This window comes from Bufo bufo, chromosome 2 (assembly GCF_905171765.1).
Source record: "Bufo bufo chromosome 2, aBufBuf1.1, whole genome shotgun sequence".
Lineage (NCBI taxonomy): Eukaryota > Metazoa > Chordata > Amphibia > Anura > Bufonidae > Bufo > Bufo bufo.
Window position 1 is genome coordinate 282,128,791 of NC_053390.1, and position 72,089 is coordinate 282,200,879.

Genomic DNA, 72,089 nt, shown 5'->3' on the forward strand with positions numbered 1-72,089 from the left:
CATCACTTTTTGGAGGGGGCAGCTCATCCCGTCATGGTGATTACAGATCAGAAAAACCTGTTATACCTTGAGTCTGCAAACGTATTACCCCTAGACAAGCTAGGTGGTCTTTGTTTTTTACCAGGTTTAATTTTATCACCTATCGTCCGGGGGCAAAAAATACCAAAGCTGATGCGTTATTCCAAAGTTTTCCTGGAGGGGGTGATGTGTTTGATCGGGGCCGATTTTACAAAAGGGGGTGGTGGTCTCTGCATTACACTCAGACCTGGGAGGGGGGGGGTGGTTGGAGGCTCGGGGATGCCCCGGTCTCCTGCCCCCCAGGAAGTTGTTTTGTGCCTTTGAACTTGTGCCTTGAAATATTAAGAGAACATCATAACTCTGCCTCACGGGGCAACCGGGTAGTTGGGCAACCTCAGAGCTATTGTCTCGTAATTTTTGGTGGGCCAAGGTTGCATCATAATGTAGTTGATTTTGTGTCCACCAGTACTACCTGTGCACGCGCTACAGTCTCTCATACTCGTCTGGTGGGGTCCCCTGTTGCCACTGGTCATTCCCAACAGGCCAGGACACACCTGTCGATGGACTTTATCACTGACCTACCTGTATCTGACGGGTAAAACTGTTATCCTGGTAGTTGTAGACAGGTTCAGTAAAATGGTGTGGTTTCTTTGCTTTACCCGCGTTGCTAAATGCTTACACCCTGGCTCAGGTTTTTTGTATAGTGAAATTGTGAAGCTTCACGGGGAGGTCCCTTTCCGATGTTTCGGATCGAGGAACCCAGTTTTATTTCTAAATTCTGGAAAGCTTTTTGTTCTCCGCCTGGGGTACATTTGTTTTTTTTCCTCAGCCTTCCATCCGCAGTCGAACGGCCCAGACTGAACGCACCAACCAAAACCTAGAGACTTACCTTAGGCGTTTTGTGTCTGAAAATCAGGAGGAATGGTCATCTTACTTACTTTTAGCAGAGTTTGCTATAAACAATCGCTGTCAAGTGTGGTGGTTGTCGACTAGAAATATTAAAAGGGTATTCCCATCATAATGATCACTGTTAAATCTGTTAATGATTTGACAGTGATCATTTTTGTAAATATATTTGATTAACCAATTCCCACCGTTTAGGAGAAAATTCATTCTCCCTACTTACCTCATTGTTGTAATTTGTCTCCCCTGGTTACGGTCACCGCTCTTCTCTGGAATCCAGGTGGCCGCACTTGTGCAGAGACTCTTTCTTCTCTCTCGGCCGGGCTGCTCGCTGTGCTGAATGCGCACGCCGCTGCGCATGCGCTATGGTGACTTCTTCCTGGCCAGAATAGTACAGAGCCGCGAACGCGCACGCTGGCTCTGTACTATACCGGCCAGGAATAAGTCACTATGGCGCATGTGCGGCGTGCGCATTCAGTCCAGCGTGCGGCCTGGCCGGGAGAAGACTTCAATCAAGATGAAGCTCACCCCCAGCCAGAATCCTTTCAGGTTATCTATTCTGACCTCAGGTGGTGTTGCTGTGGAGCTGCTGGAACCACTGCAGTTGATCTCCGGTTTTCTCCAGTTTGTTTCCTACTGTTTGTCGTCTCCCTTCGGGGATTATATGTGGTGTTTGTGTTGTTTGTCCACTCCCTGTTGTTGCCTAGGTGTTAGTGGTGAGGACACCCTATGCCCTACACACTACCTAGGGCTTCTTCCAGGGTAAGCCAGGGACGAGGCATCATGACGTGATTGGCATACGGGTGAGCAACCGTCTAGGGACATCAGGGTAGCCAGGTGCCAGTGCTAGGTGAGTTAGGGGTCACCACTCCTCCTCTCCCTTGTGTTTAGGGCACCTGGTCTCCCTTTACCTCTGCGCTGCATGTCTGTTATTTGCCTTACCAGATGTGATAATATCAGTTTGATTTTGTCCTTTTTTTTGTTTTTCAGTTTTACAACTAAGGGCCACTGTGTAAAAACAGTGGTTGCCCCCCTCTTCCCATCATATAGCCACAAATACAAACACATTGCCTCATATTAAAAATAAACTATATATACAGTACAGACCAAAAGTTTGGACACACCTTCTCATTCAAATAGTTTTCTTAATTTTCATGACTATGATAATTGTAGATTCACACTAAAGGCATAAAAACTATGAATTAACACATGTGGAATTATATACATAACAAACAAGTGTGAAACAACTGAAAATATGTCATATTCTAGGTTCTTCAAAGTAGCCACCTTTTGCTTTGATTACTGCTTTGCACACTCTTGGCATTCTCTTGATGAGCTTCAAGAGGTAGTCCCTCTGAAATGGTTTTCACTTCACAGGTGTGCCCTGTCAGGTTTAATAAGTGGGATTTCTTGCCTTATAAATGGGGTTGGGACCATCAGTGCATTGAGGAGAAGTCAGGTGGATACACAGCTGATAGTCCTACTGAATAGACTGTTAGAATTGGTATTATGGCAAGAAAAAAGCAGCTAAGTAAAGAAAACAAGTGGCCATCACTACTTAAGAAATGAAGGTCAGTCAGTCAGCCAAAAATTGGGAATTTTTTTAAAGTAAGGGCTATTTGACAATGAAGGAGAGTGATGGGGTGCTTGCGCCAGATGACCTGGCCTCCACAGTCACGGACCTGAACCCAATCGAGATGGTTTGGGGTGAGCTGGACCGCAGAGTGAAGGCAAAAGGCCCAACAAGTGCTAGCATCTCTGGGAACTCCTTCAAGACTGTTGGAAGACCATTTCAGGGGACTACCTCTTGAAGCTCATCAAGAGAATGCCAAGAGTGTGCAAAGCAGTAATCAAAGCAAAAGGTGGCTACTTTGAAGAATCTAGAATATGACATATTTTCAGTTGTTTCACACTTGTTTGTTATGTATATAATTCCACATGTGTTAATTCATAGTTTTAATGCCTTCATAGTCATGAAAATAAAGAAAACTCTTTGAATGAGAAGGGTGTGTCCAAACTTTTGGTCTGTACTGTATGTATATATATATATACACAGTGTATATAATATATAAAGAAAAAAACTGCGGCACTTCTGGACTGGTGAAAAAATGTGTAGTCCTTTATTCACCCATGCGACATTTCAGTTCACTTACTGGGACCGTTCTCAAGCTTGAGAACAGTCCCAGTAAGTGGATTAAAATGTTGCATGGGTGAATAAAGGACTACATATTTTTTCACCAGTCGGAAGTGTTGCGGCCTTTTTCTTATATTTATGCTTGATGGTGGATTACATCTAAACTGCTGGCACTCCTTAGTTTGACTACGGATTTTGCTTCCCTGGACTTTGTTGCTGTATAAATAAATATATATATATATATTATATATATATATATATATATTATTATTAAAGAAAAATGTAACAAAAATAATAATAATCTTGGTGATTAAAGAACACTACCTTTGAAATCACATCTGTGGGAGTGCTGTGGAATTATTTATTTTTATTGGATGTTGGATCTCTTCCACAGCCGCTGGAACACCATAACTCTTCTGATCGCTGTGCCCGCTTTCATTACTATTATATGTGTGTGTGTGTATATATATATATATATATTTATTTATATACATTCAATCGTCAAAAATGTTACTGCCGTTTTGGACATTTAAATGTTCTATTGACATTAAGCTGATGATACAGGATCCCATTACCAGATAAAGTGGCCAGCTAATCTTTATTAACTCTGCAACAATCAATTCAATAAGCCACTTTATCACATTTATATTCCCTAATTAACCTGAAAGTTTTCACGTGGTGTTCACATCCGTCTGCTGTTGTCACGGAAGTACCGGACATACAGGACGTTTCCGTGATAGGTGGCAAGAAATCTGTGAGACTGGCAACACGTTGTTTGATCTGACATGTTTTCCTTTTGATCAAATGACGTCTGTGTTGTTTCTGGTGCTTGTCACACCTTCTTTCCCCAGTGTGTTGCTATTGTGGTCATTTAACCTTCTCTATTTATTGTTGTTTCTCCCACTATGCTGTGCGGTTTATAGCTACTGTTGGACTTGTGGTTAGCTTGTGTTTGGTTCTCGGCTGAGTTCCTGGTGCTACCAAAGCTTCATTGAAGATAAGTGTTTCCCTTCCCTTTTGTATTTTGTTTATATATACAGTGTGTGTGTTGCCTTTCCCTGCTGTTTGTCATTAGGCCTGAGGGAGACTCCCGTTCGTCTTTCCCTTTGGAGGAACAGGTAGACTTGTCCTGACATTAGTTCCAGGGTCCTATAGGCTGAGATAGGATTCTAGGTATCCAGTGTATGAACTGGCCTACCATTGGGGCCTGTTCATACTGGTAGTCTGTCAGGACTGGAGTTAGGGTCTATCTTCCTTCCCTAGTTTCCAGGCCTTATTCCTGTATCCCCTTTCCCTCCTATGCTCAGTGTGGTGTTTTCCTCCCACACACGAGCGTGACAGCTGTCAAGCGGATAGCACATGGAGTGAACACTAACCAATTAGGCTAGGGCTACACGGTGACATTTGTGGCACGACTTCTTAAAGTCACACAACATTTTTTATTATGATAGTCAATGGTGTCGCCCCATGACAGTTGGATTTTTGTGCAACCGTCTCGTTGCAGTATGTCACATGTTGCAGTGTGACACAATTGACTATTATTTACTATTCAAGTGAAAAAAAATCAGTTTTTTGGGAGAGGAACACATATGAGCCTTACAACTACAGTTACTTTAGCAGAGGGTAAAAATACTTTTACTGCACAGTATTTCAAATTATTTCAGTTTCTCTGTAGAAAGAAGCTTCAAGGAATTGCTGTATTGAAACATGTAAAGCATGTAGATTTTACGTATACACTTTAAAGCAACAACAGGGACACTAAAGGTGGCCATACGCCTTAGATAGATGTTAGCCGACAGCTACTCGGATGAGCATGCATGTGTCCTCAATATGGAGAGGAGAATAAGCCGCCGAGAGACACCTCTGGCATTGACTTATGTCTCATGAGAACAAATGATCAGGCATGTTGAAATCCAGTATGCTCGATCCTGCTTTCCCCAACACCCCCATACACATCAGATGGTCAACGGGTTTGGCCAACATTTATATAATGTGTACTGTATAACCTTTATACAGAACTAATTGCAACTAGCCAAAAGACAGAAATGAGTTGCCCCACCCCCAACTAATTCGTATTCAGGTTGAATGAAATCCTGGCGATATCCTATTGGGGTTAATATTTGATATACCTAGGGGTCTAGAGTGTTAGAAGGTAATGACAACTGATATGGTGGTCCAGGGTTTAATAGATAAATTTTGTAAGCTGGGATTCATTAAAGACGTAACCTTTACTAGGTCATTTAAAATAATATTTCGCACTGGGTGAGAGACGACAGTAACAACAAATTACCTCCACTATATCACATCATATATTCTTGGATGAATGAAAAAGGGTGGATCTCACCTCGTCTGAGCAGGATCCACATCCGTGGAGGAAGGTCCTGGCAGTTAGTAGTGCCTGTAACCGGTGTGACCAGGGTGCTTGTGTCGTGATTGCCACTGTATCCACTCCTAATACACCCTATTATGGCTTTCCTGCTTTCTAGGGGTCAGGGGCTGTTCTTGTAGCCTGCCTACCACACATGGAGCACCCGCCCCGACAGGAGCGACCCCACACCGAACCTTTCCCTCAGTATGGGTCTAGTGTTCTATAAAGCCCTAATTACAATGCCCTACATGCCATGTTTCTGTCTTTCTTTCCAGACATCATCAGGGGACTTCACACATGTATTCAAGGGCAATGGAGATCAAGGTGGTTTTAGCCTCGTATCATCAATCAGGATAGTGGGTAATTCTTATCCTCTCTGTAGCATGGGAAGTGTCCCATGTCAGTCAGTGTCTCACCACAAATAACAATGATTTGGGTGAGATTGTTATTTGGTCCAGGGTTTAATGTTTTATAAGTGTTAATACCCATGATTCCTGGTGTCCTAGTGTGCTAAAGGGGTTTATGCTAATATTCTGGGTGGTTTTAATTAATGAAGGGCCTTAATGTTTAAAATCTAGAGCCTTCAGTGGAGAAGAGGGTAATGCTACTATTACAGGTGGTCTCAGGTTGTGAAGGAGCTCATGGTAACATCTCTGGTGGTCTAGGCTAGGGGAAAGGATAATGATCTAGGGTAGTGAAGAGGTTATGTCTCTGGTTAGAAGACAGTTAAAGGGTTAACCACCACAATATTTGTACTGAAGGATGCAGACTATCTCCCTCTTTGGCTTGAGCCTTGGTTCCTCCATCCCAGTACATGTCTATGCAGAGACCAACATCATTAGCTGCGTGGAATCACAGAACAGCTCAGCCAATACAGTAATAGAGACTCTGTGATAAGTGTCTGTGTAATCTATCACAGGCTTCTGAAGGATGTGAAAGGGGTCGAGGGAATACAGAAAACTTCATTCACTCATATGCCCTTATGTAAAGTATAAGATGTGTAAAAACTGATTACCCGGCAGGCAGACAGGAATTTTAGGACAAACTGTGCAAGTCTCTTTGGAGTTTGCTCACTTCATTTCAAAAACATGCACAGAAGGAAAAAGAGACGGATCGGATCTTGTTCTGGCGCTGCCTCAAGGAATGTCCCGGGATGAATATAGCTGGATGATTAGTTGCTTTACTTGTGTTAAGACATAAAATGAATTATATGACTTAAAGGGGTTTTCTCATTTCAGCAAATAGCATTTATTATGTAGAGAAGGGTTAATACAAGGCACTTACTAATGTATTGTGATTGTCCATATTGCTTCCTTTGCTGGCTGGATTCAAAGTTATGGTCCGTGGTAGTGGAATCCATAACGGAATCCTTAGATAACCCGAACCTTGTACGCCGAAACTTGAAAACAGAATTTCGCTCATCCCTACTTGTTAGTTAAGAGTTGTCATTGAAGTGTCCAAGTCAACAGAATGGGTTTTGCCCAAGGATCGTAATATAAAGAGGAAAGAAATCAGATCTTCCAGTATAATCAAATACAGGATGTTACAGTGAACACGATGACATGCTGGATGCAAATATTCTTTAGCTGGATATTTCTAATTATGTGAGATCACTAGTGGGTCTTTCAAATGTTTTTCATTTTCATCTATGAATGAGGGGAGACACATGCCATCAAATACTTTCCCCCAGTCAGAAGTAGATGTTTCTGTATCTGGAGTGCTACCTGAATGACAAAGTGACAATTTTCGGCCAGCAATTAATACAGCTCATTGGTGTTATCACAGATCGCATGAGGCATTGCGGAACTGGTCACACTGATCATGATCACAGAGAGGATTTAGGTGTTCTTTTTTGCTTTTCTTTAACGATTTGCCCAAAAAGTTTGGCTGCTTCCATAGCACACCCCCAATGGATAGTGAGGCCGAAGCCACCGTGGCCATAGTTGTGTATGATCTAAAGAGAAGAATATACAGATAGTAAATGGACTGTTCTAGTGAACAAGCAAAAAAAAAAAAAAAAGAGATAAGCTAATATACTAAAAAACCTTACTCTATAGCACCACACAAAAGAGGTCCTTATGGGAGTTCCCCAGGACAGCTCAGAAGCTGCTGTAGATTTCTGTCTAGGTGCACAGGACTGCTGGAGGATGCACCTAATTTATGACAAGGCCTGCTCCTCGTGTTAAATTAGGCACATCCTCTAGCATCTCAAGGCCAGCGCAGAAATCGTCGGTCTTGATAAATCTTCCCCTTGGTGTTTGTATCCTTTCCACCCTAGACCATGAACCACGCCCTTGCTTGTCTTCCTGGATAGCAGACACTACCACATATACAGTATACTAGCCTCAGGCATCATGCACACAACCGTTTTTTCGGGTACGCATCCGAGCCGCAGTTTTTGCGGGCTCGGGTGCGGACCCATTCACTTCAATGGGGCCGCAAAAGATGCGGACTGCACTCTGTGTGTTGTCCGCATCCGTTGCTCCGTTCCGTAGCCCCGCAAAAAAAAAATATAACAAGTCCTATTCTTGTCCGTTTCACGGACAAGAATAGCATTTCTACAATGGGCCGCCTGTTCCGTTCCGCAAATTGCAGAAGGGCACACGGGCGGCTTCCGTGTTTTTGCGGGACCGCAAAAAACGGAACGGTAGTGTGCATGAGGCCTTAGAGGCATTCTTTGTGGCATAGGATGATATTGTGGCAAAGCCATCGGTGTGACATGCACAATGATCTAGCAAGTAATACTGTCACTCAACCTGTCTCTCCCAGTTACACTAGCCAAAACCAAGTCCACTTGAATAGGGCAAGGGGCCATGTTTTTTAGCAGAAGCTCTGGGTGAGGGGCATAAAGTGTTGGTGCTTCTGCCGGGTGCACTTACATCACTCTTCAGAGATCCACACACCAAAGGCTCTCTCTCCAACCTTACTTTGCTCCGTGCTGGTCTCAGTCCTGCCCAGTCATGCACAATCTTCGCATTCTACAACAGCAAGTAGACCAATTATTAGTTATCAAATCACATACTTCAGTATGATCAACCCTATTAGATCAGACATACTGCCTGGTAGGATTGATCCTGCTTATTAAAATGATACCACCTGTCTTGTGAAAAATCAGATTGCGACATTCATGAGAACAAAAATATATATTTTATTGTTTATGCAAATTAGGGCTTCAGTCCACTGAGGGGCAGCGCCAGCGCCTAACCCTTTATTGCACCCCAGCTCCTCAGCTTTCCAGTGTGGTCCAAAGTTAAACAGCATCTGTCAGCAGGATCAATCCGATCAAACCAGGCATACTGCATGGTAGGGCTGATCCTGCTCATTGAAAGGATAGCTGTCTTGTGAAAATCGGTTGTGGAAATTCTGAGAAGAAAAAGACTTGTATTGTTTATGCAAATGAGCGATTCAGTGCACTGAAGCAGTAATTTGCATAAAGAATAAAAGTCTTATTTTCCTGGGAATGTTCACAACTGATTTTCACAAGAAAGGAATATTTTTAATGGTTGATACTGCTGGAATGTGCTTTTTAGGCAATGCTACGAATATCTGGCAGCTGCTTATCTCACTAAAATAGCAGTACAAATGCATACTCATACAGAAATACATGCATATGGCCATTGGCTCCACAAGTGTTTGGCCGACAGCTCTTTTCTGTACAGTCAGAATTAGCCTTCCTATAAACATTTTAGTTTATACATTTCAAGTACAGACCTGAAATGTGTTCATCATCCCTATTAACATTGATAATTAACTCTGCGTATGTTATGTCTGTGGGGGGAGAAGAGGTGAGGGCCTACTGGTACTACTCGGCACCTCTGGCTGCACTCATCCCCAAAATGAACAAAAGAGAATAGGTCTACTCAAAAACATACTAGGACTGGTCCTCTTTTGTGCTGACCGCGGCAGGCTAGAGCGGTCTCCTCATGCCACATACATTTTATGGTCGTTGCCTCCTGCGACTATCTTGCTACATGTATTATTGATACATTTACTCTGACGAACTAGATAAAATGGAATAAAGGCCAAAGAAATACAGTAGTAATGAGTGGTTATGCTTATTTTTCTTACCTTTAGGCTAGGTACCAGTTTTACAGCATTCTTCCCAAATCCAGTTATGATCACTGGACACTTCTTCATTCACTCCAGTTTCCCAACTGATAAATGCCTCCTAATGTCACCATCTGAGACCTGCACGCACAGATAACATGAAATGTGGAAGGGTTTTATCCACTGGGATTATACATTGATGCCTACACATAAGATTATGGGTTTCCATTTCTGTATTCTATATGGAATATTATACATCACATATTTCCTATAGGACTCACCCTGGAATTATATAAGGTGTGGTATATACTCCAGTCCTCAAATCATGGGTCAGTATAAAATGTTTCATCCAGGGAGCAACCACCTATGACACACAGTAAAGTGAAAAAGCAACTAAAATGTGTAAATTTTGGAATAGTTTAGAAATGTCTATTTTTTAACCCCATTCTTTATTTTATCATATTACCAGAAACTGGGCCGGCTTTTATAGTTAGTACATTAACAATGTTATATGATTTCATAGAACATTTAAAAAAATCCACCATTGGAAGCAATCTCAGCTTTACAGACACTTTGTTTTCTGTCAGTTTAACCATCTCCACATGACTTTTGCAGCTTTTTCAACTGCCTTCTATGATATTCTGTCTACTGATCCGCAAAACACGAACACTCGGCTGTGTGCGTTCCACATGGCCAACCCTGTGACCGAAATGCCTATTCTTGTCTGCAACAAGAATAGGACATGCTCTATCTTTTTCGCAGGGCTGCGGAACGGAACTACGGATATGGCCAGAACGTGGTGTGCTGTCCGCATCTTTTGAGGCCCCATTGAAATGAATGGGTCCACACCCGTTCTGCAAATTTGCGGAACAGATGCGGACTGAGAAATACGGTCGTGTAAATGGACCCTTGGTTGTCTGGGTTCAGTGCTGAACCTGGACATATCCCATTTTCACCCCTCCGGCCCCTCTGACATGAGCATTAAAGCATTTCATGCTCCGATGCTCTCCCTTTCCCTGCGCTGGATTGCCGAGGGCAAGGACTTTTTTGTTTATATTTTTCCACTGCTAGGCGGAGGCTTCGCCTAGCAGTGTTGCCGGTGACGTCACCGGAACTGATGGGGGGGCTTTACTGGGAGGCATACGCCTCTGCCTAGCTTTGCCAATGGAGAGCCCGGTACGTCACCGGATCTCCAAAAAAAGCCCTTGCACTGCGAGATTCAGAGCAGGGCAAAGGAGAGCTTCGGAGCATGAAATGCTCACATCAGGGGGGCTGCCTGGGTGAAAATAGGAATTTGTCAGGGTGTATTAGACTGCCAGGTTTTCTGGCAGATGATCGCTAACAAGCGTTCTTATGAATCCTCGTTAGGGATCACCTGGCAGTCTAATACTGCCTCCAAATTCCCAATGAACAAGCATGCTTAAAAAAAATAATCACAATGGTGCCGGCGGCAGGTCGCTATTACACAGCACACTGCTACCCTGCATGGGGACGAGTGATGGCATAGCGATCGCTCCTCCCCATGCCACTGAGGACATCGCTGCATGTAATAGCAGCAGTGTCCTCCGCTAGCTATCTGACGATTGCTGGGAGGAAATGCTTCCCCCCTGACAAGCGTCTGCGGCATTGCGGTGTCTAATATACCCTTTACAGAAGATAGAGATGCCGAAGAAAATATAAAAATACTGAAACAAGCACCATGTATAAAGAAAACAATGATTGTAGTGTGACAGCGATTCGGTTCCTGATGCCAGAACTATGCTATAGATGCTATACAGTCCAAGAAGGTGCCGCACTTCAATAGGTACTCAGAAAGTAGTTACATTTCAGCTTCCATACCAGATCTTCAGAAAAGCTCCAGTATACGAGATGAAACGTCACATTTAGTTTACACTTTTCTACTGTAACTGGTACATCCAAAAGGAGTGGGGATATTGTAAATAGGCAGAGCTGATCTGGGTCTGCTAATAGTGATGGACGAACATCGGCCGGGACGATTCAAATCAAATGTTCATGAACCGCGTGTTCGTGGCGGGCCCCATTGACTTTAATGGCAGGCGAACCTGAAAAACCTTCAGGTCATATTTGCAGCCACCAAATACTTACTAGAAGTGCACAAATAGATCCACAACATGGACAGTGACATACCAGAGGGGGATCATTGGCAAAAATTCCCACAAAAAATATGTATTTTAATCAGGGGCCATTTTTATGCTTCTTAAAGGGAAACTCTCAAAAATGTGCCCTGCTGGAGCCTAGAAAATTTTTATTTTAGGCCACGGGAGTACAGGCCCCAAAAATTAGGCATTCACCTGACAGACAAGAAAGTCGGACACCTGTCGGCCTCGGCATTACCTGAGGCTTGATCCGGAGGGCGGCTGTCGATGGATTGGCTGCAAGAAGATCTCATATCTGAATTGACCAACACATCTTCAAACCGCCCTCTTCTTGCAGGCGCGGTAGGATTGGTACCCACACCTGTTTCGCTGTGGGTGGAAATACCTCTGCCAGCGCCCGCAACAGCAGAATGCAGCATCTCTCACAGCAAGGCCTGGAAATGCTGCATTCTGCCAGCCCTCTGTGATGCTGGTAACATGTCTGCCATTTTGTGTTTGTACCAGGGGTCTAAGTACGTTTTCACCCAGTACTGGTCCTTGCCCTTTATGCTTTTTATATAGGGGTCCCTCTTCAAACACTGGAGCATGAAGGCCCCCATTTGCACTAAATTGGAAGTTGTGGAGCACCCTGGCTCCTGCTCATTGCCCAGCAGAATGTTGTCCTCGGTCTCTTCCCCCCAGCCACGGACAACACCAGGGATCCCCGAAAAATTTAAAGTCCCCCTCAAACCCTGCTCTTCTTGCTCCTCCTCCCCCCAGCCACCATCCTCCTCTGACTTCTCTTCAGACTCCTGCTGACATGTCTCAGATGGAGTAGCCCCCCTAGGAATTCATTCAGCATTGCAACTTCCTCATCTTCCTGCTCCTGCTACTCGACGACTTGATCAATGACACAATGCAATGCACGCTCCAGAAAGAAGGCATAAGGTACGATATCACTGATGGCGCCCTGGCTGCGACTGACCAGTTTGGTGATCTCATCAAATGGTCGCAGAAGTCTGCATGTGTCGCGCATGAGCAGCCACTGGCGGGGTGAAAAGAAACCAAGCTCCCCAGAACCTGTCCTGCTGCAGAGTTTTTACAGGTATTCGTTAATGGCACGTTGCTGCTGGAGCAGCCTATCAACCATATACAAGGTAGAGTTCCAGCGCATCGTGCTGTCACAAATCAGACGTCTGACGGGTGTCGCCGCTGAGGCTAAGGCGAGCCATGGCCGTGTAAGATCTTCTGCCGCAAGACCGTCCTGGACCCCGGGGTATTGGCAATGAATCGCTGCACGACTAAGTTCAGGACTGTGCCATGCATGGCACGTGTGTCATTTTGCCCTGTTTCAGCGCACTCAGCAGACTGGCACCGTTGTCGCACACCACTTTACCAACTGTCAAATTGAGCGGGGTTAGCCACTGATCCGCCTGTGACTGCAGAGCTGAAAGCAGTGCAGGACCAGTGTGGCTCTTGGCTTCCAGGCACAACAGCCGCAGCACAGCATGGCAACGTCTCACCTGGGACGTCGAATAGGTTCTAGGGAGCTTGGGAGGCGCAGAGAAAAGAGGCGGTAGCAGTGGAAAAGGAGGAGTCAGCCGAGGAGAAGAAGAGGCAGGCCTGCATGCAATCCTTGGCGGTAACACCAAATCCACACGGGAGCCACGGGTTACATGCTTGACGGCCGTCAGAAGGTTCACCCAGTGGGCAGTAAAAGTTATGTACCTTCCCTGCCACGTCCTTGGCTAGTGATGAGCGGCAGGGGTAAATATTCGAATTCGCGATATTTCGCAAATATTAGGTAGTATATTTGTCATATATTCGCGAATTAGAGATTATTTTCTTGATCGCGAAAAATCGGCAATGCAATATTCACGTAATACGCGCAAAATACAGGCGTGGGTCACTATAGCTACATTTTTCAAGCTGCTAGAAGTTTCCCGAGATTGGAGAAAATGGTTGGCACGGCAGAACATTACAATAGCTTTATATGCAGATAGAGTGCTCCAATATATTCGCAATTGCGAAATCGGCACAAATGATGCGAATATTTTGGCACAATATGTGCAACTTCACGTTTTAACAGGTCTGACTACTTATTAGTGATCGGTGCACTAGTATTGTTGTGAACGTGTGACATCACAGCACTATTATGTATGTAGCATGTATGTACTGTATGTATGGACAGCTACACTATATAACTATCTAACCTACACCGACTATCTCCCACTAACTATCTGTAATAGCTTTTATATATATATATATATATATATATATATATGCTAACTTAACTAACTAACTATCCAATGTAATGACACAGGATAGCAGAGAGCACAGCAATAACACTGCTGTCTCTCAGATCTGCAAAATACTGCATACAAGGGCTGCTGGGAAGGTTCTTATATAGTAAGGGGTAGGCAACTTTCCTATTTGTTGCTAGGGATGTTGCTAAGCTCAGACATAGACATTGCAGCCTTCTCATTGGCCCACAAGCAAGAAGGGAGGTTACTGATGGAAAAAAAAATCTAGAATATTCGAAATTACGAATATATAATCACTATATTCTAAATATTCGCAAATTTCTTGAAGTGCCAATATTCGTGATTAATATTCGCTATTCGAATATTCACGCCCAACACTAATCTTGGCACCGACACTGTGTGCCAGAGATATATTCACTTGCCGCTGAACGTGGCCATATAGCTCTGGGATGCCCTTCTGGGAGAAATATTTCCTTCCCGGAACCTTCCATTGCGGTGTGCCAATGGGCACAAATTTTCTAAAGGCCCCCGAGTCCATCAGTTTATATGGCAGTAGTTGGCGGTCAGCCGTTGGCCAAGAGGGTTATCTGGCGTCATCAACTTTTTACGCTTCAACATTTGGACCACGCAAGCCTGCCTTCTGCTAGATGAACGCGACGATGGCACGGTGGAAGGTGGAGTGAAGGACAAATGGGAGGAGAGAGGAGAAGAAGCAGGACATGGAGCGCCAGGAGTGTGGCTTTGTGGGTTCTGACGGCGTTGCTCCCTTTGGGCTCGGTGATGGGAGGTCAGATGCCTTCTTAAGGCGGTCATCCCTAGGTCAGTGTTGGGCTTACCGCGACTTATGCGTTGACAGCACAGGCTGCAGATGGCAACACTATTGTCAGCAGCTGACACGTTAAAAAAAAGACCACACTGCGAAGTCATGTGCCAGCGTCCTGGGAGAGTCAGAGGTGACCGTGCATGGTGGATGGCTCACTCCAGATACATTTGCAGTCTGCTTTTTGCCTCCTGTGCCCTGCAAGCTCTTCCTGCTGCTCCGTCTCTCCCTCTGAACTCTCCTCCTCTTCCTCTCTTGTGGGCACCCATGTGACGTCCATCGACACGTTATCATCGTCACCTTCACTACTACTGACATTTGAGATCTCGGAGTAGGCAGCAACAGTGGGGACCTTCCTCCTTGGCTGATCTGGGTACTGTCGTCAGACCGCTGGCTAGCGACCGTTGCTACCTCCTCTTCCTCATCCGATGTCAAGCATGGCTGTGCATCCGTAAGGTCTGGGAATGGATGGGAAAATAATTCCTCTGACTAGAGTGGAGGGGTTATGGTGGTGGTGGTGTATTTGGGGGTGCACACAGCAGAGAGAGGAGGGTGCAGATACAGAGGATGAGGAGGGTGCAGAAGCGGAAGGCTGAGTGAGCCACTCAACCAACTCTGGTGTGCCCTTTGAAGTAATCGCAAGCTCCTTTTCCAATTTCCCACTTAGGCTCCGGCCTGGTGCAGCTGCCTGACCCTTACCACCCTTGCGGAACGGCCTGCCTCTTCCTCTGCCTGTCATTTTCAAAATGACCCTGTGCCCAAGTCCCTAGAGAAGAGCAGTATTTGTGGAAGCAGGTATATCAAAGGCCTCAATTAATAATTAGGTAGAAACAGGTATATCGAACCAATTAATCAGTATTTTGTGGAAGCAGGTATAGCAAACCCCTTAATCAGTATTTTGTGGAAGCAGGTATAGCAAACCCCTTAATCAGTATTTTGTGGAAGCCGGTATATCGCAGGCCTCAACCAATATTCGGTGGAAACAGGTTTATCGAACCCCTTAAACTGTATTTTGAGGAAGCAGGTATATCGCAGGACTCAATCAATATTTGGTTGAAACAGGTATATCGAACCCCTTAATCAGTATTCTGTGGAAGCAGGTTTATCAAACCCCTTATTCAATATTTGGTGAAAACAGGTATATCGAGCCCCTTAAATCTGCATTTTGTGGAAGCAGGTAGATCGCAGGCCTCAATCAATATTTGGTACAAACAGGTAAATCGAACCCCTTAATCAGTATTTTGTGGAAGCAGGTATATCGCAGCCCTCAATCAGTATTTTGTGGAAGCAGGTATATCGCAGGCCTCAATCAATATTTGGTGTAAAGAGGTATATCGAACCCCTTAATCATTATCTTGTGGAAGCAGGTATATGGCAGGCCTCAATCAATATTTGGTGGAAGCAGGTATACTGAACCCCTTAATCATTATTTTGTGGAAGCAGGTATATCGCAGGCCTCAATCAATATTTGGTGGAAACAGGTATATTGAACCCCTTAATCAATATTTTGTGGAAGCAGGTAGATCGCAGCCCTCAATGAATATTTGGTGGAAGCAGGTATATCAAACCCCTTAATCAGTATTTTGTGGAAACAGGTATATCGCACCCCTCAATCAATATTTGGTGGAAACAGGTATATCGAACACCTTAATCAGTATTTTGTGGAAGCAGGTATATCACACCCCTCAATTATTTTTTTTGCCACAACAGTTAAAACACACTAGCCTGTTTATTTGGGGTAACAGGTATATCGCAGCCCTCAATCAGTATTTTGTGGAAGAAGGTATATCACACCGTTCAATCAGTTTATCTGCTAAGACCCAGCAGCTCTGGTGTGATGAGAACACCTGGAAAGGAGAAGACAGAAGTAGTAATAAACTTCTGTTTTCTCCTACAGTACACTGAGATCCAGGGATCCAAACTGCTTCTTTTGGTTTACAGGAGCAGGAGCTTTAATCCTGCACCATACATGTACAGCACTCCAGATTAAACACCAAACTCTGTATATGTATAGTCCTTGGTCGCTATTAGGTTAATGGGAACCGTGGGCAATGTGAAATACCAACAGGCTCCCTCATTACACACAGCTATGTTTTAATCTGAAATGCTTCAGCATTTTAGAGAAAGCACACTTTAAAGGGTGTGCTACCCACCATGCTTGGCTTCATTGACAGGTCTTTGACTATATGTAAATAGGAAGAGACCTAGCCGAGTCGCGCAGGAAGAAGCCGGAGAAGAGCTGCCCAGGTGACCGATAAGTGTATGTAGGGAAGGAGCCTGCCAGTATTATATCCTTGTGGGCAGTATGATTCCCCTGACAGGTTCACTTTAAGGAAAATGTGAAAAGTGACAATTGCCACTAGATCGCATTGGATCCAACTTACCTTCAGGATCTGTCCTCTTCCTGGTTTTAATTCTGGATCCGGTTGCAGCTGTCCTGAACGTACGCCGCTGCAGTTAATGATGACATCTGCCCCTAGAGCAGCCAGCTGGGGATTAAACACAAGAATCAGGGACATCTTTATCTTGTGGTTTAGAGTACAGTCAGATGACACAGCTGGCTACATGCAGATTCTACCTCAAAATCATGTAGCCATTGGCTGCCATGGGTGGAGGTGACTGACTACGTGCAGCCAGACACACTTTCTAAATTTCTTAAAGAGGACCTGTCACCACAAAATGCAGTGCAATCTAAAAGCACCATGTTCTAGAGCAAGAGGAGATGAGCAGATTGATATATATTGTTTTGGGAAAAGAGTCAGCAAAACCTGTAATTTATACAGTTATATCTTATGCCTTTTTAACCTCCTACGAACAGCTATCGGTACAGGAGGAAGGTGTTATCAGTGATAGCATTGTGTGTATAAATGCTGTCAGTCACTGGTAACACCTCCTTCCTGTACCGATAGCTCTTCACAGGAGGTAAAAAAGGCAAAGACATACATATGTATAAATTACAAATATTACTGAATCTTTTCCCTCAAAACTACATATCAATCTGCTCAGCTCCTCCTGCTCTATAACATGGTGCTTTCAGACTGCATTGCACTCTTTAAGTTCTCATACAGACAATGTATTAAAAGCAACCCCTTACCTCACCAAAGCTTTTCACTGTCTTTTGGATAAACTTGACTCCTCGCTCTTCCAGTCTACAGAATAATCCAAGACAGAATGAGACATGGAGGACATTCCTACAGCGAATACTCTGGTAAGAGCCACCTTTACATAAATGACTATGGTCTGAAGATACACAGACGTACCAGCTATGGTATATAAGGTCTATCCATTCAGGTTCATGTCAGTGTATGCACAGTTTTTATGAAATATTTTTTTGAGTGCAATTTAAGGAAATCAATCAGAAAATAAGAAAAGGACAAGAGACATAGCTCACTGAATACATGGATTATAAAGAGAGGGCAACACTTCAGGAATAAGAATACATCAAGGAAATTGCTGGACAAGACCACAGAACCTGGGAATTGAGCAAAACATTGTAAAATATGGCAGAAGAGGTCTCTGTACTGTGCGGTGTTTAAGACACATCTATAGGGTATTCCCACATGTATATCCTGCAGTTTATTTAATGGAAATGTTCCAATTTCACGCAGCTATAGGCAACAAAACTGATGTACAAAGCAATTATGCCGCACACACTACTGTGGAAAACAGTGAAAATCACCATGACCTGAAATGTACATGGAAATTGCAACAAACTGTGTGCAGCGATATTTCCAAAGGAGGATTCCAGGCTCTTAGCGGATGAGACCTGACGTGAAATTTTACCCAATATTTACCCAGGGAATGTCACCAAAAATGTTATCTGCCAGTTAAGGCTACATGCACACAATCGTGCCGTTTTTTGCGGTCCGCAAAAAACGGAATCAGCCCGCGTGCCTTCCGCAATTTGCGGAACGGGCGGCCAATTGTAGACATGCCTATTCTTGTCCGCAAAACGGACAAGAATAGGACATGCTATATTTTTTTTGCGGGGCCACGGAACGGTGCAATGGATGTGGACAGCACATCCATTATGCATCTTTTGCGGCCCTATTGAAGTGAATGGGTCTGCACCCGAGCCGCAAAAACTGTGGCTCGGATGCAGACCCGAAAAACGGTCGTGTGCATGAGGCCTAAAACCAGACAGCGAAACATTTCTTTATATTTCTAATCTGTTTTTATTTTCTGATTATAGATTTTTTTATTCTATTTCCTAAACATGATTATGGGGGCGGCCATCTTGCCTGAGCTGTTCTTAACAGAATTAAGAAAGCATTAAGAAAACTGCTTTATGGCAGCCCTATGGGCCATAGACACAATGGTCAGGAGCGGACCTCATTGACTTCTATGGGAGAGTCTTCTAGACATGCTCTGTGACCTGTGCAGAGGTCATTGTATAGGGAAAGAATAGATAAGCTTTGTGAATGGTGGATCCTGACTTATCTGTCATTCTAATCCTGCCTGTAATGATATCACCTCTGTATAGATAAGCAGGTAACTTCGACAAAGTGATCTGTACAGACCAATAATAAGTAGCGCCTATTAGTGGCCAGTGCGAGAACTGCAGGATTTTATGTTTTTTGCTTAAATATAGATATTGACATAAAAAAGTAAAAACAACAAACATTTTTTACAAAATATGTTTAACATACAAAAGGTATTTTAAATAATAGGTCATTTTCTGATACCACATTAATGCATTATAGGATTGACAACCTGATTTGTTTTTATTTTTTTCTATTCAACTTATCCAAAATCACGAACAGTGAACATTTTTTACAGACCCACTGGAAACCCATACTGAGTCACAAAGCTTAGAAGTGATATATGTCTACAATCCAGAATATTTGTTATAAAGATACTAGCAGCCCATACTGTGCATTGCAAAATTATCATTCCAATCATAAAAACTTGCATAAGATCCTCTAGCCTCATGAAAAAAAAGAAATCACAGATGTATCAATTTATTTTACAGACAGTGGAATGCTGTTCCCTTTTCTTTTTTACGAACGGTCAAGGAATTTACAGTCGGCCAGCAACCCTGATCCATTGTGTAAATAGGAATTTATCATTTATATGTTGTCTTAAGCTGGGGCAAAATAGCAACGTTGTCGCTCCACAGCAAGTCGCACAAAAGGCGCGTGGAAAAAAAAAAAAGTGCAATGTGCTGTTGCACGATTATTTTGGAGCTGTTCTTTGGCTGTAATAACACATAGCGAAGTCACAGGCGAGTTGCATATCACACATGACTTACATTAAAGTCAATGGGTTTTCTGCAGCTGTCGCATCGTCGCCACAGCATGTCGCCTGTCGCACCGTTACACCGCTTACAATCACGAGATCCAATGTCGTGTGGCTTTCATGTCGTGCAGCACATGTCATGTAGCCCCAGCCTTATGTGGAAATGGGTTTACAACAGCATACATATGAAAACTTACTTCTTGGTGAGCCATGGTAAGTAGCTCTTCCCCTCAATCATCAGTGCAGTGTTGAACCACCCATAGCTGTAATAACAGATAAAAATAATGAGCAGTCTGTACACAGGGGGGGGGGGGGGGGGGGAATTTATGAAACCATGAATGCTGGTTTTCTGGTGTAAAAAAGACCCTTAACTTTGGCATACACCATTTTTGTGCAAAAATGTGGATTTTTTGTGATTTTACCCCATTCTCGACACTTTTGTAAACTGATTGTAGTTAGCTAAGTGTAAATGTTTCAAAAAGTAGCAAACAGTAGTGCAATCTAATTCCATAACTGTGAAATAGCATACAATAATATACTACCCCAAAGTGCAGCACTCAGTAAAGTGAAAGGCCTAATGTACCAGCAGTAACAAACACGATGTCTGGAAGTAGCAAATATTCACATACGTGATATCAAATATTTTTGGAAAAATGCCTTTATATATTCCCTAGTTTGCATACCTAACCAGTTCTATGCACCCATACAGTCATATGCATAAAGTAACAGTGTATATGTCTGTTGATGGAGGATTAAACAATTTATATGTTGTTATTTTTAATACAATGATGGATTATTTCCAGGAAAACTATGGAAAAAAACAGAAGCATTCTTCATATTGATCACTAGATGGCGATCTTTCTCCAAACCAGACTAGAATTGCACTGCATTCCCCTGAGGTCTGACACCAGACAGTGTTGGATTCTACTGTAGTAATTGACCAGCAATAGGTAATAGGCAAATGCACTTTATCATCCCCTAAGGCAGTAATGGGCAAACTGCGGCTCTCCAGCTGTTGTAAAACTACAAATCCCATCATGCCCTATTGTAGGCAGACTGGGCATACTGGGAGTTGTAGTTTTACAACAGCTGGAGAGCCGCAGTTTACCTATCCCTGCTCTAAGGCAATAGAGCTCAGCATTTCTTTTTTAAATCAGATAATTTTTATTCATTTTCCAAGAGGTAGAAATAAAATAGAAATATCATTGCACATACAAATTGCAGTATGAGGTATACATAATCTCCGTTAATTTACATATATTGTCTCAGCAGTAATACATATGCATATTATCTAACAACGGTGCAAGATATCAATATGATTTCTTATCAGTGAAGAATGGTAGCTATCATAACTTATTCACTCTTAAAACCCTCAATCCCAGGCGATGAGACGGGCACCACATCAACCGTTCAGTTGAACCGCTTAGGATAACCAACCTTCCTAAAGTACCATACTGGATCACCAATCATATCACCCCTTCCGTGTATGATTTTTATAGAGCTCAGCATTTCTGCCACATGAGAATACCTTGGTTTTCAATATTTTAAAGGGTTTCTACCATCAGAAATACTGTTATGTAGCTGACTGACAGTAGCGATGCGCTAATGTCAGCACTACATAACAGTATGTTTTTTACATGTCTCCCTGCAGCCGTTCTGATAAAATAAGCACTTTTATAATATGCTAATGAGCCTCTAGGTGCTATGTTGGCGTAAAATCAGCACCTAGAGGCTCCGTCTACTCGCCCTTTATCCCGCCCAGGTCCCCTGTTCTGCCCGCCCCGCTCCTCTTGATTGATGTCACAGTTCGCAGCATTGCTGACGAAATCCCGCGCCTGCGCCGTTCACTTCTGTATTCGGCGCAGGCGCAGTGAGTGAAGGCCGCTCTCCTGATTGCCGGCTTCCTCACTGTGACGTAGTCGGCGAATACAGAAGTGAACGGCGCAGACGCGGGATTTTTCGTCAGCAATGCTGCGAACCGTGACATCAATCAAGATGAGCAGGGCGGGCAGAACAGGGAACCTGGGCGGGATAAAGGGTGAGTAGACGGAGCCACTAGGTGCTGATTCTACGCCCACATAGCACCTAGAGGCTCATCAGCATATTATAAAAGTGCTTATTTTACCAAAACGGCTCCAGGGAGACATGTCAAAAACATACTGTTATGTAGTGCTGACATTATCGCATCGCTAATGTCAGTCAGAACATAACGGTATTTCTGGTGGTAGAAACCCTTTAATGCGTTGCTTTTCACACCTAGTACTTCATAAAATGCTCTATGAGTTCACATGGCTTTTAGAACTACAGCCAATCACTTAGCCAAAGAATGGTTACACTGTCATACCTATAAGAAGTAACTTCAATGAGACTACATATTGATTGTACACATAAGCTAGCTCAAGCTGTAGTGCATATTTAAAAGGATTGTTCCATGAAAAATATTTTACATATTTCAAAACAGCACCTGGATTTGAATATTTTTCTGACTGCATGCATTTAGTGCAGCTACTGAGTTATTCAATAAAATCTACTGTTATAGTGCCACCTGCTGTTTATTATTCTCCTTATTTCTCTGTCCACCTACCTAAGGTGAACACACATGTTCAGTTCCATTCTTCAGCTGCCACCAGCCCTATTTCCTATTAGATGCCGGGATAGGTACAGACAGAAAGCACACACCTCCTGAAAAAAGACACCCCCCTGAGCTGCCAGCTTGATATTAATCTAACATAAAAATTGGAGCAAAGGACGGGCAGAGCTCTGGACCCATGTGAGGTACAGGGCTGGTTCTGGCTTTGTTAGAATGAGATGATCATGTGCTATGTGATGTTTACATTAATTATGGGATAACCCATCAAAAGTGGTTAGGTTTTTATACAGTATATAATAAAGGTGCATGTGTAATATAGTTGTCCCACCCCACTCCCTTGCAAATTTTCTTAGACAGGAACTGGAGCAGCATTCAGTGACCACAATGTCACATCGTTTTCCTGGTTTGATCTCGGTTATCCACTGTCAAATCTAATGACAACATTATTTTCCAGTACAGGGAAGACCCTCAGATTGTCCAGTAACCTGTGACGGTACTGGTATGGCCCTACTTTACATATTCCCTATCACACTGTAATGGCCAAGATCTAAACTAGAGATGAGATCTGTCATGGAAAGCTGTAAATGTGAATATCCCCAAAAAGTCTTTACCGGGGTTAACAGCATTTTAATCATCCTCTCTACATGGCCCCTGGAGTAACTCTACTTACTGACAGAATCTGTCCGCCGAGCTGTGCGAGGGAACCCTGTCTATCACGATACCCATGTGTAATAAAGATTCTGGAGCATCTTTTCTCTAGAGGATTATGAATGAATTGCAAGCAGTCTGCATTGAGGGTCCAGATGGGTTTTACCAGTTGGGGGGGGTTCCTGCACAGTCTGACACAGGCAGTACTGATTGGATTATGTTAGACTGGTAACACCCTGATGGACCTTTATGGCAGACTGCTGGCTAGTAGGAATAGTAAAGAAATGACATGACAGAGTTACAGTATATGAAAAGATGTTCCAGAATTGTAATTGTTATTACACTGGGGAAGGCAATTGGTTACTAAAACAGACACGTAAGGAGAGGTGTTCTCAGGGGACTGACATGCATGCTTGACCGAACCCAGCATGCATGTGTACGGAAGAGTCAGCAAGAATAGGTGTGCTCCAGCTATTGAATGTGTTTGCCAGATGTTATAATGGGATGAAGCAGTTTTGCTTAGCAATTGCATGAATTTTATATAAGATTGACAAACCTATATCCAGGAAATAATTCCAACTCTCTTGGTGTAAGGCGTCGAAACCCAAGGACATCATCTTTCCATGAAGGTTCCTGGAGAAATCAGAAATCACAAGTATGACATTTTATACAGTATCTACATAAAATTTTTAAATATACAGTCTCAGGATACACTATTTTCAACATACAGTGGTCTTCCCTGGGCCACTGTAACTTGATTCAGCATACAACGTCACAGACATTGCCGATATGCAGCACGTGTGATTGGTCGGAAGATCTAGCCAGTCATCATGGATATTTCACTAGTAAAACAGCTATATTACTGAAGTGCATGCTCTGATTGGCTGTCTTTAAGTAAAATGTTTAATCTTCATTTCGTGTTATTTTGGGTTGACATTTTGGGGTTTCAGAGATTGGGGTCTGTAGATCCTGTGCACTCGTAGGTTGCCAAAGCTGGCATCGAGCCTTGTCCCATAAATGCTCTATTGGCGATAAATCTGGTGACCGGGCAGGCCAAGAAAGTGTTGCAATCTGGCACAGACATTCCTGAAAAATATGGGCTGTGTGTGGAAGAGCATTATATGCAGAAAAATGCCAGTTGGAGCTTGTTCACCATGTGTGCGTGCTCCTACCCACGTAGGGAGCACAACACCTTCTAACAGCTAAGTTAGACCGGCCTAAATGGTGGGTAATTCATCACAACGATCATCCTGCTTCTCTCAGTCCAATGATGTGCTCCCTTTTAAAGTCTGTCAACTGGGCAAAATGTCTTTAAGTGTATCGTGGAGGCTTGTCTAGCAGTCAACAATCTCTCACCAAGAGGTACACTACCCAAAAGTAGCCTCTGAAAGCCTTTTTATAGGGCAGCCGAGGAAGCATTTTTACACCTTCTTGTGGCAAGAACTAGGGGGTCATTTACCAACAGATATACGCTACTTTTTCCCCTTTTCTGCCACTCATGCCCGGTCTAAACAAGGGGGCGTGGTGTGGGTGGGGAAAAGGGGGGTCCGGCAGGCCCATCTACTTTATCATTTTCTACGCCTGTTTTAGGCATAGTAAATGTTCTAGATTTACGCCAGCAAGGTAACTGGCGTGGATTTAGACAAGTGTAAAGTCCACCCAAGTTATGTAGAGGTGGATGAACCGCCAGCATAGGAGGGACAAAGACCGGAGTCTAAATCAATGGTCTTTATACATGTCCCCCCTAGTGTCTAACTAGACCTCACCTGTAATCATTTACAAATCTGCCTGAGACATAACTGCATACCGAGACATTGCTATCTGGGTGCGTTGTTTGTCCATGAGTGTACTGTAACTGGAAGGACCACTGGATTTATCTTCCAGTGACCCTGTATTATAACATGCATTATAGCCCACATCTACAGCATATTCAGACTTCTGGTTACTACTCCAAAATTTGGCGCCACCCTCTTTTGCATTAAGTGGCCGCGTGCAGGACCTCCATGGCCCAACTGCTTTAATAATATATGTGCCAGAAAACTGCTCTGCGAGATTTCGCAGTCGTACTAGGACCAGGTGGGGTGGAATTATGGCCAGATGGAGATGTCGCACATGGGTGGACATATTGACGCAAGGGGCAGCACTGGGAACTCGTGTAGATGCGGGCTTGGGCTCCTACAACCGATAATTCCTCCCCGATTGGCACTTTGCAGCCTAATTTTCATATCAATCAAGCTTCTTTTTCTGACGTTTGGAACCTACACATTTTCTAACAGAGGTACAGTTGTCATGATGGTACAGTGGACTAGAATGCATTGCCATTTGTTAGATACACTTGAATGAAGTGACAGATTCGCTTTAAGGTTGGTGTTCCCTCTCTGCACCTAGTAAAGAAATTTTGCATCGAATGGTGAGTGCCGCTTATTCATTTATATTTTTTTTTAAGTGACAGATTGGCTTTAAGGTTGGTGTTGGACTGGCTCCTTCCTTCCATGTTTTCTCATAATGCGGTCACTATTTACATTCTTACATGAGCAAAATGAACTGAGTTTTGAAGTGCCTAGATTAGTGGGATGGATTTTGTGTGATGTATGTATTTGACACCTTAAAAGCATAATTACAACCTAAAAGGCAGAAACAAGAAATAAGAGAATTCTCATTATACCACCTTTAGGAGGTATGTAGTGAACATGCTTTCTTTTAACAGTATTCAGTGAATAAGGTGTTAAGAGAATATATTAACTAAACTGGTACCCTACAAATAACAGAAGGCTCGGGGCCTATCTATCTTATACCACCTGGTAATGGTCATGGAACACATCCAGAGCTAGGAAATTGATAGTGTGGCGAGGTGCCAATAATATTCTGACTATAATATCCTCTGTCATGTTAGTAAAGAAATATGTGCAATTGGGTGGACATTTTATGGTGGTAGATAATTGTACACAAGTATTTACATCATATAAATGAATATTGGGTACTTAGCAAAATATTTTACTCAAAATAAATGTGCCCATCCACTGCAGCATGGCAACCTCTTATAGATGGGACCCTGAACTAAAATGACTCCTCTCTCTTTGGGTTTGTCCCGCCAAGTGAATTCAGGGAAAGCAGGATCCAGCTATATACTGCATATACTGCTCTTATTAAAAAACTTGGTCTTTGGTCTGATGGGTAACCAGTGCACAACCAAAATGGAGGTTGCCACACACCTAAGGCAAGTCATTTTAGTGTTGGCTCCCTTACACAAGAGCATAACTCACATTTAAAAAAAAAAAATGCAAAGCAGGAAAACACGTTGCAACTATTTATTTTTACATTAAGCCGCAACTCTAAACCCACCCAATCCCTCAGTAAGGATGCGCTTGTAGTGCATCCCACAAAGTAAGAATGCCTCCTTAGTGCCTCCCAACTCAATTGTGTTGAGTGCCCTCCACACACTAAAGGTGCACCCCAGACAGTAATGATGTCCCCTTATTGTCCCTCAGATAGTATGTGCCCCTGACACAGTATAATTCCCCCTCAGTGCCCCCACGGAGTATGCTGCCTCTTTAGTGCCTCTGACATAGTATGATAGTCCCATAAGTGCCCCCTGACAGTGTGATGTCACTATAAGTGACCCCCACATGGTATAATGGCTTTGTAAGTGCCCTATAAGACATAATGACACACAGGGGCGGACTGGAAACATGAAAAGTGACCCCAACAGAGCCAAATACCACAAAATACTGTCAGCAGAAACAATGTTTCAGAAATGCATCCCCAAAAACTTCCACTGGGTATCAGTCCACTGGGAAGTTTCCCTGTAAGGTCTATGGCCAATCTGCCCCTAATGACACATTTCCATGGTGAACGGAGCAGTGCAGGTCTACTCTCTGGTTAGGGCTGTCTGTGGCTAGTCACTGCATCATGCCTGCCTGGGCCAGGGACATGACACCTCTCTGCTTCACTACTGTATTCAACTGTATCTGTGTCCTGAGGATGCAGAGACATCTGAAAGCAGGACACACAGTAGCCATCCTGGACAGAAGTCAAAGTTCAGGAATGTGGTCCTGGATCTGGGACAGTTGGGAGGCATGGAAGAGGTCATAAGTGTATTATATTCTTATACTGTGTAGTGAATACAGTATTAGTATCCCTTATAATCTACATATTCAATGTCTGCAGAATGCTATGACAGAATATAGTCGTTTGTACATACAGGTGCAGGTTCTTTCAGCAAATTGTATCCAGACTGTAGAAATATGCCCATGTCCTGGGCTTCCGCAGACTGTACAGATTTTAGAAGATAGTCAAAAGTTTCCTTGCTCCATTGACTGAAAAACAAAATGGTAAATGCAGTGAAAAACGTCATATTCACACTACAGCTAAGCCGCTGCCAAAACGTTTGATGTAGCTTATCTCCCATGGGAACGAATGAGCCTTCATTCTCCCAATATTTGCTGTAGAGGGAAAGTTTCATACACAAATTTTTATTTTTTTATTCCATCCAATTTATGGAAAGCTGGATCATTTACATAATCAGATATATTGCTTTACAACTTCACAAATGCAGATTTGCAAATATATTGATGTTCATTGATTTTTAGATGCAGTAGGTATTTCAATAGTTTTGCGGTGCAGGTAACTCTGCTATAGTATACAGTACAGTATAAAGCTGGCCTTTGTTGTGTATGGCTCTGGTGCTTTCGTTTTCATCCCTGCAGCAGGTTGTCATGCTATAAAGGTACATCCTCTCTACCCAATTTTGTGCACATAATATACAGTTAGGTCCATATATATTTGGACACTGGCACAATTTTTTTATTTTTTATTTTTACCTGCTTACTAAAACATATTCAAGTTATAATTATATAATGGACATGGACATAAAGTCCAGACTTGTAGCTTTCATTTGAGGGTATCCACATTAAAATTGGATGAAGGGTTTAGGAGTTTCAACTCATTTACATGTGGCACCCTGTTTTTAAAGGGGCCAAAAGTAATCGGACAATTGACTCAAAGGCTGTATCATGGGCAGATGTGGGCAATGCCTTCATTATTTCATTCTCAATTAAGCACATAAAAGGCCTGGAGTTGATTTGAGGTGTGGTGCTTGCATTTTGAAGATTTTGCTGAAAAGTAAACATGCGGTCAAAGGAGCTCTCCATGCAGGTGAAACAATCCATCCTTCATCTGTGAAAACAGAAAAAACCTATCCGAGAAATTGCTACACTATTTGGAGTGGCAAAATCTACAGTTTGGTACATCCTGAGAAAGAAAGAAAGCACTTATGAAAAGACCTGGACGCCCACGGAAGACAACAGTGGTGGATGATCACAGAATAATTACCATGGTGAAGAGAAACCCCTTCACAACAGCCAACCAAGTGAACAACACTCTCCAGGATATAGGCGTATCAATATCCAAATCTACCATAAAGAGAAGACTGCATGAAAGTAAATACAGAGGGTTCACTGTACGGTGCGAGCCACTCATAAGCCTCAAGAATAAGAAGCCTAGATTGGACTTTGCTAACAAAAAAACATCTTAAAAAACAAGCACACTTCTGGAAGAATATTCTTTGGAGAGATGAAACCAAGATCAACCTCTACCAGAATGATAGAAAGAAAAAAGTATGGCAAAGGCATGGTACAGCTCATGATCCAAAGCATACCACATCATCTATCCTCTTCAGGACACAGGGTGTACAGGTACGCCCTTATGTCCTGGTACTTAAGGACACAGGGCGTACCTGTGTCCTTAAAACTTACATAAATAAAAAAAAGTATACATATTGGGTATCACCACGTCCGTATCGCCCGGCTCTATAAAAATATCACATGACCTAACCCCTTAGATGAACACCGTAAAAAATTTAAAATAAAAACTGTGCTAAATAAACCATTTTTTGTCAACTTACATCACAAAAAGTGTAATAGCAAGCAATCAAAAGTCACATGCACCCCAAAATAGTGCCAATAAAACCGTCATCTCATCCCGCAAAAATCATACCCTACCCAAGGTAATCGCCCAAAAACTGAAAAAATGATGGCTCTCAGACTATGGAAACACTAAAACATTATTTTTTTTGCTTCAAAAATTAAATCATTGTGTAAAACTTACATAAATAAAAAAAAGTATACATATTAGGTATCGCCACGTCCGTGACAACCTGGTCTATAATAATACCACATGATCTAACCTGTCAGATGAATGTTGTAAATAACAAAAAATCTACTTCATGTTTGGATTATTTTGGGAATGATAAGTAATAACTATTTTTGTAGGTATTACTATGTATTATAGAAGTAGAGAAATTGAAACTTGGAAATTTTTTATAATTAACATATTATTATTTTTTACTTCATTTTACCAGTGTCATGAAGTACAATATGTGACGAAAAAACTATCTCAGAATGGCCTGGATAAGTCAAAGCGTTTTAAAGTTATCACCACTTAAAGTGACACTGGTCAGATTAGCAAAAAATGGCCTGGTCCTTAACCCCTTAAGGACTCGGCCCTATTTCACCTTAAGGACTTGGCCATTTTTTGCAAATCTGACCACTGTCACTTTAAGTGCTGATAACTTTAAAACGCTTTGACTTACCCAGGCCGTTCTGAGATTGTTTTTTAGTCACATATTGTACTTCATGACACTGCTAAAATTGGGTCAAAAAAGTTAATTTTTTTGCATAAAAAAATACAATTTTTACCAAAAATTTTGAAAAATTAGCAAATTTCAAACTTTCAGTTTCTCTACTTCTGTAATACATAGTAATACCCCCAAAAATTGTGATGATTTTACATTCCCCATATGTCTACTTCATGTTTGTAGCATTTTGGGAATGATATTTTATTTTTTGGGGATGTTACAAGGCTTAGAAGTTTAGAAGCAAATTTAGAAATTTTCAGAAATCTTCAAAATCCCACTTTTTATGGACCAGTTCAGGTTTGAAGTCATATTGTGAGGCTTAGATAATAGAAACCTCCCAAAAATGACCCCATTCTAGAAACTACACCCCTCAAGGTATTCAAAACTGTTTTTTCAAACTTTATTAACCCTTTAGGTCTTCCACAAGAGTTAATGGCAGATGGAGAAACAATTTTGAAATTTATATTTTTTGGAAAATTTTCCAATATAATCAATTTTTCCAGTAGTAAAACAAGGGTTAACTGCCTAACAAAACTCAAAATGGGTTGCCCCGATTCTGTAGTTTGCAGAAACACCCCATATGTGGTCGTAAACTACTGTTTGGCCGAACGGGAGCACATAGAAGGAGGGGAACACCATATGGGTTTTGGAAGGCAGATTTTGCAGGACTGGTTTTGTTTATACCATGTCCCATTTGAAGCCCCCTGTTGCACCCCTAGAATAGAAATTTCAAAAAAGTGACTCCATCTAAGAAAGTACACCCCTCAAGGTATTCAAAACTGGGTTTACAAACTTTGTTAACCCTTTAGGTGTTCCACAAGAGTTGATGGCAGATGGAGAAACAATTTTGAAATTTCTATTTTTTGGAAAATTTTCCAAAATAATCAATTTTTTCCAGGAGTAAAACAAGGGTTAACTGCCAAACAAAACTCAAAATGGGTTTCCCCGATTCTGTAGTTTGCAGAAACACCCCATATGTGGTAATAAACTACTGTTTGGCCGAACGGGAGCACATAGAAGGAGGGGAACACCATATGGGTTTTGGAAGGCAGATTTTGCAGGACTGGTTTTGTTTATACCATGTCCCATTTGAAGCCCCCTGTTGCACCCCTAGAATAGAAATTTCAAAAAAGTGACTCCATCTAAGAAAGTACACCCCTCAAGGTATTCAAAACTGGGTTTACAAACTTTGTTAACCCTTTAGGTGTTCCACAAGAGTTGATGGCAGATGGAGAAACAATTTAGAAATTTCTATTTTTTGGAAAATTTTCCAATATAATAAATTTTTTCCAGGAGTAAAACAAGGGTTAACTGCCAAACAAAACTCAAAATGGGTTGCCCCGATTCTGTAGTTTGCAGAAACACCCCATATGTGGTCGTAAACTACTGTTTGGCCGAACGGGAGCACATAGAAGGAGGGGAACACCATATGGGTTTTGGAAGGCAGATTTTGCAGGACTGGTTTTGTTTATACCATGTCCCATTTGAAGTCCCCTGTTGCACCCCTAGAATAGAAATTTCAAAAAAGTGACTCCATCTAAGAAAGTACACCCCTCAAGGTATTTAAAACTGGGTTTACAAACTTTGTTAACCCTTTAGGTGTTCCACAAGAGTTGATGGCAGATGGAGAAACAATTTTGAAATTTCTATTTTTTGGAAAATTTTCCAAAATAATCAATTTTTTCCAGGAGTAAAACAAGGGTTAACTGCCAAACAAAACTCAAAATGGGTTGCCCCGATTCTGTAGTTTGCAGAAACACCCCATATGTGGTCGTAAACTACTATTTGGCTAAACGGCAGGACATAGAAGAAGGGGAACGTCATATGGTTTTTGGAAGGCAGATTTTGCTGGACTGGTTTATTTACACCATGTACCCTTTCAAGCCCCCTGATGCACCCCTAGAGTAGAAACTCCACAAAAGTGACCCCATCTAGGAAACTACGGGATAAGGTGGTTGTTGTTTTGGGACTATTTTAGGGGTAAATATGATTTTTGGTTGCTCTATATTACTCTTTTTTGAGGCAATGTAACAAAAAAAAAATTCTAAAATTGTTTCTACATTCGCTATTTAGTTTTGTGGAACACCTAAAGGGTTAACATAGTTTGTAAAGTAACTTTTGAATACCTTGAGGGGTGTAGTTTCTTAGATGGGGTCACTTTTTTGGAGTTTCTAGTCTAGGCTACATCAGGGGGGGCTTCTAATGGGACATGGTGTCAAAAAAAAAACTGTCCATCAAAATCTGCCTTCTAGAAACCATATGGAGTTCCCTTCGTTCTATGCCCTGCCGTGCGGCTATATAGCCATTTACGACCACATATGGGGTGTTTCTGCAAACTACAGAATCAGGGCCATAAATATTGAGTTTTGTTTGGCGGTTAACCCTTGCTTTATTACCGGCAAAAAGGATTCAAATGGAAATTTTGCCCAAAAATGGGTGTTTTGGCACCGTTTTTATTTTATATTTTTAACACCGTTCATCCGAGGCGTTTGGGCAAAAGTTATTTTTATAGCGACGACTTTTACGCACGCGACGATGCCCAATATGTATGGTTCTCAGACTTTGGAGACACTAAGCAGGCATCCTAAAAACTGCGGCCCTCCAGATGTTGTAAAACTACAATTCCCACCATGCCCTGCTGATGGCTGTAGGTTGTCTGGGCATGCTGGGAGTTATAGTTTTACAACATCTGGAGGGCCGCAGTTTGAGGATGCCTGCACTAAAACTAATATTTTTTTGGGAAAAAAAAAATGTTTCCGTGTCTCCAAAGTCTGAGAGCCATAGTTTTTTATGTTCTCTAGTGGACTGTTGGGGATTATAAAAATGTAGTACTCCATGGAAGTGTGATACTCCCTGAAGCAATCGATAACGCAGAGGCCCGGATGATCGGGGCAAGTGTCGCACTGAGTGGTGGTGTCCTTCCGTATCCCCCTCCTGCGACACACTCTGCACTTTTTTTGGGTTCGTCCCTTCTTTCCAGTATGGGGGACCACACCTGGAAAGTGTTGGCCAGGGACGATCCGGGCGCCTCCAATTCCCGAGGTACTCCGGCCTGCTCTTTCCCGGTCCGAAAAGATCAGGTCCTTGAGGACTGCCTCATAGAATTGGAGGAATGTCCCTGTGCTGCCAGCGCTTCGGGATAGTACAAAAGAGTTGTACATGGCAACCTGCACCAAGTAGACCGCAACTTTTTTGTACCATGCCCGGGTTTTGCGCATGGCGTTATATGGCTTGAGGACTTGATCCGAGAGATCAACTCCTCCCATATACCGATTGTAGGCGACGATACAATCGGGCTTGAGGACCGTTGCCGCGGTACCTCGCACAGGGACTGGGGTGATGCCGTTACCGTGGATTGTGGACAGCATAAGGACATCCCTCTTGTCCTTATACCTGACCAGCAACAGGTTTCCACTGGTAAGTGCACGGGTCTCACCCCTGGGGATAGGTACCTGGAGGGGGTAGGCAGGGAGGCCGCGTTGATTTTTCCGCACGGTCCCACAAGCGAACGTGGATCTGGCGGCAAGGGACCTGAACAAGGGAATGCTGGTATAAAAGTTGTCCACGTACAAGTGGTAACCCTTATCCAGCAGTGGGTACATAAGGTCCCACACGAGTTTCCCGGTAACACCCAGAGTGGGGGGACATTCTGGGGGTTGAATCCGGGAATCTCGCCCCTCGTACACACGAAATTTGTAAGTGTACCCTGAGGTACTCTCACAAATTTTGTATAGCTTCACGCCATACCTCGCCCGCTTTGTGGGAATATATTGGCGGAAACTGAGTCTCCCCTTGAACGCAACGAGAGACTCATCAACCGCGACCTCCCTTCCAGGTACGTAGGCCTGCTGAAATGTGGCCCCAAAGTGATCGATGACCGGCCGTATCTTGTACAGCCGGTCATAGGCAGGATCACTTCGGGGGGGACATGCTGCATTATCGGAATAATGCAGACATTTCCGGATGGCCTCAAACCGGGGACGTGTCATGACCATACTGTACAGTGGGGTCTGGTATAGGACGTCCCCACTCCAGTATTGCCTGACACTGGGTTTTTGGACTAGACCCATATGCAGCACGAGGCCCCAAAATGTCCTCATCTCGGCTGCACTGACCGGCGTCCAGCCACCGGGTCTAGCCAAAAATGAGCCTGGGTTTTGAGCGACGAACTGTTGGGCGTACAGATTCGTCTGCTCCACCATCAGATTCACCAGTGGGTTACTGAAAAAAAAACTAAAATAGTCTATTTCAGTAAACCCCACTGTGGGAATCTGGATTCCAGGATTGCAAGCAAAATCCGGAATCTCAGGCTCAAAGTCCACTGGGGGACACCAGCTAAGTTCATCGGCAGGGGGCTCCGGTGGACTTATTTGGTGGGCCGGGAAACCAGTACGAACCCCAGGGCGGCTCGTACTAGGGTGGGCCACAGGATCCCTAGCATGTGGGGCCCCTGGCTCCGCCTGGCGGCGTCTCCGCCGCCTTGGTGGCTCATCGTCATCAGATGATGATGAGGAGGATGCGGATGATAAAAGGAACGTGGGGTCATCCTCATCCTCACTGGGGCTCTCAGAGTCGGAGGCAATCTGGGCGTATGCCTCCTCGGCCGAGAACATCCGGCGGGCCATGGGTGTGTGTGCGTGTATGTGTGCGTGTGTGGAAACCTTTATTATATGTGCGTGTGTGTGGGGGCAACGGGTGTTCGCGTACTAAAAAAGGCAAAAAAAGAAAGGGCAAGTGTTAGGAAAAAAAAAGTTCAAACTTGCTGATCAGCGGTACAACGCTGATCAGCGGTCGGTGGGGTGGTGGGGCGGGCGATGCGCTAACACTGGACGGACGCTAAAAAGTGCCGGCCAGTCAGCGCACGCAGAAAAAAAAAAAGTGGTGGTAAGTGGGCAGGTGGTCAGGGGAGGGGGGGGGGGCTGGTGGTGGGGGGCTGGTGGTGGGGAAGGGGGGTGGGGTGGGGTGGGGGTCTGGTGGTGGGGGGGTCTAGTGGGGGGGGGCAAGTGGCAGGGGGGGATCTGGGGTCTGATGGATGGATCAAAGAAAGTTCGGAAATAAAAAAGTTTTTTTTTTTTTTTTCCCCTTCTTTCCCTGCCTAACGGTGCCTCTCCCTCACTGACCCTAACCTACCTGGGTGGCGATGGGTGCAGGAGGGTGATGGATGCCGATTGTGGGGACACAGGAGCTCGTTCTGGACGGTGCTGTACGGTCAGGGTGCTGGACAGGAAGAGGAGGGGAGAGAGGAGCGCAGGAAGTTTGAATCTCGCGCCTCTCTCCCCTGCTCCAATCAGCACCCTGGACAGCGGCGTTCAGCACCAGGGCCAGCACCGCCTCTCCAAATCCTAGGACTGCGATAGGTGGTGTAAAATTACGCCACCGATCGCAGTCTTTTTCCGGTTCATCGGGTCACAGGACACCCGAATGGACCGGAAACGCAGAAAACCGCAGGTCTGAATTGACCTGCGGTTTTCTGCGATCGTCGATGCGGGGGGGTAAAATGACCCCCCCCTGCATTGTTACGGGATGCCGGCTGAATGATTTCAGCCGAAATCCCGTTCCGATTAACCCCTGGGACGCCGGAATGCCGATTTCAAGTTAGGACGTACCGGTACGCCCTGAGTCCTTAAGGACTCGGGAAATAGGGCGTACCGATACGCCCTGCGTCCTTAAGGGGTTAAAGGGTTTCTACCACTTCGTTTCACATAATTAGCTGTCAGACACTAGCGATCCGCTAGTGTCTGCTCTACCAAACCATCCTAATATAATAGCTTTTGGGGCAGCCGTTTCGCTAAAAAAAGAACTTATATTGATATGCTAATGAGCCTCTAGGTGCTATGGGGGCGTCATTAGCACCTAGAGGCTCGGTCTACCTTCACAAACTGCCGCCGCCCAGCGCGTCCCTCCAGCCCGCCCATCTCCTCCGGAATGCGATCCTCCCCGTGTTCGTCTGTATTCGGCGCATGCCTGACCACTTCCCTGCTCAGACATCTCCACTGCGCCTGTTCCTCGGAGCACTATGACGTCATCGGCGCAGGCGCAGTGGAGATGTCTGAGCAGGGAAGCGGTCAGACATTCACTGCGCATGCGCCGAATACAGACGCGCACGGGGAGGATCGCATTCCGGAGGAGATGGACGGGCTGGAGGGACGGGCTGGAGGGACGCGCTGGGCGGCGGCAGTTTGTGAAGGTAGACCGAGCCTCTAGGTGCTAATGACGCCTCCATAGCACCTAGAGGCTCATTAGCATATCAATATAAGTTCTTTTTTTAGCGAAACGGCAGGACAATAAGCTGTTATATTAGGATGATTTGGTAGAGCAGACACTAGCGGATCGCTAGTGTCTGAAAGCTAATTATGTGAAAACAAAGTGGTAGAAACCCTTTAAGGTGAAATAAGGCTGTGTCCTTAAGGAGCTATAAAACACGGCGGAGGCAGTGTGATGGCTTGGGCATGCATGGCTGCCAGTGGCACTGGGTCCCTGGTGTTCATTGATGATGTGACAAAGGACAGAAGCAGCCGGATGAATTCTGGGGTTTTCAGAGACATACAGCACTATGTGCTCAAATCCAGCCAAACTGATTGGTCGGCATTTCATAATACAGATGGACAGTGACCCAAAACATAAAGCCAAAGCAAGTGGAATATTCTTGAATGGCCAAGTCAGTCACTTGATCTGAACCCAATAGAGCATTTCACTTGTTAAAGACTAAACTTCAGACAGAAAAGCCCAGAAACAAACAGCAACTAAAACCGCTGCAGTAAAGGCCTGGCCGAGCATTAAAAAGGAGGAAACACAGCGTCTGGTGACGTCCATGAGTTCAAGACTTCAGACAGTCATTGAAATTAACATTTTATTTACAATTATTTTATTTGTCCAATTACTTTTGAGCCCCTGAAATGAAGGGATTAAGTTTAAAGAAATGCTTTAGTTCCTCACATTTTTATTCAATCATTTTGTTCAACCCACTGAATTAAAGCTGAAAGTCTGAACTTCAACTGCATCTGAATTGTTTTGTTCAAAATCCATTGTGGTAATGTACCGAACCACCTGCAATCCATTAGTGGTGGTCGTGCTTGCACAAGATAGGTAAAAGCACTAGCCCAGGCTTGGCCAACCTGCGGCTCTCCAGCTGTTGTAAAACTACAACTCCCACCATGCCCTGCTGTAGACTAATAGCTGTAGGTAGTCTGGGCATGCTGGGAGTTGTAGTTTTGCAACAGCTGGAGAGCCTCAGGTTGGCCATCCCTGCACTAGCCTATGTGCACTCCCATGGTCCCGGCCACCATAGAAGCTGATGCTTTTTCCTATAGTGTGCAAGCACGACCACCACTGATGGATTGCACGGTGGTCTGTAACCATGGAAACGAGCAGTGCATAATGTGATGGAAAAATGAATGCAGCAAGCGAAGGAAGCAATATGGACAATCACAATACATTAGTAAGTGGTTTGTATTAACTTCCTCTATAATAAATGCCACTTACTGAAGTGAGACAACCCCTTTAATTATGAATGCATGATTCAACAGATCATTTCCAAACGTATTTCGGAGCCTGCATGCTCCTCCTTCAGTGGCGATGTATAATGTTCCTTAATCCTATCTTTTTAAACCCCCCCATTTTAGAGGCGGTGTATCTCTCATTGGACACCTTAGTAGTATCCAAAATATGCAATGGATTTGTAGTTGTTTCTATTTCAAACCATAAACATAAATGAAATTTGTGCCCAAACTATTAATAATAAATTAATATTGGTAAAACTATTTGTAATAAACTGACATATTTTTATTTTCTATACGAGCAATTCTCCAGATGATAGTGTGCCTTTCAACTTGTTATATGTACTAATTTAGTGCATAGTAACAGGTTTTTAGTGATGCATGCAAATGCTGTATATTGATGTGCCCACAACCTTTGGCACAGCTATAGAGGCATGCACAGGTGGCCATGTAAACCAGGACTCCATATTTGAGAGGCCATAGGCCTACATAATCACACACACAGTTTTTTTTTTTTGGAAGCCAAAGCCAGAACTGGATCCAAAGACAGAGGACTTCAATGTTTCCCTCCTGTAGGATCCACTCCTGCCTTTGACCCTAAAACTGCATATGTGATATCAGCCTCAGAGATGCCTCCTTAGTGCCTCCCTAGATATTTAGGGTATATCTAGCTGTAAATAATGTAGATTCTATATAGTGTCATTTCAACACACATGAATAAAATAAGGAGCCATTGCCTCTTGGTGGTAGGCCCAGTTAAAGCATTTGTTTCCAAGTTCTTCAGCCTATATCATTACTAAAATGACTCCCATCATTGATAACAGCAGAATAGAGGGATGAGAGATCAAAGGTAGAGTTCAAGAACTTACGTTTCCTGCTTGTTTCCATTGTCATATAGATATGGCTGCCACAGGCCCGCTGCTCCATCACTTGTGGTGAGTGGGGTCAACTTGTCTGCATACACCTCAATCTTGAGAGGATGTACTGAATGTTGGTACTGGTCATGAATACATAGGGCTGTGGAGAGTCCTATCACTCCAGCTCCTATCACAGCTATATGCATATTCCTGGCTATTACGACCCTGCAGGACAAAGTACAGAATAAATAAAAGATGGGTAATACAGGTCCAAGAGCTCAATTCATAATTAACCATCTGAACTGGTGGTTCTCCTGGTAGGACTTACATATTAAAGAGAACATGTCTCAATGTCTGCATGTAGCCTGATGATTTGTATACTGGGAAACGCCTTCTTTGCAGGCACTGTATGTCTCATGAGACAACTATCACTTCAGCAGATAATTCTTTCAAGTTTATTACCATCAGTGATCAATGTTGGAGTGATTTGCCATTATGTGGAATTCCAGACTACATTTCAACACTGGTGACTATTCCCATGTTTTGTAACCAAGACAGATCTGCTTTGAAAAATTGCCTCAAGGTAGAGGATCAAAGCAAGATATCAGGAACTGAAATCAGCGCTTAACATTTCATAACAGAACATGTTTGTTGCAAAATTTCTTGCAAAAATGTCTTATGTTGGCATCAGCATGACATTACTGTCAACTCATACCCATATGCAAATATTTGTGCACCGTTCATCATATTCGTCATACAGTGAACCGTGAAATTTATTCCCATTTTATACCATCTCACAGAATCATCACTAAGTTCATAAACACATTCCTTAGGTTTAAGGAGGTTATCCAAGACTATAATAGACCTTGCAGAATGGCCGACCCATGGTGGTGATCTTACTTGCCTGGTCCGCGCCAATGAGTTGGGTCTCCATCGCTCCATGGCCGGCTCTTCATCTCCTTGCGGTGACGCAGAGGGAGCAGGTCACTGCTGCGGCCAGCGATTGGCTGCAGCAGTCACTTGCCCTGTCAACAGAATGTTAATTTCAGTGCAGCAGGGAGATGAAGAACTGGATGTGGGGCGTTTGAGACCGAACCCAGTGGCTAGGACCAGGTAAGTAGGATCACCACTGTGAGGTCTGTTATACTCTTGGATAACCATTTGAAATGTGAATGTATAATTATAATTAATTATAAAATAAATCAGTAGTATTAAATAAAATACATTTTGTATTATTTTGTATAAGAAGAATAAAAATTGTCCTCTCCTTCCAGAACTGTACCCCCTTTCTCTGCCGACAGGTGCTCTATAAATATTCCCTAGAACGTCTACTGTAAATGAGTAACTAGAAGAAAGCAGCGTTAAGGACAAAGATGCTAAATATTTCATATTTTCTTTTAACTGATTGGCATGCTTTATGAAATACACGTCTGGACTCTGAATACCATCAAGGAATACATTCAGGTGGATTACTGGCCAAATTATGGTCCAGACTGAAGTATAATTGTTGGAACATAATATGAGAATACTGAGCTAACTGTAAAACACATCAACAATAACACACACCTGTAATGCCTTTTTCTCACAAGAGACTTAAAGCGCAGTTTGAAGGAAGACGTCTGTGAAGCATCTCATCAACCAAGCCATGGTATATAAGCCACAGCAACTGAATTTATTGAAAGTGTTTCGCTTGTCATCTGACTGGCTTTTTTTCTTCCAATAAGAATAACTTGTACAAGGAATCTCTGGCATTAAATACTTGTGACTGATGTTTCAGCATAATCTGTTTATCATAATCAACACAAGGTCAAGACGCTCAAGTTGATTGCATTTTTTTAATGACTAAAGTTATGAGGTGTGATAAAACTGCATGAGGAGAGGTGTTAGAACAGTGTACCTAAATCTTAAGGACAAAGGACACTCATTTGTTTACAGTGAGTTTCCCATTTTAGACACAAAGGAGGATCGGTTCAAAAGAGATGTTAAAGAAGCTATTTGGTTTCTCTATTTTAAGATAACCTTTAACAAAAGTGAAGGGTTTGACATCTCTCAAGGCAGTTTAAGCACATCTCATAGCTTCAGTCATGCAAATAAAGTCAACATCTTACCTTCATGAGGTCCTAGACCTTATGTTATGATAAACAGATTATGCTGACTGAAGCATGAGTCACCAAGTAATGCCAGAGATTCTTTGTATAAGTTATTCTAATTCACCCAAAAACGTTGTTCATTACAGTGGTATCTGTGGGGAATATTTCTGCAACAATGAAAGTGGCCTTATAGTTACCAACCTTGCAAAACACCTCAACAGCTTACTTTAAAGGGGTTGTTCGAGATAACATATTTGTGGACTATAAGACGCATCTAGGATTTGGAAGAGGAAAATAAGATAAAAATATTTTTCATCAGACTCCCATTCTTTATCATACCTCAGATTAGACCCCAAAACTTTCATCAGCCTCAGATCAGACCCCCATCAGCCCGAGATTGGACGTAAAAAGAAAAAACTAACTTGGCTTGCTCCAGACAGTGCCGACACTCACTGCTCCCTGGTCTTCTTTCGGCCTGCACTGCACTGTGACGGGACGTTGCATAGTGTCAGGTAATAAGGCTACTTTCACAATGGCGTTTTAGTTTCCGTTTGTGAGATCCGTTCAGGGCTCTCACAAGCGGTCCAAAATGGATCAGTTTTGCCCAAATGCATTCTGAATGAAAAAGGATCCGTTCAGAATGCATCAGTTTGCCTCCGTTCCGCCTCCATTCCGCTCTGGAGGCGGACACCAAAACACTTTAACACAATAATAGCATATATGAAACAAAAAAAAAAATTATGTTCTGAGAGCTATAGTTTTTTTCTTTTTTGGGCGACTTTCTAATGTAGGGGCTCATTTTTTTTGCGGGATGAGGTGACGGTTTTATTGGTATCATTTTGTGGGACATACACCTTTTTGATCGCTTGGTGTTGCACTTTTTGTGATGTAAGGTGGCAAAAATTGCATTTTTTTACACCGTTTTTAGCTTATTTATTTTTTGGGTGTTTATCGGACGGGGTGGATCATGTGATATATTTATAAAGTCGGTCATTACGGACGCGCCGATACCTAATATGTGTGTTTCTTTTTTTTTTATTATAAAATCAGGGGAAACATTTTTCTTTTTTCACTTGAAACTTCGTTTTTTTTAATCAAAAACACTTAAAATTTCAATTTTTTTACTTTATTTCTGACTTTAACTTTTGGGGGCCTGATCCCCTCTGCAATGCATTATGGGGGTGCCAGCTGGGTGTATTGCGGATCCGCAATACACGACGGACCTGTGAATGGACCCTTAATGCAACGTGTGTCACTATTAGCCACTAAGAGAGGTATCCTAAAACATTAGTTGACACCAACAGTGCCGTCCATAAAAGAAATGATAGAGCATACAAAAAAATGCCTTTTGGCAGACAAGTGGGCAGCAGATAGGGGTGGGGGAAAGGGCCTGCAAAGTATACCACACAAAATGGTTAGCTTACATACAAGCTTTTTATCCCACGGAAATGGTAAATGAGCTAATATAAAGGAATGTAGCGAGGTAATCAAAGCATAAGCTAACCTGTCACCAGGTCTTTGAAAGTTATAAAGATAATATACATATATAATGATTGGAGCCACAGTATCTGTGGGACGGGTAGGGAGGGGGGTGGGAGTTAGTTGGGGGGGTAAATTTATATTCTATGCTATGTCTTTGCAATATCTTTTTTTTTTTAAAGAATGAGTCATACAACTTGATGAACATTTTGATTGTGCTGTTCAATTTATTTGAAAATCTCAATAAAAAAAAAACATGTCATGTGTGTCCAAAATGGGGTGGTAACGCTCAGTGTGTACACCTGAGCTCCACTAGACCACAAAGGTGTAAAACAATGTTTGATAACCACACCGCCCGGTCGCCAGTATCCCCAGAACAGGGGCGGATTAAGTGCATGATAGGTCCGGGGCTGTCTACCCAACTCGGGCCCCTCCCTCCATTTTAGTTTAATTTTTTTTCTGTATGAAGAGGCTGCGGTGCTTCGTGAGCGCCAGTCTCTTCCTAGGCCATATGACATCACATGGTCTAGGTGCAGCTCTGTCTTATCTGAGTGATTGGGGCTGAGCTGCAATACCAAGCACAATGCTATCAAATGGACAGCGCTGTGCTTGGTAAGGAGCAAAGAGGCTGCGGCGCTCACTGGGACATCGCGGTCTCCTCAAACAGCTGATTGGTGGGGGTGCCAGGAGTCTGACCCCCACCATCTTATAACTCTCTGAGTTCAGATGTCATAGATGTTATCTGCAGTCCTATGTAACACCCCACATAACGGAGTGAGAAACAGCTGCCACATTGAACAGTGAACGGCCATACCAGCGCCGGGCACTCTGCTGCATACCTTCAATGTGGCAGCGGTTTCTCCACTGTATAACCACTGTTTGACTAGCTCCTGGTGACTCACATTTGAAGAAACGCGTCGAGCCAGATGCACATGTGGGAAATATAGCTAGCTGAGATTTTGTAGGCAAGTAGGGCTGGGGGATCAGGGTTGTAGGCATGGACATTATACCCTGAGATGGTTGTTAGTGTTGAGGCTACAACCTGGGGCCTTTGACTGAATTTAACATGGAGCCTATAATGGGAATGAATTAGCCTGTACCATCCCAATCCTTCCTGGACACACACACACACACTCCACAGCGTCAACCAGTAAGGTGTGATTACCCACACCGATTTCTGGGGATACTGACGACCGTGCGGTGTGGTTATCAAACATTGTTTTACACCTTGGTGATAACTGCTCTAGTGGAGCTCAGATGTACACACTGAGCGTTACCACCCCATTTAGGACACACATGACCTATATGTTTTAAGTCCTCTATGTGTTCTGGGTTATACGTTTTCACCATAGGTTTTCTTTCTTGAGGGTACAGATATCACCCCAAATTTTGTTTTGTTTCTCTTGCGTTTAATAAAGATTAGTTTTCTTTTAGCACCTCACTCCTCTGTGACAGTAATTAATTAGATTCACAAGCAGAGCCCTTGTAGCACTCAGTGGATATTTTGCTGGAGTAGGGTTCCCACCCCTTTTAACTGGAGTTTTAGTAATTAATTAGAGATGCATCACCTATCTATACCGATCAATCCGTGAAGAGTTGACGACCTGGTAGTAGGCTGACAGAATAGCGATGCAATATACTGACCGTGCAAAAGTAGCCTTACACATTAGATGTAGGCCAAATGCTTGTTCAGCCAAGGGCTATTTCTCCTGATACCCCATACACAGTGGGTGTGCATGTACAAACATAGTGTAAATGATCTTGAGTCCGATTATGTATTTTTTATCTTCATACTCACTTGCGTTCTGATGCTGTGCTCCAACAAACTGGCAGTAAAATGCGTTGACAGGAGTCCTCTCTATTATGTGCTGGAGCTCAGGAGTCCTCTCAATGCATTTTACTGCTAGTTTGTCACACACCAGACTCTGAGTCACTTACACTATACACAGCTTACTCTAGTTTTGGGGGTGTTTTGGAGCTGACAAATGAATGGCAACAGAAAAAGACCACATGGTCCATCTCATCTGCCCTTGTATTTTCCTTGTTATTTTTCTCTTAGGATAGATATATCCCCAGGCACCTTTCTTCACTTAGGGTCCATTCACACGTCCGTGTGTGTTTTGCGGATCCACAAAACACGGACATCTGCGATGTGCGTTCCGCATTTTGCGGACCACACATCGCCGGCACTTAATAGAAAATGCCTATTCTTGTCCGCAATTGCGGACAGGAATAGGACATGTTCTATTTTTTTCGGGAACGGAATTGCGGACCCGGAAGTGCGGATCCGCAATTCTGGATCCGGGCAGCACATCGTGCTGCCCCATAGAAATGAATGGGTCCGCAATTCGGAATGAAATTGCGGATGTGTGAATGGACCCTTATTGTTGATTTTCCAACCACATGTGATGGAAGTTTGTTCAAAGCATCTACTACTCTTTCAACAATATAATCTTCTCCTACTAAATTCAGATTGTGGCCCGTTTTCTCATGTTCAGAACCCAAAATAAAGGTTGTGTTGTCATTGACCAAGCACCACTAGCAGTTCATACTTTGTCAATCTCATCTTAATCACATTACATTTTCCCTGTGTTCTTTTTTTCCATTTTCTACTAGTAATAAGATCTATATAGAATGATAAATATGTACTGTACCATGATGCTGAAAAGATGCTAATAAGTACAAAACTGTTGCACCTTGGAGGAACATTTACTGCTATCTTTGTTATATGGGAATTCAGAACAGTATTTGTGAGTACATCCATCAGCCTGCTCCACTGCACACCGCTGTTGTGCCTGCGCAGGCACAGATTGTGCTGCAATGGAGGAGGCCGAGTGCCCACTCCCCCATCTCTAGACATTTTCAGGATTTCAGCAGCACACAGTTGATACTGTAGATTCTGTAGAAGACTATGCTAACAAGGAGGCATAGCTTCAGAAAGTGTCAAAATGGCACAGCCCTTCTAATTAAGATATATATGTAAGATGCTTATATTCAGGTCTGAAAAACTATACATAAAGCACAACCCCTTTAAGAGGAAACAAGGCAGTTGTGTGTGATTTCCCCAGTGGATGCCTATTAGGAAACAGCGAAAGGAATGGAAGAATAGTGTGGTTGTTCTGATATATCTCCTGTAATTATGCAGTTAGCTGCCTTATGTGTGCACTTGCATATTAGTAGTACTGTTCCTTTAAATTGTAACGAACAAGCTAATTTGTAATGTAAGCATACAGTGTGGCATCCAATAATGCAAGAGAGCGGTACCTGGCAGAGTGAACCAGACATGAAGAAGCACCTTTCCAGAGCATAGCTCAAAATGAACAAGTTCAGCTCCCACATCCATGCAGCTGCCACACAAGGAAATGTCCCTGCAAAGTTTCATTTTCAGTTACTCTATGGTATGAGCACAGCACAGACTGATGTCGGTGTCGGCAGCACTACACTGGCTGAACTAAGAACTGCAACGTGTGTTCAGCTGCGGCACACCATTACTTACTGTAGGAGGAATGTCTGCCTGTAATCAAAAGATAAATTATTACTTAGGCTACTTTCACACTGGCGGTTTGGTTTCCGTTTGTGAGATCCGTTCAGGGCTCTCACAAGCGGTCCAAAACGGATCAGTTTTGCCCTAATGCATTCTGAATGGATAAGGATCCGCTCAGAATGCATCAGTTTGCCTCCGTTCCGTCTCCATTCCGCTTGCAGCGTTTTGGTGTCCGTGTGGCAAAACTGAGCCAAACGGATCCGTTCTGACACACAGTGTAAGTCAATGGGTACGGATCCGTTTTCACTGACACAATCTGGCACAATAGAAAACGGATCCGTCCTCCATTGACTTTCAATGGAGTTCATGACGGATCTGTCTTGGCTATGTTAAAGATAACACAAACGGATCCGTTCTGAACGGATGCAGACGGTTGTATTATCTGAACGGATCCGTCTGTGCAGATCCATGACGGATCCGCACCAAACGCGAGTGTGAAAGTAGCCTTAGATTTGTACTGATTCTGAGTAGAGCTGACTGAATTAATTTTGACTAATCAAATCTGTTAAAAAAAAAAGAAAAAAAAATGCTGCTCAAAACCCTACCCCTTGATTGATAAGGCAAGACATATGGTCTGGTCCTGTCAATCTCATGCCTGCGCTTTGTAGTGGCGCATGCACAGTCTTCCTCTGTGCTGCTCAGGTAGCGGCAGCAGAGCCACTGCGCTTGTGCAGCTACTGGGAGCAACGCGCAAGTGCAAGATTGACATGGCCAAGCGAGATGTCTGGTCCTGTCAATTTTAGATTACTGTATTTATTTTTTTACGCACTAAGGCTCCATTCATACGTCCGTATAATGGGTCCGCATCCGTTCCGCAAATTGCTCCCACACTCCAAAGACATACTGATAGGGACCTTAGATTGTGAGCCCCATTGGGGACAGCTTGATGCTAATGTCTGTAAAGCGCTGCAGAATATAATAGTGCTATATAAGGGTCCATTCACACGTCCGTAGTCTATGGGGCAGGAATGGATGCGGACAGCACACTGTGTTGTGAACAGTGAGACTAGAACAGTGAGACTTTCAAAAGATAAGATTTTGTTTCTTCAAACCCTTTCCAGTCATCCAGCCATTTTTTGTGGGTTTCGGACAAGCCCTTTAATGGGCTTAGCAACTATGAAATCCACACGTACACACTTTTACACTTTCAGTTTTTTTATGTAGTTTTTGAAGTCAAAAGCCATGTGTGGATTATAAAGAGAGAGTAAGTATAAGGCCTCATGCACACGACTGTTGTGTGTTTTGCGGTCCGCAAACTGCGGATCCGCAAAACACGGATGGCGTCAGTGTGCTTTCCGCAATTTTGCAAAACGGCATGGACAGCCTTTAATATAACTGCCTATTCTTGTCCACAAAGCGCGGACAAGAATAGGACATGTTATATTTTTTTTTGCGGACCACGGAACGGAGCAACGGATGCGGACACACACGGAGTGCTGTCCGCATCTTTTGCGGCCCCATTGAAGTGAATGGGTCCGCATCCGTGTGCATCATGCCTAAAGGACTTTTTTTTTTATTCACTCCTGTTTTTGGCTTCAAAAACTGCATTAGAAAACTTGAATGTGGAAACCTAGCCTCCCAGCTGCATGTGCACTTTGGAGCTGAAGGCATCCATGTTGGTCCCATTTTCATCTGTGCCTGCATATGCATATTTACTGATGAACCTCTAGGAGCAACGGGGGCATTGCCATTACTCCTAGAGGCTTAGCTCTCTCTGCAACTGCCATGCCTGGCTCTGTCAATCAAAGTGGAGAGGGTGCAGCAGTTGCACAGAGAGCAGAGCCTCTAGATGTAACGGCAACATCTGTATTTTAACTGAAACACCTTTTACGAATCATCTCCTAGAGAAGTCATTAACACAGAGGCTTTCTAAAGGCCCCTTTTCACCAGCCGACTATAGGGGCAATTATTGGGAGAGAGAGTGTCCTTAGGAATGCTCATTCCTGACAATTGCCCTGTCTAAAGCTGCTGCCATTCATAAAACTATAAGACTATATCTCTCTCTAGACAGTGGAGAAGAAAATTGCATGGCATACCATACGCTCTAGTGCTGTGTAAGAGACTATTTTTGTGGAATAACAAGAGATGATTGCAGAGCACTCCTGTGGTTTCACGTGCTTGATGAGCTGCTGCCCACCCACAGAAAGGAATGAGACAAGTCCTGTAGATAATAGTTGGAAATTACAGTGGAAAGCAGCTTTTTTTGCATTTATATGTTAAAATAAGGGTGGGCTTTACTTAAAAAATTAAATTAAATTATTTTGTGGTATAACCTCTTTAAAAGCACATAAATGTATGTAACAGCTCCAATCAACTCAGCAGAAAGCTCCAATACAATGCTTGCTAGGCTATGTAAAATAATTCCTGGACCACCAGAACAACTTGACAACCAGATTATAAATATAGGTACCAGTTTTGTACAACACACTGAATGTACCAATAGAGGACACAAAATGTACTTGTCAAGCTTTGGTGTGGGAGGGAAACACCACACTGAGCATAGGAGGGAAGGGGGGAACAGGGAATCAGGCCTGAGAACTAGGGAAGGAAGAAGGACACCTCCTAGTGAAAACCCTAACCAAAATCCTGACTGACTACCGGTATGAACAGACTCCGGAGGTAGGTGAGTTCATACGCAGGAATACCTAGAGTCCTATCAAGCCCTATAGGACCGTGGTACTAATGGCAGGGACGAGACTACCTGTTCCTCCAAAAGGAAGGACGAACAGGAGTCTCCTTCAGGCCTAATACAAACAATAGGGAAATGCAACACACAGAACCTATACAAAAGGGAAAGAAAAGACTTAACTTCAAAGAGGCTATGGAAGCACCAGGAACTAAGCCGAGATCCAACAACAATCTATCCAAAAGTTTCAAACAGAAGCTATAAACCGCACAGAATTGTGGGAGAAGCAACTATAAATAGAGAAGGTGAAATGACCATAATAGCCACACCTGGGGAAAGAAGGTATGGTAAGCACCAGAAACAACACAGACGTCATTTGATCTAAACGGAAAACATGTCAGATCAAACCACATGTTGCCAGTCTCACCGATCTCCTGCCACTTGTCGCGGGAACGTCCGTGACAGTACTGCTACATCAAAGAACTGGACATTGAGTAAGCAAGTGACTAGGAAGCACTAAACATGGGATACTAACAGTCTAATGAATATTAGGGACCAGACGTTCACTGACCATTGGATATTGAACGTAATGTTCCAGTGAACCCCAGAGCACAAGATAAACGGTGCAGCTACAGTATACATCTAATTATATGTATAATTCCTATATGTGTAGAGGAGCTGGATTTAGCAGTACGTGGCATCAGAGCTATGATGCTATTGGGTTTCCAGGAGACAGAAGCTTCAAGTTAACAGGGTTTATTTGCCCATGAACGCTCAATGACTGCTTCTCACAGAGGAAAAAGACAACTGAGAAGAAGTAAGATCCAGCAGCCTCCCAACATCTGTGGTCACTCAGGTGAACAGGAGTTTATCAAACTGGACAACCCCTATAAAAGGGATTTTTTTTTCTCTCAAGATTTCCCTGGCAGAACAACCCCTTTAAATTGGTTGTCCGACCCCAGAGCAGATTTGGGCACATACAGTAATTAAAATTGTGGTGGGCGCTTGGACACCCCCTTTAAGCATATGCCAAATATTGTACTATACAGAATCCTGTATTTCATCTGACAGCTGTTCTTTCTGGTTACTGTTGAATTTATTTTCTTGTCTTTAATTTTTACGTTGCTCATTTCTATTGCCATGTTCTCCACTGTCACAATGGTTACTTATTATAAAATATTCTTCTGGTCAAGTCCACAAATTTCCTCTACAATTGTGCAAAGCCTTGCAATGTTCTAAGCGTTAAAGAGGTTTTCCGAGACTTTAATACTGATAGCCTAACCTTGGGACAGGTCATCAGTATCTGATTGGTAGGGTCCGATCCCAATCAGCTGTTTGAGAAGGCATTGGCGCTCCTGTGAGCGCCGTGGCTTCCGTGTTCACCAGGCACAGTGCCATCACTTCTATGGGGCTGAGCTGCGCCTAGGCCATGTGACCAATGTCGTCGCTCAGCCTAGGAAAAGCTGGAGAAGGCAGCGGCGCTACTGTGAGCACTGGTGCCTTGTCAAACAGCTGATTGGCGGTGGTCCTGGGTATCGGACTCCCACCGATCAGATACTGATAAGCTATCCAGAGGACTGAAACTGAAACCTGTAGAAGAAAAACGGTTTACATTTTTAATAAAGACCAGCTGACAACATGATTTGTTGCCCAAAATGAGCAATAATTAAAAAAAAGGCCCCAAAAAGGTGTCCATTAGCCTTTAAGGTACGTTTATACAGACCAATAATCAATTATCAGGGATGAGTGTTTCTAAAAAAGCTGATAATTGGCCTATAAAGATGTCAGTGATCACCCGACCTTGTCCGTATGTCCGTTCCGCAAAAAAAATACTGGATAGGTGTTCAGTATCTGATTGGCGGGGGTCCCGGGTGTTGGACCCCCACCAATCAGCTATTCGAGAAGGCAGCAGAGCTCACAGTAGCGCTGAGGTCTACTCACTGCTTTCCCTAGGCAGAGTGACGTTACGTTCATCGGTCTTGTGCTTTTGGCACAGCTCAACCCCATAGAATTGAATGGGGCTGAGTTGCAATACCAAGTACAGCCGCTATACAATGTACGGCGCGGTTCTTGGTAAGCACAGAGAAGGCTGGGCGCTCAGAGGAGCCCTGGTGCCTTCTCAAACGGTTGATTGAAGGGGGTAAGTATGAACCCCACCACGTGTCAGACCCACACGATCAAATAGATTTTCCATAGAGGGAAAATCCATTAAAATCCTATTAATAGAGACCTGGCATTCAGTACTGCTTGTAAGGCACAGCGTCTAAATAAACAGATAAAGCTATTACATACAACCAGGCAAGCATTTGACAAAAAAATACGATACACAAAATAACTAGCAAACCTATACTTATGATGTCCCTTCTAATCGACAAGGTAGTAACAGTACTAACTTCACTTTCCACTAGGGAAGGATGCCTTGCTGTGAAACTGTGTCACCGAATGTTAGGTAAGACTACTTATTCATAAACTATGGTAATCCACATAACTCCACCCTTATGTAACAACAATTCAGATCCTAACTACTGGTATGCATTCAAAGCCTAAACTAACCATAAGGTTATTTCTATCACAGGCGATGATGGCATATCGCTCAGATATGCCATCACTTCCTAATTATTGAGGGTCCAACTGATGGAACTCCCCCTGATTCTGAGAATAATAGGAGTGCAGTGATGTTTTAAGATTGTGTCCCTTTCACAGTTTTTTGCTGGGAGAAAAATATGAAAAGGGAATGTAGCACTGCAGCCCCGTTAATCTCAGGATTGGTGTGGAACTCCATTGTAGCATAATTAAAGGTTATGACCACCTTCAAAACCAATGGGGGGCATTTATGATGCAAAGTGCGCCAAAGTGGCAAAGGGGATTTGCTGCCGCATCTGCAACTTTTCCCCGTTAACGTCACTTTTCTGAGGTGGCGGAAAAAAGGGGGTGTGACGTGGGCGGGGAAGGAGGCAGACCCATGACCCCTTGTCCCATTCGGCCAAATAGAGAACTATTAGGGTGAATGGAATTCTGCTGCTCTATCTTCTAAGCTATGCCTCGTGCATAGCTCAGCAGGCTGATTATTATGACAGCCCTGAGAAGCTTCAGCAGCACCCAAGCTCCCATGGTAACCGATCGGAGCCCTACGATTTCACTGCGGGGGCTCCGATCAAAAGGCAGTGGGAGCTGCATCGCTCTGCCTTACATCACAGCATCTAAGGGGTTAAATGATGGGGTTCGGCGTGATTGCCATTCTCCGTTATTGCAGCTGGGTGCCTGCTGTATTATACAGCTGGCCCCCTCTGCATAAAGAGTATGCTCAGTGCTGCAGCTTTGGCTGGTCGGCCATTCAGAGACTCGAAACGCTGAGCAGTGGTGTACATAGAGAAGTATTTTACCCAGGGCCTTTACACAAAATGTGGCCCTGGGTAAAATCAAAAGGGGGGGCCCACATCTTGTAATAATGTGCTAAAAACACAGTCCGACGCCCCCGCCGATCAGCTGTTTGAGGAGACGACGCGTGCTGTTCACTGCTGCTGTCCTATAGACATACAGCAGCAGAGCAGGAAGAGAGGAGGGAGACGAAACATGCGCACTGAGTCTCCTCAAACAGCTGATCGTCGGGAGTGCCGGGTGTCAGACCCCCGCCGATCTAATATTGATGACCTATCCTATCCATTGTCCCGGCCCTAATTCAGAGCACATTAATGCAGGAGGTATAACAGGAGAGAACTAAAACTCCCAGCATGTCCAAGCCATTATTATTTAATATCAGAGCACATTACAGGGGGACGTATAAGAGGATAGGACTATAACTTCCAGGATGTCCAAGCCGTTATTATGTTATGTAATATCAGAATACATTACAAGAGGAGGTATAAGAGAAGACTACAACTCCCAGCATGTCCAAGCAGTTATTATGTAATATCAGACGAGGTATACAACTCCCAGCATATCCAGGATGTTGTAATATACCCTGATATTATATAATAATGGACTGGACATGCTGAGAGTTGTAGTCCTCTCCTCATACCTCCTCTTGTAATGTACTCTGATATTACATAACAGGAGGTATAAGAGCGTTTCCCTTGCACTTATATTGAATCCATACTTCTTCACATGCATGCATAATTTCCCAGTCCACACCTGTGGGCATGGTCATCCTGTCAAGCCGATTTAAGACAGATCTCTCAACTGAGACTCTTTAAAAAGTCTTAAAAATAGTCTCAGTGTTACTCCAATATATACAGTATGTGGCACAGAAAGGAGAGTAAATACTCAAGACAGACTTATAGATGCACCGAGTTTATTAAACATTGCATGATTTGACAAATGTGTCACAAATGTTTACAACATATAGACTCCTGCAAAATGTATTTTTTTGTGGGGGTGAGCTATAGCTTTCATTAGTACCAGTTTGGGTACATATGACATTTTTGGTTGATTTTTTTTTTTACGCAATTTACTATATGGTATAAATGACATGTCAATCTTATTCTGAAGGTCAGTTTTACTATGGTGATACCAAATGTATGTAATTTTGTTAAGTCTTACAAATTTTGCACAACAAAAATACATTTTTGTCTATTTAATTTTGTGTTTATTTTTAATTTTTTGTTGCTGCTTTCAAACATCCACAATTTTTGTATTTTTCCATCAACTGATGTGTGTGTGTGTTTTCTTGCAAGACAAACTGTTATTTTGATTGGTACCGATTTGGGGTACATATCATTTTTTTTGTTTTACAGTTGGGATAAGCAAAAACATCTATTCTGGCTTTTTTATGGTGATCACATGATAACTTTATAGTTCAGATTAGTATGCACATCACAATACCAATTATGCGATTATTATTTTTTGTTCTGTTAGCATTTTTTACACAAGGGAATACTTTTTTCCATTTGTTTACATTTCTTTAACATTTTATTTAACTAATATTTTTTACTCAACAAGCGATTGTGTGTATAATAGACTGCAATACTTCTGTGCTGCAGTGTATTCGGCCACTCATGAGGCCTTGTGGTGAGGGTCCCATGGGGTGACAGAAGGAGCCCCCTCCTTCTATAAAACACTTGGATGCTGTGATCATCAGCATTGGCAGGAAGGGGCTAATAAAAGATGCAGCCCATTCTTTGGCATTTTCAAGTGTTGAAGAAGATGATGGCTAGGATCCAGAAGGGAAGCCAGGTGACTGCTTTAGGCCACATTCACATGATTATGTTGCCACTGTGCCTGTATTGCAAACAACGGGTCTGCAAAACACAGGCACCATGTCACCGCCAGCTCTCTGAGAAGCTCTGGCAGACGTTCTTCTGTACCTCTTGCATGATGTTCTTTGTTTTGGTTTCACTTTGTCATCTCTTTTCCTTCTCCCAGCTGTCATCTATTTACACTAATTGCCTCCCTTTATATTCCCTCCCATACTGCCTCACTTTGCGGTTTATACTACTTCCTGGATTGTGTTCACTGCTAGAGGCTGCAACTGCTGGTTCCTCAGATAAGTCTTTTTCCTTTATTCGTGTTTCCGTGCTGGCTTGATTCTAGGTGACCCTCACTCCCTCCGTATTAAGTGCAGGGAGCCGGTGGTCGTGTCCCCTCACTATTATAGGGTTTTCAGGTGTCACATTGTCTAGGTACGAGGGCATGCAATCATCTATCATAAAGATCTTTGCATGGGCATAGCAGTCAGGGAGAGCTCTAGGGGTTTTATAGGGCTCACCCATATGTTCCTTAGTTTGGGATCAAGTCAGTCAGATGTTTATTTATTTATAACTTCCAGTTTTCTGCAACACCATCCGTGACACACCAGCTGTGTGAACCCTTCTGTAACGGGGTTTCTAAGGTGCACTCGGTCTCCCATCAGCCGCAGACCTGCTGCTTAGCTTCGGGAGCGAGGATCTGTGTTTGACCTCGTTCCCAGGGCGGCTTTACTAGCTGGGAGGCTCCCTGCTCCTAGGTCTGCCTTGAGCGCCGAGCTGATCACTCGGTGCTCGACTGGTTGGTCTGTCGGTCATGTGACGCTGGCCACATCACATGACCCTGACTCCCAACTATAAATACAGGCAGCCTGCTGGCCACAGGTTGCCTGTTAATTTAGGTTCCTGGCAGTTGTTGGATACCTGTGTACTTACATGATCCTGTTCCCTGACGATCCTTTGCCTGCTCCTCCTTCCTGGAATATTGACCTCGGCTTCCACCTGACTATTCTTTGCGGACTCCTTTGGTACTTCTCGACTCTCCTGGTATTTATGACCCCGGCTTCTCCTGACCTTTCTTTGCTTATCCCTCTGTACTGCGTTGTCCTCTTGGTTTTGACCCGGTCCGTTCACTATCCGTTATTTGTCTTGTCTGTCCTTCCCGCACGTATACTAAGTTAAGGACTGCCGTCCAGTTGTCCCCTGTCATCAGGACTCGTGAGGCATGTAGGCAGGGCCAGGGGTGAGGGTGGAGCGCAGTGGTCACTATCCTCCCCCCTGTGTGTGTGTGTACGTGACCGTGACACCTTCATTGCATTGCTGTGCAGACCCATTGTTTTCAATTGGTCCGTGATCTGCAAGATGCTACTACATGTCCTATCTTTTGTGGAGCGGAGGCATGGACCTGGAAGTCCACAGAAACACACAGAAGCCCTTCTGTGGGCTTTCGGGTCCGTGCCTTTGTGCTGCAAAAGATATCATGAAAATGTATCGACTGCAACTAGTAGTTTACTACACAATAACTAGATATTATTCTAGGCTATATTATTCATTATGGTCAGTGATTTGCCTCATACTGTGACTCCCTCTGCCAACTTGTCAATGTCAGTTTCATCACTTCTGAAGCAGTATACAGAATTCAATATTTTTCACAGGGGTAAGTATACTGTAGTTTCCAAATGAAAAACAATGCAGTCCATTTGCAGGCATGTCTAGCACAACAATAATTAAAAAGGTGTGGCACAGGTATTTGTCATGTTAAATAGTGCGAGCCTGCCAAATGTACACACCGCTCTGTATTCTGTATGAACAAGTCTGACTGCGTAAGAACGCCCCAGTGACAGGTCTAACCCATTTTCTTTTAGTTCATCTGAGTCCACTAAATCACAAGTCTAGCTTCAAACCATCAAAAGTGCGACTGGCTATGAGAGTTGTGCCTATGACATGACAACATAAATAATGAACAATGAAGATTCCTTTTTTTTTTGCCTATATGGAGAGATTTTACAAATAGCAAGGATATGACATACTGTAGACTTTGGGACACAGCAATTTTTTTTTTTTTTTTTTTCCTTATCCAGATTTTCTAACTTTTTTTATGTTTCCATCAACATAGCTGTATGAGGGCTTGCCTTTTTAAGAGGTACACCTTGACTTGGTGTACATCTAATGTACTGTATAACTTTATTATTATTTCCTGGGGGGATGGCATTAAAAAATAAAAAATTCTGCAATTTTTTCTTGGGTTTTGATTTCACAGCATGATAAATTTATTCCGCAGGTCAGTACAATTACAGGAACATCAAATTTCTTTCTTTGTATTTCTACTTTTGCAAAATAAAACACCATTACCAGATTTACTCAAAAGTGGTGCAAATTGGCACAATTATGGTTTCTACACTTTTTTTTCACCTTGCTCAAAAAGAGGTGGGTCTTAGTCAGAAGTGGTGGAGTTTCACAGGAAGGGGGCATGGCCTAAGAGGCAACATTTTGCACCACAATTGCACAATTCTGATGTAAAATTCTGTTTAAAAGTAAACCAAACAATAGTTAGTTCAGAGTCAGAGAAAAGTGTCTATCCCTGCACCACATTTATAATCCACCTTGAGCTCTGGTGATCCGATAGTCAGCCTATCTAGCTTATGCCATCAGGATTAGTAAATCTGGGCCCTTATTTTTGAAAAATCATTTGTTTTTGTGCTGCTGCAATTAAAGACTTTTAACTAATAATTTTTATTTTTCATATACAGAGCTGTGTAGGGGCTTGTTTGGAAAAGCTGTCATTTTAATTGTTGCCTTTTTGAGGTACATATGACTGTGTTGCATTGGGAAGTTGTTTGAACAAAACTCAGCAATTTTGGCATTTTTAAATTAGTTTTTCAGTGTTTATTGCACAGGATAAATAATGTGTTCCTTTTATTGTACTAGTAGTTATGGACACAGCAATACCAATTATGCATATTTTTTTTGGGGGGGGGGGGAGTGTTATAGAAATAAAGGCATTTAACAACCTACACTTTAATCTGCAATCCCCTCATCACCTAAGCAATACACAGCAATACTTCTGTATTGAAGTGTATTGTCTCAGTTACAGTAAAACTGACAGAATGCCTAATAGGCATCCGTACATGGCAGGCCTGGATACCATTGTTAGGCCCCTGACTGCCATGGCAACCCCTTGGCACACCGCAATCATGTTGGGGGGGAGGAACAATGGGGTGAGAGAGGGCGCCTGCTTAGATGCCACTATACACTCAGCATCTAAGAAGTTAAACTGCTGGGTTAAGAATTAACAGTAGGAAAATGAGATCTCCTTTTCAAAATTAGGCCACAAGAAAAACAAAGTTGATGCAAACAGATTCTACCAGATTTCAGAAGCGGTTTTGAAAAATGAAAGCAGCAACCCATTTTCATTGCACCACAGCTGCTGTTATAGAGAGGACCAGTCACACTGCATGGTAGTTAGGTAGGACATGCAGATGAGTGACATCATTTGGGGCACTGCCTTAGGTGCCTAGGTAGCGGTTGGAGAAGAGACATCTGTAGCAGAAGGGAGCTTTGAACAAGAGGCACCTGACCATAGATAGCACTTCCTGTCCCTCAACCTGTAAGCATTCAGAGGACCAGGTCAGGAGGAACAGACCAGCCACATAAGTGAAACACCTGTGTAGAGAATGGCATACATGGTCTGTGAGACAAAGTACAGGAGCTGTTGCTTAGACTGTGTCGAGCCTAATGACTGTAAGCATTTATGTGCATCATTTGGAAATGATCCAAGGCCTGTGGTCATACCTGTGTAAAGTGTGCACCACATGGAGAGTGTCCACATCAAACTATGCAACAAGGAGCCATCTTCATCACTGCCACCAGAGGGAGACTCCAGTGCAGAATTGTTGATGCCCATTGAGTTGAGTGCAACACAGTTGATGACCATTGAGTTGGGTGTATGCTGCCATTAAGACTCTGATAGTGCCAAGCCTTTTATCTATAAAGAGAGTTTGTAACCACCAAGCCAGTTGCCTTTTGTGAGATCCTTGTAACCAACAAGCTTGTTGCCCCACATAAGTTCAGTAAAACCACTTTTTCCAAGATACTAATTTGTCTGCCAGATCCCTTCTACCATCCTTGAATAGAGAGCTACATAGACCACTCACTGGTATAAAACATCCCACGTTAGTTCCGACTGCCATATATGTGGCTATCCCTTCATTTAATATCCATTTGGATGCAGCACTAGCCACACCTGGCAGGATATGTGACATTTATGTCATGTCTAAAGTTGGAAAGCATATTAAAAAGGGATCTCTGAAATGTCACCCATTTTTACTTAGAGATTATCATGACCTAAAGAAATTTTTCCTATGGATGTCTTTCACCAGCTGAAAATCAGTCTTCTACAAAAAAGTAGAATAGAGCAAAGTAACACGTTTTCTCTGTCATTCTTCCTAATAAATTTATTGCAAACATAATAGAAAATCATAATAAAGAAATATGTTAAAAAAGCAAAAAAAATGCAAGGACAAAAAAAGAATAACTACTGGCAACATTGCACAACAGTGTAAGGGCTCATTCACACGGCTGTTCGGCCGTTCCGTGCATTGGGGGCCACAGTTTGTGGTCCCAAATGCACGGGCACCATCCGTACAGGCTGCTGCGACGGATCCAGACCCATTCAACTTGAATGGGTCCGTGATCCGTCCGCATCGCAAAATAAATAGAACATATTAAATTTTTTTGCGGTGCGGAGGCACGGAGAGGAACTGTCACGCTTCGGTGTGGGAAACACCACATCAAGCAAAAGACGGAAGGGGGGGGGGGGGGGGGGGAAATCAGGCCTGAGAACTAGGGAAGAAAGATGGACACCTCCTAGTAAAACCCTAACCAAAATCCTGACTGACTACCAGTATGAACAGACCCCAGAGGTAGGTGTGTTCATACGCAGGAATACCTAGAGTACTATCTAGCCATATAGGACCCTGATACCAAAGGCAGGGATGAGACTACCTTTTCCTCCAAAAGGAAGGACGAACAGGAGTCTCCTTCAGGCCTAATACAAACAATAGGGAAATGCAACACACAGAACCTAAACAAAATACAAAAAGGGAAAGGAAAGACTTAACTTCAAAGGGGCTATGAAAGCACCAGGAACTCCGCCGAGATCCACACACCAGCTATCCACAACTGAAACTAAAGCTATAAACCGCACAGCATTGTGGGAGAAGCAACAATAAATAAGGAAGGTTAAATGACCACATAAGCAACACCTGAGGCAAGGGGTGTGGCCATTACCAGAAACAACACAGACGCTTATTGATCCACAAGGAAAACCTGTCAGATCAAACCACGTGTTTCCAGTCTCACCAATCTCCTGCCACCCGTCGCGGGAACGTCCATGACAGTACCCCCCCCTTCCTTCTATGGGTGACTTCCGGGCACCCAGGACCGACCTTTTCCAGGTGAGACTTGTGAAAAGCTTTCACCAAACGACTGGCATTCACGTCAGATGCCGGTACCCACATCCTCTCCTCTGGTCCATAACCCTTCCAGTGAACAAGATACTGAAGAGATCTATGGAGAACTCGAGAGTCAATTGTCTTGGCAATCTGAAATTCCAAAGTACCGTCAACCATGACAGGAACGGGTGGCAAGGAAGACGGCTCCAAAGGTTCACCATATCTCCTCAACAAAGATTTATGAAACATTATGAATTTTCAGGGCCTGAGGAAGTTCAAGACGAAAAGCTACAGGATTAATAATGGCAGTGATCTTATATGGACCAATAAATCTTGGACCCAACTTCCAAGAAGGTACCTTTTACTTAATGTTTATTGTGGACAGTCACACAGAATCACCCACTCTTAGGTCCGGACTATTCATACGTTTTCTGTCAGCCACACGTTTATACTTGTTGCCCATATTCATCAAGTTATTTTGAATTTTCCGTTATATAGATGACAATGAGGATAATAAAACGCTCCTCCTAAGGCATACCAGAAGTATCAGAACCAGAAAATGTGCCAAACTGCGGGTGAAACCCATATGCCCCAAAAAACGGCGAATTCCGAGTGGATTGCTGTCTACGATAGGCAGAGTTTGCCATAAACAAAGACAAAAACGAAGACCACTCCTCCTGGTTCTCAGAGACAAAACATCTCAAGTAAGTCTCCAGACTTTGATTAGTGCGTTCCGTCTGTCCGTTCGACTGAGGATGAAAAGCCGAAGAAAAGGACAGTTGTACCCCCAGGAGAGTACAGAACACCTTCCAGAATCTGGAAACAAACTGAGTCCCACGATCCGAGACCACGTCAGAGGGAATGCCATGGAGTTTCACAATGTTGTCAACAAACACTTGTGCAAGTGTTTTAGCATTAGGTAGGCCCGGCAACGCTATAAAGTGCACCATTTTACTAAAGCAATCAACTACCACCAGAATAGCTGTCTTTCCTGAAGAATTAGGTAGATCAGTGATAAAATCCATGGATAAGTGAGTCCATGGTCTGGACGGGATGGGCAGAGTATGTGTCACTTAGCACGTGCACAGGTACTACAGGCTTACACAGTTCTCAACACACTTGCGCAACCCCGGCCACCAGAATCTACCAGAGATGAGGTCAGCAGTGGATCTACTCCCAGGGTGTCCCGTAAGAACCGTACAGTGATGTTCCTCAAACACCTTGTGACGCAATTCCGATGGCACAAACAGTTTCCCAGAGGGACAAGAATCCGGTGCGTCTCCCTGGGCCTCTAACACCTTCACCTCTAGTTCAGGGTAAGGAGCGGATATCACCACCCCTTCCGACAATATAGGTCTTGGATTTTCAAAATCACCACCTCCAGGAAAACTACATGACAAGGCATCTGCCTTGACGTTCTTAACCCCATCTGTTACCCACATCATAATGGGGGAGGGGGAGCAGTGTGTGTGCAGGCAGTGGGGGGAGCAGTGTGTGTGTGTGCAGGCAGCAGGGGGAGCAGTGTGTATGTGCAGGCAGCAGGGGGAGCAGTGTGTATGTGTGCAGGCAGCAGGGGGAGCAGTGTGTATGTGTGCAGGCAGCAGGGGGAGCAGTGTGTATGTGTGCAGGCAGCAGGGGGAGCAGTGTGTATGTGTGCAGGCAGCAGGGGGAGCAGTGTGTATGTGTGCAGGCAGTGGGGGGGAGCAGTGTGTGTGTGTGCAGGAAGCAGGGTGAGCAGTGTGTGTGTGTGTGCAGGAAGCAGGGGGAGCAGTGTGTGTGCAGGCAGCGGGGGGGAGCAGTGTGTGTGTGTGTGCAGGAAGCAGTGTGTGTGTGTGTGTGTGCAGGCAGCAGGCGGGAGCAGTGTATGTGTGCAGGCAGCAGGGGGAGCAGACAGCTTTCTCCCTGGACTCGGGGCGGCTGATGCTCCCGCACTGTGCGGGAGCATCAGCTGCCCCGAGTCCAGGGAGAGAGCTGTGACCTCACCGCCAGAGTCCAGATCCAGAGCACAGAGTGAGAGGCGGCGCTGGGAGAAGAGCTGCGGCAGGACACAAGTTGTGTGTGCCCGCGCCCCACTCATGTGACTACTGTGTGCATTGTACCAGTCACGCTCCCCACCCACAGGACTATCAGCACCGGGAGCCTCCAAACTTCTCTGTGGCGCAGTCAGCGGTGCGACTTTTCCTGTGACGGCTCTTCGCCGGTTGTGACTGAGGAGACTTATCCTTCGCGCTGGGCAGTGGAGCCCTGGAGCCGCCATGGGGAAAGTGTTTACAAGTTGCCTGCTGACTTTGGCTGGACTTCTGCCCGCTGTGGCGTTGGGACCGTACTCCGGTAAGTGCAGGCTGTCAGGGGTGGGTGTCATTGTCAGCCATAGGGATGCTACATCGGGCAGTCTGGGAAGGTGGGCACGGTGCCATGTGCGGAGTTAGGGGAAGTTTCTATGTAGTCTACTAGCTGGGCTCAGCCTCCTGGGGGATAGTTAACCATATGTATGCCTCTTCTTCACTCCATAGACACTAGTGCACATCAGCCGGTGTGTAAGTAACAGAGCGGTGCTGCTGTGCCATAGCCCGAGTGTAGCAAACAGGCACACATGGCACCTGGTCTGATCGGATGGTGAGCACATACCGTACATAGCACATGGGAGGCTGATGCCAGGGCTGAGGAGGACCAGGACCTGTGGACAGAGCAGTGGGTGAAGGCTCTGCAGGTATTCGCCCCGCACACTGCACGCAGCTTCCCCAGCAAGTGAGAAGAGGAAATCCCCATTCAATTCCAATTCCGTAATATTAGAACGCTGCCCTGCTACGTAGCGATCTTTGGCCCCATGCAGCTTCAGTCTAAAGGCCCCCTTCTGCAGATTTTGCCACTTTTCCTGCAGCAGAAATTTCAGGGCGGCTATGTAACAGGACTGCTGTAGAATATCTAAAATTAGCTGGTCATGTAAAATGTTGCATGCAACAATCATTAAATAGGTGGCCGACAAAAAAAGGGGCGGGTCAAAGGGTGTGGTCAATGGGCGGAGTCAAGGGGCGGCAAAACTAGCTTTTGCCTAGGGTGGCAAAAATCCTTGCACCAGCCCTGCCGGGCAATGGCCGTGTGCCTGAGCCACAACGCAAATGAATGTGTTTTTTTTTTTTTTTTTAAAACCCTATGAACATAATGCAGAATCATTACAGAATTCACCTTTGCCATTACATAATGTGTAACATGTGGTCAAAATCAAATCCTATATAGTGCAGAATTAGCTTGATGCAAATCTGGCGAGACTGCAATATTTATTTTCCGTTTTTTGTTTTAACATGTAGAACCTATACTTCTGCCAAATCACCAATTGCATAACAACCAGGCTGTACGATATGACTCATTTGTTAAGATTAAAGGGGTTTCCTTAAGATAAAACAAGAAAGAAATCTCATTCTACCCAAAATGGTAAAATAAAAGAAAAATGCTCAATATACTTTTTTTTAATTTTTTTTATTTTCCAAAAGATAGAGATCTACAATCTTCCATTTCAATATCACAAAACAATAGTACATCATATCATCTTATACTGAATTTCCCTCTTATTTTTTTAAGCCCCCCATCCCTCCCTCCAACCCCCTTTTTTCCGCGGAGTCACTGTCATTACACCTAATATTATCATTTCCAATTGCCCCATATCCGCCACCAGGCTGCCTTTTTCCCCACTGTTTGGGCGAGAATATATTCATATTGCTTAACCCTATTCATCCGCTCCATCCACTCCTGAAAATTAGGATATTTCGTGGTGCCCCAATATTTAACAATTATTATTTTGGCCAGGGCAATGCCCCGGAGCCAAAGTGTCTGCTCAGTTTTGTTTTTATCTGTCTCTGGAAGAGTACCCAAGATAACATACTCAATGCATGCTTCATATTTCATGGGGGAGCTATCCCGCAGTTTCCGGTATATTTTTGTCCAATAATCCTTTATCCCTGGGCATTCCCACAGCAAGTGTTTATAATCTCCTCTGTCTTTATTACATTTATAACAGTTCTGTTTTCTGTCTTTATAAATAGTATGCAATAATACTGGTGTGTAATAGAGACGGTGTATGATTTTCAAAAGAATCCATGTATGGGCGGGGGAGACCGTCGATCTTTTAATATTTCTATAAACAGTATTCCACAGAATGGGTTCCCCATTTTGCAGGTCCCTTTCCCATTTAACCTCACCTCTAAATGTGATCGTTTTAGTGTATTCATATTTTAACTTTGCATAGATGTGTGAGATAGAAGTGTTAAATGTCATATCTTGACAAAAATCTAAAAAAGTGTTCCGTACAATATTTAAAGGATTCTTATTCTCCGTGTAGTGTATAGCGTGTCGTAGTTGTTTATATCGGAATTTATCAATAAATCCTAATGTAATATCTGGTAGGATTTCGTTTAAGGGCTTAATCTGTCCTTTATAGAAAACCTGTGCAATTAAATATATCCCAAATTTTTCCCAATATTCAACATCAACTAGTTGCATAACTTGTGATAGGTGAGCATTCCCCCATAATGGGGTATACTGGACTGCTTGGGATACTCCAACCATATATCTAACTTGTTGCCAAATATACCCAAGCATTCTACTGAACGGGTTTATTATTGTTTTCTTCCGATGACGTCACATCTACACCCGGCGCAGGCGCATTGAGGATGAAGCGGCCGAGTGAGTGGCCGCCTCTCAGTGCGCCTGCGCCGATTGAAGAGAGGTACGGCCGCGGCGCAGGCGCCAGATATTGAATGAAAACAGGCAGGGCCAGCGGAGAAAGATCCCGTCCGCTGGCCCTGTCAATCAACAAGCAGAGGGGGCGTCATTACCATCGGAGGATGCGGCTGCTACCAGCAAGTAGCCGCCCTACTTGCTGGTAGCAAGGTAATTTACATATTATAAAAATAGGGTTTTAGCAAATTCTACTGAACCAAAATTCTTATTTTACTTATGTATGGATAAATCGCAGTGTAGGGGATATTATTAAGCAAAAAAAAAAAAAAACGGTTTAGTGGGCTGACAGAAGCCCTTTAAGCGAGTCCCAGACCATATGAATATGTGTTGAATTAACATTATCTCTCCAAAAGAGCTTTATTTCTTCATTTATCTTATCCAAATCCCTTATTAATGTCATCCAGTGGGGGTTAAGTTTAAAAATTCTATTTTGGTTTGGTTTCTTATGGCTATCCAATATTACCATAACCGGGCTGTGGTCAGAAACACCATGATGTTCATAATTCATTTTTTTAACCCTATTAATGAGCCCGGGGCTGGCGAGGGCCAGATCAACTCGCGACATGGACCTGTATGTCTTACTAAAACATGAATATACTTGCTTATTTCCATAAAGAGAACGCCATATGTCGACCAGAGCCATTTCTTTACACATTCTAGATAGTAAGGTACTTGAACTAGGATTTAATTCATAATTAGTTATAGTAGAAATCCTATCTTTTTTAATGTCCATGACAGAGTTGAAGTCGCCCATCACCAGCACTCCTCTCGTGCTGAAATATAATCCATCAGTCTACATAGTACAGTTGTTGTGAAAGGGGGTGGGATATATATAAAAGCAATAATTCTCCTTTGCCCCTGCCAATAACAGTGGAGAAAAATATACCGGCCCTCTTGATCTATTAGCTGTTCTATTGGGTCATAGTCTACCTGTCTATGAACATAAACACTGATTCCACGAGAATATGTGGAATAGCAAGAATGATATTCGTGAGAGGCCCATCTCCTTCCGCCGAGCGCTGCCACTTTTTCACCTGTAAGGTGTGTTTCTACGAGGGCCACTATTGCTGGTAAATGTCTAGAGACCAAATCAAACACTACGCACCTCTTGATTTTATCCGCAAAACCGCGGATATTCCATGTCAATATTCTTGACATTTTTCTTTTTTTTCTTTTTTATTGATTGGTCCCCCCAAACTATAAGGCAGCACTGGGCGGAGGGGCAGGGGCACCCCCAACGATGCACCCTTAATACCTCGACAGTGACCCGCGGAAAAAAAGTCCCCCCTCCCACCCCCCCAAACCCCACTCCCATTCTGACCTACGAGTCGCAGGCTGGGGCTCATAGGTCTCTAACTATAGACTATCCCCCCCCCCGCCGTCGACCCCCCCAGCTCCCCCTCAATGCACCACGGGTAGGTTATTTAATGCCCTTAGAGTCCATCCAATCAGCTACTTCACTTGGGTTGGAGAAGAATTGAACTGTTTCTTTATAGATAACCCGTAATTTCGCAGGGTACATCATAGAGTATTTTAGTTGAGCTTGTATCAATCTCTTTTTTACATCCTTATATTCTCTTCTTTTATCTTGCGTAATTTTAGAAAAGTCCGGGTATATCTCTATATTGGCATCATTGTATTTCACCGTTTGTATCTCTCTTTTCCACCTAAGGATATAGTCCCGATCTCTTGAGGAAGTCATTTTAATTAATAATGGCCTTGGTGCTGACCCTGGTGGAAGTTTCCTTATTGGAATGCGATGTGCTCTCTCCACTGTGAGTGTTACAGCTGCCTCTGCGGTTGTTACATTATTTGACAGCCATTTTTGAATGAAACCTGTGGGATCGTCTTTTTCTGCTCCTTCCGGGAAACCCACTAATTTAAGATTGTCTCTCCGGGATCTGTCCTCCAGATCCGCAATTTTTTCCTTTAGTGCCTTATTATCACTTTCTACTGTTTCTATCCTTTTTTTAATCTCATGCGACTCTTTTTGCAATTCTGTGGTCAGGATTACGTACTCTTGACACGTTGCCTCATTCTGTTTAGGTCGTCTCGGATTACTGAGATGTCAGTCTGCACTGCTGCCACTTTCGTTGTCAAGGTGTTTAATGATTGATTGGTTGTTCTGACTGCCTCCAGTATACCCGCTAATTTGCGATCAATATTGCTCATCTGGTTGTCTGCTTCTTATGCCCGGCTTTCTCCTGCCCTATTTATAGGATTTTCGTTCTCTTCATAATCCTCCATTTGTGGTGTTTGTTTCTGATTACTCCTTGTCTTAGTTAATGGAAGAGGGGATTTGAGATATTTATCTAATTGTGTCCTTACAGTGCCCCCTTTGGGAGAGGATGTTCCGATAGACTTTCTATTGGGTAGTTTTGGTGCTATTTATTATTTTTTTTTTCCTTTTTCCCCCCTCCTTCCCCTTTAATATTATAAAGATCTCTGTATTTCTAAATAGAATGTCGTAAATGTCCTTTAACACAGAAAAATAATCAGAGAGTCTTACATATCCTTGATCTCCTTGTTTCTTGAGTCCCTGGTTTCCTGGATGACGGATAACTTCAGAGTGGGGTTCTCCCGATGTCTTCGGCGCAGTCCGCCTACGTTATTCAGCGGTCCTTACTCACGCATACGTTATTCAGCGGCCTTCGCTCACTCACTGGGTGATGGACCCATGCGGCTGCCTGGGGCTCGTAGGTCCAGGGCTCAGAAGAATGACAAAACAGTATTCAATATTCAATGTTCAGACAAGACAGTACAACATCCAGCAACAAAACAGAGGCGGCACTGGTATATGCTGGTATAGCTAGTGTAGCACCTAGGGCAAAACCCCGCAGCTGTATATCAGAGCGACTCCACAGATGAATCTGACAGAAACGCTGGCGGGTAAAGCGACATAGGGTGAGACAGCGGGCAGGAAAAAATGGCAACAATAGTGGATGAAAGGGGCGATCTTTCCCAGTCAAACAGCCCCCCCCCTCCTCTTCAAAACAGCCCAGCAGACAGGGCAGACAAAATAGCACACAAACAGCCGCTCCCAGCATACCGCTCAGGGCGGACGGGGTTCCCAAGAGCGAAGGAGCAGAGAGGGCGTCCACTCACAGTGATTCCAGGACTAATATGGGACATGTGGAGCCTCCAGCTTGGAGCAGCTGCGGACCCCGGACGTCCAACTCAGCAGGCGGACAGAGCAGGCAGACAGAGCATGGCAAGAGGCTAGTCCAACAAGCCCAGCAGAAACAGCGGCGGGTGCATCGGCGTCAGCATCTCAGCAGAGGGCTGAGTAGTTCAGCGGCAGCATCGCCCGTGCAGCATCAAGGACCGGAGCCGGCGTTGGGGGCGGGGCGGGGACCGCCGCACGCACGTTTGCTTACGTCATGCGGCCGCGTCTAAAATTGCTCAATATACTTAGCTTTAAAATTCACCACCGCTCCCTTACTGCCACAGGTTAGATACCCTGCTGCACCTTTTTACCCACCTGCCAGATGACACATGGGCAGACCGCTGTAGTCATCTATAGCAATGTTACTAAAGCAGGCCATGATTGCATTACATTACATGTTGTCCCCATGGGTGATACAACATGCAGACAAGTTAACAGATATCAGAATGGAGATCCAAATATTGACAACAAAGAACTCTAAAGGTAAATATATTAAAGGGGTTTTAATATAACCTTTTTAGAATGTGACAATCAAAAAATCACCTGGTCAAGCTTTGTCCCACTCCTGGCACCCGTGGCAAACACCTCATTTTGTGGGCAGAAGCTTTGGCCACTTCATTCTCTGGTTAGACAAAAGCTGCTGACAAGAATTGCCGGAGAGTCTGCAGTCCCCTGTCCTGAGGTGTGACCAGCAAACGACCCATCCTCATTAGCAGCTCTGTGCTATCACCCGGGGGGGGGGGGGGGGGGGAAGCAGTTTGCTGTTTCCCAGGTCCGAGACAGACAGCTTGGATCTCTATGCAGCCTTTAAAAGGGAGTCTGTCACCTACAGAACACTCTCCGCCCCTGGGCACTTGCGATAGGTAATTTGCATATTTTTAAAACTTCATTTTAGGTACTTTGGAGGCTCTGAAAAACTAAACATGGGTACCATCAGTGTTATGGATCTGCCTCCCACAGAGCTGTTATGGATCTGCCTCCCACAGAGCTGTTATGGATCTGCCTCCCACAGAGCTATATGATCAGTTTAAAACATGTTATGTAGACAGACTCCCTTCAACTAATTCACAAGTCCATTACCCCCAACACGGCTGCTTGCCTTGTAACACAAATACATAAATACATACTGTATATACAGTCCTGATCTGACCACTTGAAAAAAAATCATATTTTACATTGTTGGATCTTAACAAGGTTCCAAGTAGAGCTTCAACATGCAACAAGAAGAAATGAGAGTGAGACAAAACATTTTTTGAGCATTCAATTAATTGAAAATAACGATTAAACTGAAACGGGCTGTTTTTCAGCTGATCCAAATTTTAGGACCACATGCCTTTAAAAGGCCAAATCTGTGCAAAGATGTGGATTCATTGTAATTTTCTGTCAGGTAGTCACACATTGTGATGGCAAAGGCAAAAACATTCTCCATTTGTGAACGTGGTCGGGTTGTTAAACTGCATAAGCAGGGTCTCTCACAGCGCGCCATCGCTGCTGAGGTGGGACCCAGTAAGACAGTATTTTGGAATTTCTTAAATGATCCTGAGGGTTATAGAACAAAAAAGTCAAGTGGAAGACCCCAAAAAATTTCCTCAGCACTGAGCTGGAGGATCCAATTGGCTGTCCGTCAAGACACTGGACGATCCTCGACCCAAATTAAGGCCCTTACTGGTGCTGACTGCAGCCCCATAACCATCAGACAGCATCTAAGACTGAAGGGCTTCAAAAACAAAAAACGTCTTCAAAGACCTCGTCTCCTTCAACGCCACAGAACTGCTCGCTTGGACTTTGCAAGAGAGCACCAAACATGGGACATTCAAAAGGTAGAAGAAAGTTTTATTCTCTGATGAGAAAAAAAATTTAACCTTGATGGTCCTGATGGTTTCCAACGTTACTGGCATGACAAGCAGATCCCACCTGAGATGTTTTCTACGCGCCACAGTGGAGGGGGTGCCATAATGATCTGGGGTGCTTTTTCCTTCAGTGGAACAATGGAGCTTCAGGAAGTGCAGGGGCGTCAAACGGCTGCTGGCTATGTCCAGATGTTGCAGAGAGCATTCCTCATGACTGAGGGCCCTCGTCTGTGTGGTAACGACTGGGTTTTTCAACAGGACAACGCTACAGTACACAGTGCCCGCAGAACAAGGGACTTCTTCCAGGAGAATAACATCACTCTTTTGGCCCATCCTGCGTGTTCCCATGATCTAAAGCCAATTGAGAACCTTTGGGGGTGGATGGCAAGGGAAGTTTACAAAAATGGACAACAGTTCCAGACAGTAGATGGCCTTCGTGCGGCCGTCTTTACCACTTGGAGAAATGTTCCCACTCACCTCATGGAAACGCTTGCATCAAGCATGCCGAAACAAATTTTTGAAATGATAAACAATAAAGGCGGAGCTACTCATTACTGACTTAATGTTTGGAAGTTAGATTTCTGTTTTGGGGGGGGGGTTTAGTTTTTTTTTGGAGGTGTGGTCCTAAACTTTTGATCAGCTGAAAAACAGCCGGTTTCAGTTTATTCGTTGTTTTCATTAAATTGAATGCTCAAAAAATGCTTTGTCTCACTCCCATTTCTTCTTGTTGCATGTTGAAGCTCTACTTGGAACCTTGTTAAGATCCAGCTATGCTAAATATGATTTTTTTTGCCATTTTTCAAGTGGTCTTAAACCTTTGATCAGGACTGTATATGTAAATCACACCAGAACATGTTACACCACAACACAACCATAAAACATATATTATCACAGCAAACATTATAATAACTAGGAATAAGGCGGTCCTTATTCCTGACACCTACCCTTTTTAAGAGATGACAAGGGAGATCGATTCACAGATCATCTCCTGAGCCCATCTCAATGCCTTCTCCAGGACAGGATTGTGAGTGGAGATCAGCCGACCTCTCACACAAAGGTCAATCATATCAAGATCACTGGGAGCCATCATACTGTAGCTAAGTTCACATAACAATGGTACAGTAGATGTCCCATGATCTTAAGCAAGTCCCCTTCCCTCACCTCAGGAAATCTCAGGAAGAGGGCTCACCCCAGTTACCCCGGAACTGTGGATATTTGGTGGGTCAGTTTTGATGTTGAAGGGCCTATCATCTCTGACCCCCTCACAAGTGGTGACAAGATCCGCCTCAGCGCATCTCGACGTTGATTCTCCGCTGCTACATACAGTGAGGTATCAGCCACTAGGTCACCATTATCAGTCCCATTTGTCAGTCCATAGTATGGGTGCTGTGGACCTGCAGTCAGTACGGTCTCCATGACGACAGCTGGACAAAGTAAAGGGGCTTCTCCATGCTCTGCTCAATGTTTGACTTCTTGACAGGGAGATTGTCCTGCTCCCCAACATTAACACAATTTACAGTCTCTGCCTCTGAAGATCCTTTCATGGCTTCACTGTATTTCATGTTGTCCTCAGCTATATTAACAAAGTCCATGCCTTTATCAACAATGTCCATACCTCCACGTCCAGGGTCTTGATCACTAGAGTTCTCCACAGGATATGCATCCAGGTCTGCAACATCAGTAGAATCTTTGGCCCCTGCATCACGGGACCCTTTAGTTAGGTCACTGTCCCCCACTGCATCGCCTCCGTCAATGGGATCCTCACCGACAGTGTCCATGCATCCATTTCCCAGCCCTGGGACAATGGAATCTTTAATAATGTTTCGCTCTTGCAACTCGCCTGTCTCTTCTGAAACACTGCAATTTTCCTCTGAAGATGCAGGTTCACAAGCGAGACCCTCCTGAGACAGTCCATTTAGCTCTGGTGTTGTCTCCAGGGAGGAATTATGCAGAAAGATAGGAGTTTGAGACTTTTGTGGTTTTGAAGTCGTCCCTACAAGGACCCACAGGCCCACATGCCTTTAAATCACAGTCCTGGTCATAATCCCCCCACAGTACCTTGCTGGTTCTGCAAGTCTACTCCTCAGGTGCTGCTGTGTTGTCAACAACTGGGATGTCCACATGCTGGGGTGTCCTCTGCCCCACATTGCCGGTAAAAGAGGGGACTACCACTGTGTGGCTTGGAACCAAAGTCCACTTAAGAGCAGTGTCCTTGGGTTCGAGCATTTTGGCGCGATGCAGCTCACCCTGTCGGATGAGAGCACTTTTTATAGTGTTATAATCCAAGTAGGTCTCCGGAGGCAAATGTACCAAAGTTTCCAGGAGGTCTCCTTTCAAACTAAGAAGTGAAGAAGTGTGCCCAATGCTCAGAGGCCAAGTGGAATCGTCGGCAAATTTTCTCAAATTTAGGCCCCAGGGAGCATAGTTCCTCGTCTGTCTCCATGAGGGGGAAATCTTCAGGTACGGGCTTGTATTGTGCTATCCTCTTGGTGCTCCCACAAATTTGCGCCATCTTCCTTCAGAATTCTCTCTCCCTTTTTATAGAAGACTGGAGCATCTCCAGCCAGGCGCCGTTGAGGCTCCCATCCACTCAAACTCTGTAGGAACAGGCCCATGCAGCATTCCATGCTCTTCAGTGGTTGCCAAATAAAAAGCTAGAAAAAAGAAAAGCCAAGAAGGGAGGGCTGTTTGCACGTATGTCTATAGAACAAAAATCAAGTACTGTGTTTGTCTTGTATGCTGGTTCACCTCGCAAGGTTTCTACCAGCCTTTAGTGTCAGGAATAATTCCGTAAAGCAGACACTAAAGCAGACCTGGGCAAACTACGGCCCGCGGGCCGTATACGGCCCGGCGGACCTTTTAATCCGGCCCCCGGCATTTTTGTTGCCGCCGCCGGCCCTGTAACAGCACGGAGTCACTGTCCGGAGTGAGGAGGGGGCGGGGCCCGCGGCCGCTCTGCGCTCCGCTCTGCTGCCTGGCCTGCCTGTCTCTTTAACAGAGCAGACCAGTGGCTGCTGGAGCGTGATGCAGCTGCCGCACAGGCAGAAAGAGGAAGGAGGCGGAGCCCCAGCCAGCAGCCACAGCCAAAGCCAAGCAACTAACAGAACTTACAGGTATTTGGTGGGGGGGCTCATATAGGACAGGGGGACAGTGTGTGCTTTCCTGCCTGCTACTACATCACCCCCCCCCCCCCCCCCAGGGATTGTGGGGGTCATTAAGGGTTGGACTTGCTGCTGATGTTGAGTGTGCCAGTGTGTGTGTGTCCGTCCCTGTGTGTGTGTGTCTGTCCCTTTGTGTGTGTGTGTGTGTGTGTCCGTCCCTGTGTGTGTGTCTGTCCCTTTGTGTGTGTGTGTCTATCCCTGTGTGTGTGTGTTTGTCCCTTTGTGTGTGTGTGTGTGTGTGTCCATCCCTGTGTGTGTGTGTTTGTCCCTTTGTGTGTGTGTCCCCGTCCCTGTGTGTGTCCGTCCGTGTGTGTCTGTCCCTTTGTGTGTGTCCGTCCCTTTGTGTGTGTGTGAGTGTGTCTGTCCCTTTGTGTGTGTCCCCGTCCCTGTGTGTATGTCTCTCCCTGTGTGTATCACCTTGCCCACAGTGTTCCTATGTCTTGACGCAGCTGCTTCAGAACGTTCTGTGCGGGGAAGAAGATGGAAGAGGAGGCAGCGCCAGCATGGAGTCTGTGCGATAGACACAGGGAGGCACACTAAGGACGAAGGTAACACTTCCACATGATCTACACTAGTGTTATCTGTGGTTTTACATAGGACTGCAGGTAACACTACTACATTATTTAGCACTAGTGTTATCTGTGGTTTTACATAGGACTGCAGGTAACACTACCACAAGGTTAGCTCACA

At 44.0% G+C, this 72,089-nt stretch overlaps 1 protein-coding gene across 1 annotated transcript; it reads right to left on the reverse strand.

The window, feature by feature from the left end:
- Positions 1 to 6,880: 6,880 nt before the first annotated feature.
- On the reverse strand, positions 6,881 to 45,085 carry DAO (D-amino acid oxidase). Its single transcript, XM_040416603.1, is given in 13 exon segments — positions 6,881 to 7,377; positions 8,303 to 8,401; positions 9,492 to 9,512; positions 9,514 to 9,543; positions 9,545 to 9,611; positions 9,752 to 9,834; positions 17,035 to 17,139; positions 17,745 to 17,799; positions 20,086 to 20,151; positions 23,683 to 23,759; positions 27,328 to 27,442; positions 38,126 to 38,338; positions 44,947 to 45,085. Coding segments are annotated over 13 exon segments (1,104 nt in total). The 5' UTR covers positions 44,991 to 45,085; the 3' UTR covers positions 6,881 to 7,248.
- Positions 45,086 to 72,089: the final 27,004 nt, after the last annotated feature.